At 42.7% G+C, this 72,089-nt stretch overlaps 1 gene segment (V, D, J or C); it reads left to right on the forward strand.

Moving 5' to 3' along the window:
* Positions 1-9,530: 9,530 nt before the first annotated feature.
* On the forward strand, positions 9,531-41,239 carry LOC132819269 (T cell receptor gamma variable 9-like). The segment is given in 3 exon segments: positions 9,531-9,621; positions 18,583-18,927; positions 41,172-41,239. Coding segments are annotated over 3 exon segments (504 nt in total).
* Positions 41,240-72,089: the final 30,850 nt, after the last annotated feature.

A 72,089-nucleotide genomic window follows, 5' to 3' on the forward strand; every position in this document is an offset into this window, starting at 1 on the left:
CCCTGACTCTGCTCACCCAGCCCGATGGCACTGACACACTTGTGAGTCAAATGGATCTAGTATTACTCATTCTCCAGGAAAAAGTTTCACATTTTCCACAAAGTTCTTCTCCCACTGTCACAAAAAAATCCCTTTTTCCCAAACATACCACCAACATTGAACCTGAGCTCAGCCTCCTCCCCACAGTGAATCCATCCCTAAGATCACTTTGCATCACCTCCTCAATCTTTTTGATCACAAGCTGACTGCCAATTCATTCACTGGACACAGTTCTTGCTGGTGGCGATTGTCATGTAAACTCTACTTCCTGTCTACAATGAGCTTGCTTCCTTCACAAGGGACATTACCCAAAACACACAGTAATAAACCCCAGTGTCTCTGGGCTGCATGTTTGTGATGGTCAAAATGTAGCTGTTACTGGAAGGCTCTCTGGAAGGCTAGAAATGCTCAGTGAATCGTGGATACCATTCTGTGATTTTCCTCACATCATGTGTTCAAATCCAGATTACCATAATCAGTCTTTCCAACCGATACCAGCGAACATCGGTGCATGTCACTGCAGCGTTCCTCATGATGCACGGTAACCAAGCAGTGTGACGGTTGGTGATGCATTCCAGGATCGGAAACTGGAGAAGGACTGGGGCATTCACATCTTCAAAACAAAAAAAACAATAAATGAACCAGAGTCTGATTGTTTGGTCTTTTCCACAGGCACAGGGTGGCTGAGGGAAATGGGGTAAACTGGGCAGATTGGAGACAAATGCAAGGGTCACAAGGTGTGCCCCCCCAGCTCCAGGTAGAGGACATGAAGCCAGTGATGCTCCCAGGGTCAGGCCGAGGGAACTACAACTCAGTTAATGAGTCAGGGTGGGTCCCACTGGAAGGTTATGTCCTCTTGTCCAGCAATATTCCATCCTACTTCAGGGAGATGGAGGAGGAGATGCAGCACAGATTTGAAGGAACACCATTCTTGGTGAAGAATGAGACTCCAGCCCAGCAATATCTGGTCCTGGATGGAAGATCAATTTGGTGATGACAACAAGATAAGGAGGAAAGTGAGGTGTCAAGAGGAGAGAGAGAGATAGGTGAAGTGAATGGGTGAAATGTGGCAAATGGAGTATAATATTGTAAAATGCAATATGGCTCTTTTGTGGGAAGTGTAGAAATTTTTGAGTAGTTTGATCAGAAGAATTAGAAAAGGAGTAGGCCATTCAGCCCTGTGAGCCCGTCCCACCATTCAATGGAATCGTAGAGCCACAGTGTCATAGAACACAGAATCAGAGCCTTCGGTCCAAACAGTCCATGACGAACATAATCCTAAACTAAACTATTCACACTTGCTCTGCTCCTGTAAATATACCTCCAAACCTTTCCTATTCATATACTTATCCAAATGCCTTGTAAACACTGTATTTGCATCCACATCCACTACTTCATTGGGTAGTTCATTCCACACTCCAACTACTCTCTGTGTAAAAACATTGCCTCTCTTATCTTATTTAAATCTCCCTCCTCAACTTAAAAATGGGTTCCCTAAGTCTAGAGATCCCTCATCCTCAGGAAAAGACAACTCTCATTAACCCTATAAATATCTCTCCTTATTTTTCACACAACACCAGGTTATAGTCCAATAGGTTTAATTGGAAGCACACTAGCTTTCAGAGCAACGCTCCTTCATCAGGTGATAGAGCCAGGGAGTGTTATGTGATTTTTAACTTTGTACACCCCAGTCCAACATCGGCATCTCCAAATCATCTCTTTATTTTATAACCTGCTATCTGGTGACCTCCCAACCTGTTATGCTCCAGTGAGAAAAGTCCCAGCTTATCCAGACTTTCCATAGGCAACAACATCTTGGCAAATCACTTCAGAACCATCTCCAGTTTAGATTAGATTACTTACAGTGCGGAAACAGGCCCTTCGGCCCAATAAGTCCACACCGACCCACCGAAACTCAACCCACTCAGAACAATTCCCCTACATTTACCCCTTCACCTACGGGCAATATAGCATGGCCAATTCACCTAACCTGCACATTTTTGGATTGTGGGAGGAAACCAGAGCACCCAGAGGAAACCTACGCAGACACGGGGAGAATGTGCAAACTCCACACAGTCAGATGCCTGAGGTGGGAATTGAACTCGGGTCTCTGGCGCTGTGAGGCAGCAGTGCTAACCACCGTGCCACCGTGCCACAATATGCTTCCTATAACTGGGTGACCAGAACTGGACACTGTATTCCAGAAGAGGCCTCACCAATATCCTGTGCAACCTCAAATCATTGTTGTCCCAACTCTTATAATCAAAGGACGAAGCAATGAAGGCAAGCATGAAATGTCTTTTCTTGTTCCCACCCTGTCTACATGTGATGCAAACTTCAAAGAATTCTGTACCAGCATCCCGAGGTCCTTGGCTGAACAAATATTCTTCACATCCACTTTCCAGCTCTTCCCTGGAAACTGATCATGAAGCTATCTATCTCAGTCTTAAACATACACAATATCTACTCTCACAGCTCTCTGGAGCAAGGAGCCCAAAGGCTCACATTCTTGTGAAAGAAGAAATCCATCCTCATCTCAGTCTGAAGCTGGTGCCCCTTAATTCTGAGACTGTGGCCTCTGGTCTGAGACTCTCCCATGAGGGGAAACATCCTGTCAATTTTATTGTGTCAAGCCCCTCAACAATCCTGTATGCTGCAAAGGGATCACCTCTCATTCTTCTAAACTCAAGTGAGTAGAGTCCCAATCTGATCAACCTTTGCTCAAATGACAATCCCTCCATACCAGGGATCATCCTCGTGAACATTCTCTGAACTGTTATCAATGAACTAAATCTTTCTTTAAATAAGGTGAACCAAAACTGCTGACAGTACACCTGATGTGGTTTCACCAGCATCTTGTCCAGTTGCAGTAAGACTTCATAACTGTAACCCCCTTGAAATAAGGGCCAACATTCCATTAGCCTTCCTGATTACCTGTTAACCCTGTGTGCTAGCTTTCTGAGTCTTGTGCACAAGTTTACCAAAGTCCTTTTGTGTTACAGTTTTCTGCAATTTGTCTCCATTTAAATCATATTTTGTTCTTTTGTTCTCCCTTCCAAAATGAATAACTTCATATTTTCACACATTATGCTCCATTTACTGGCTTTTTGTGCATATTCTTAAATTATCAATATTTTTGTAAACTGTTTGTATCTCTCTCGCAAACTGCCTTTTTACTTATTTTCGTGTCATCTGCTAATATTCCTACAGTAGATTCACTTCCTTTCTCACAGTTATTAACATAAATTGTAAACAATTGTGGTCCTAGCACTAATCCCTATGAAACCCCACCAGTCACGATTGACAACCTGAAAATGAACCCCTTATCCCTTTTTGTTGTTTCCTGTTCATGATTCATTTCTCTCACCACAATAACATGCTCCCTCCAATATCGTGGATTCTTATCAAATGAATTAACCTTTTGTGAGGTACCTGACCAAATGCCTCCTGGAAGTCTAAACACAAAACATTTACCAGTTCACCTCTCTTCACTTTGGCTGAGACTTTTTCAAAAAACTCAAATAAATTAGTCAGACATAATTTCCTTTTCATGAAGCCATACTGACTCTACTTGATGAAATTATGATTTTCAAAATGTTCTGGTATTAATTCCTTAGTATGTTGATGTGATTTTTTTCTCCATACAAGGGGAGAGGCTTATCCTGATTGGAGTTTCGAATGAAAAGGAGATTTGAAACATCTCAGTTTCTTTGGGCCTTGACAGGGTGAATATGGAGAGGAGGTTGTTTCCCTTTGTGGGAGTGTCTGGGACCAGAGGACAAAAGCTCATAGGAATGGGTCTGTGATTTAAAATGGAGATGAGGAGGATTTTCATCTCTCAGAGGAAGTGAATCTGAGGAATTCCTTACCACAGAAGACTGTTGAGACTGAGTCCTGAAGTAACTTAGAGTCTGATAGCGACAGATACTTAATCAGGAATGGAATCCAGGGTTATGGGGAAAAGGCAGAAAAGTAGGCATGGGGACGATCAGGGCAGCCATGATCTCACTGAATGGCAGAAACAACTCAATGAGCTGAATGCCCTAACTCTGCTCCTATCTCCTCTGGTCTTAAGGTCTAGTTGCGTCATGTAACAGGCTATTGGATGGTTATTTAAATATAAACCATGTGTAGGGTGAAGGGGAAAAGGCAAACATTGGCAGTAAGTGAAAGTGCTCAGAGATACAATGGACCTCCAGAAGGCTTCTTTCTTCATCAGAATGTTCCTGCGATTTTGAGAGCAGTAAGATTCCACTCTGTGCAGTAAATGTTGCTTCCCTTTTCTGTTTCCTGGCCTCGGTTTGAAGCTCTTGTTCAGAAAAGACAATCTTATCTTAGGCAAATTGTTGAAATCACAGTTCCTGCAGTTATCCTCTCTTCATTCCATAGATGGTGAAATCCCCAGGTTGTTCCACCGTCTTGTCTGTCTGTCCACTAAACAGCTGGAAAATGGTGGGAACAGAGGGGGATGTTGTGCACTCTCAATGAGTGTGAGGGGACAGCTTGAGAATATAGAATTAATGTGAATATCAGCGTGGCTCTATTGGTGACATTCACTCTGAATCACAAAGCTGTAAATTCACCAACTTTGTAAAACAGGAGATTGCCTTTCAAATCCACCCTAACGAGACCCAGTGAACACAGACTAATCTAATCCATTCCAAATCCACACTGTAATGGTGCAGCCTGCCTCTCAATCACATTCTCCCAGTAAATGAATGACAGAAAAGGTTGGGAGGAACCCTCCATTTTCTGGTGTGTATTCCCAGCCGGCAGAGCTCTGTGTCAGTTACGCCAAACAATCTCCATACAGTGATAAATTCTCCTTGTGACATTCCTCTCCAGTTCTCAATGTTCAAACCTATAGAATTCACATAAACTCCACAGCAGCACAAACCATAGCAAGGTATTTTATGTTCAGCTAAACTTCTCTGAAGCAAACACAGCAAATAGAGTTCACTGATCATCTCAACAGCGACAACCCTGTGTACCTACATAATTTAATGTAAGTCCAGTTAATACATCGAAACACAAAGTTTCCCAGCCAACAGCAGATTCTTTCATCACTCGTTTCTCAGGAATTAAGAAAATTGGAATATCAGTAAATAGAAAATTCAGTACGGTTCTCTAGTTTCTGATGGGGGACTGCAGTTTGAACACATTCCTTATTCCATTTCTTGTTTTTCAATGTTTTTCTTTAACTTCTTCTTAACCCTTTGGTGAACAGACATTACTGAGTAAGCTTCCATGAAATCAATCTTATATTTATTGTTTATGAATTGTTGTCAGTGAATTTACCCTGTGAATTATACATCGACAGTTACATTGTCATGACTCCCTGAATGTCAAGCCCACTATTCCAGGAGTTGTTGCAATGGGTAGAAATTTATTTTAATATTTCAAAGGTCCCAATTTGCCTGTTTGTGAATCTCAGGGTAAATGCAAACACAAACCAGGGAACTGAACTGAACAAGATAAACCTAAAACTGATTGCAAACTGTTTTTTTTCACCAATGCAGAGAGAAAACACAGTTTATAACTGGATTTACCATGTCTGAATTTCTCCTCTTCCATATGAAGGCAGTCACACAAGACAGACCAGACATGGCTGTTAAGGGAAAAAAAGGAATGTAAACATCAGGGAAACACAATTCAGTCACATCAATGTGGACCAGGAATTAAATGAGTTGCTTGCCTTCTCATCATTTCAATTCAGATTTGGTAGTTTTGCTGTGAACATGAAGTTACATTCAGAAGGCTTTTGAGAAGAAGCAACAGAAGAGATTAATATGAAAAATTAAAGCCCATGAGATTGGGATGCAATTAAATGGATTGTGAACTGATTGGCAAACAGGTAACAAAGAGTCAGAATAAATGAATAATTTTCTGAGAGGCAGACTGTGATTTGTGGGGTACTAAAGGGATCTAGCTATTCACTATATCGATTTATGATTTAGAAAAATGAACTGAGTTTAATTTCTCCAAGTTTGCAGGTGACAGAAAGCTGAGTGGGAGGGTGAACTGTGAGAAAGTGTAAAGATGCTGCAGTGTGTTTTGGACAGGCTGGCTGTGGGTAAATGCATGACAAATAAAGTATAATGTGAAGAAAGATTATTGAAAGCAAAGAGTAGGAGTAAAAGGGTGTCTCACACGAAGACAGACTGTTCCTTGTGGCATACTGCATGGCTCAGTGCAAGGCCCACAGTGTTCAACAGCTGGAGAAATGGTTTGGATGTGGGGCCCAATTGAAATGGTTCCAAACTTGCTGATGGTAGAAAAAGTAGGTAAGATTGGAAGCTGTGAGGAAGATGCAAGGATGCATCAAGTGGCCAGGCTCAGTGAATGGGAAAGGATAAGGCAGGTGGAAAATAATGTTAATAGATGTGAAGATAGCTACTTTACCAAAGGAAACAGAAAGGCAGAATATTTTAAAATATAATTTGGAGATGCCGGTGTTGGACTGGGGTGTACAAAGTTAAAAATCACACAACACCAGGTTATAGTCCAACAGGTTTAATTGGTGTTTTTGAACTCAGAGTTCGACATGAATGCTCAAAAACTGCATGCCTTCATGTAGAACTCTAAGCTCAAAAACTGCATGAATTTATGTAAAACTCCGTTATGTCACTTTTTAGATTAGAATCAATCTAAACATCATGGCATAGACAGAAAACATAGGGGGCCAACGCCTTCAACATATTGTCTACTATTACCATTGTTAACAGCTAACCCGAGAATGCAACTTTTTTAAGAAAAGGTTTTGTGATTTACACATGAAAGAGGTGCAACTATCAGATTCTAACAGATGAAAGACTTAACAGGCAGTCAATTTTTCAATGTATAATTTCAGTTACATCACACTGTAAATTTTTGCTATAAATTCTGTGTGTTAGGATTGAGCCCTCCACTACCACCTGATGAAGGAGCGATGCTCCGAAAGCTAGTGTGCTTCCAATTAAACCTGTTGGACTATAACCTGGTGTTGTGTGATCTTTAACTTTATTTTAAAATAGTGAGAGTTTGGGAATTGTTCTGGGTTTCCTGGGACCTGGGTTTCTGTGTTTATGACTCATGAATAGTCAGCATGAGGCTGCAGCAGTCACTAAGGAAGGCAAATGTTAGTCTTCACAACAAGGGAGTAGAGTCAGGAGTGAGGATGTCTTGCTGAAGTTGGACAAAGTATTGGGGAGACCACACCTGGATTGTGGACAGTTTGTCCCTGAATGTAAGGAAGCACAGACTTACCATCAAGGGAGTTGTATGGAGGGTCAGCAGAGTAATCCCTGGGATGGTGGGTTTGTTGGATGGGATAAAGTGATATTCAAGATAGGAATTGAAAGATTACTAGAAGCCAATGAATCAGGGTATATGGAGATAATGAAGGAAAGTGACACTGCAGAAAATGAACAAACATAATTGAATTGATGGGCTGAATGGTCTACTCCTGTTTGTATCTTCCTTAGTCTTTGTCTCTTGGACTAAGGGAATGAATGATGGGACATAAGAAGGGGAGTAACCAGGGCAGGTGTGTGGAAGTGTTTAGATTAGGACAAGGACATCTCAGGTGGAGGTGATCCCAGCTGAGGTTGTTCCAGTCAAGTCTGATATAGAGTGAGGTCTGTTGCGATTGATTTTATTTTGTTGTTTTTTATTTAGTATGTTGGTTTTTCACTGAAATTAAAGCCTGGAGTGCTCGTTGCTCCAACATTTCATCCAAAGGGGACCATGTTGGACCTGTACTCATCCCATTACCTCCAAAATTGGACATTCTGAATTGCCCCACAGTTGGAGAAATCAGGCCTGACAGAAAAGTGGCCAAACTAAATTAAAGAGTAGCCAGCAGCTGTCGGCTTCAGAGAAGCCAAGATCAAATCAGTCACAAAGGTTCAAGAGGAGCAAGTTACAACCAGACCAAGAACTGTGTATTTGAGGAGTATCTCTGGTAACTTGACTGCCTGAGTGTGTAGAGAAAGTGAGGACTTCCTGAGTGCTTGCACATTACACCTCCCAGTATAACAATAGGGAAGGGTGTTGACAAATCACATTGGATGACTTAAATCCAGCTTATGATCCCAACTGCCAAAGGCCATAGATATATTTGGAAGATCAGGGCAAGGGGGGACAAAAACACATCTGGACTCCACCACCTCATGAGGACACAGAGAAACCTCAATGAGGACAAGGAGAAACCTCAGTGAGGACTCAGTGATGATTCAATGAACATTCATTGAAGACTCAGTGAAGACTTGCAGGGAAGACTCACAGCAAGAGTCATTGGAGAAGGCGGTGAGGCAATCCAAGAAGACCCAGGAGAAGATTTGCCCTGACCTGTGAGACCAGCTTTGTGGAAGAGAGCCAGTAATACATCAGCAAGAAAGAAGATTCCAATGGCCCAGATCAAACATGTGGATCATTGTGGTGATATCTTTTCTCAGATGGATAGAACTAAATAAATGTTGGGAAATGATCACATGGTATTTTTAATAAGGAGAATTTTGTGAATGAAATTAAGTTGGACCACAAAATGATTTCTGTTGTTATGGACTGAATGAGACCACTCAAAACAGTATTAAACAGGCAGCTCAGACCATAACATTGCAACTTGTTTCAGTAAGTGTGCAGTGAAAATTACCCAGATTAAGTTAACTCGGTTGTGACATAGATTTTAAAACAGACAAAAAAAATTCACAAAGTTACACAATGAAACACAAGGAACAGAATAAAGAACAATACAGAACTCAACCTATCCAACTAGATTAATTAGGCTGTTCGAATATGCAGAACCATCCCAATAAGTAAACCCCATTTAAAAAACAGCATAAACAGAACACATGCTTACAGTTTGAAGATGAAGGACAAAAAGAGAGAGTTTCCACACAGCTCACTGTTGAACTTCCAACCAATTCCAGACTGAATTAAAACTGCCCAGCTAGAGAGCTGACCACTCCCCTTTCATTCTTCAGATCACTTCTAAAACATGACCCCTTTGGCCTGAAATCTCGTCTGTTTATATATAAATAAAAAGTCTCTCAAAATCCTTTTCATCTCAGTACCAAACCAGACTGGCTCGGTTTATAACCCCTTTGAAAAGAATCAAGGACAGAGTCTCCTTGAGCCAAGGATCAGCTTTTATGAAAAAAAGAGACTAGCTGAGTGACACTGTGTCACCCTTTGTCTGCCTCATCAGCAGGAGCATTTGGGTAAAGTGATTTCAAAACAAAAATGGGTCAAACAGTCAAATGTGTGAATTCTCAATGTTTAATTGACAAAATATGAGGAAGTTGCACTGAATAAAGAATGAGCATCACTGCGGAAATAAAACTCACTGTTTCACAAGAAAATCCAGCTAGTCTTACCCTTCCTCATTGGTTTATTGTCACTGCTTCCCCTTTACTGACACTTTAACTTCTTTACCTCCTGAGAAATGACACATTAAAGAAGCTGCAGTTGGCTGGGGCAGTTTGTGTTTCAATGTATTAACTGGACGTACAATGAACTGTGTGGAGAAAAGGGGTTGTCACTCTATTGAAATGATTGTTGGATATCTTTTTGCTGTGACCCTGTCTCTCTGTATTACTTTGGGTAAGTGTTTCCTTTGGAAATGTTTAACTTGTTGTAAAAGATATTTCTGTGCTGCTGCTGCCGAGTTTGTGAGAATTTTGTAGGTTTGAACATTGAGAACTGGAGGGGAGTGTCACTAGGAGAATTTGTCACTGTCGGGAGATCAGGCGAAAGTGAGGACTGCAGGTGCTGGAGATTAGAGTAGAGAGTGGGGTGCTGGAACAGCATAGAGAGTCAGGCAGCATCCGAGGGGCAGGAAAATCAATGTCTCAGGCAAAAGCGCTGAAAACGTCTCTTTTCCTGCTCCTTGGATGCTGCCTGACCTGCTGTGCTTTTCCAGCCCCAAACTCTCGATTGTCTGGAGATTGTTTGGTGCAGCTAACACACAGTTCCACAGGCTGGGAACACAGACCAGAAAATGGAATGTTCCTCTTATCCTTTTCTGTCATTCATTTCCTGTGAGGATGGGATTGAGACACAGGTTGCATATTACGGTGTGTATTTGGGGTGGATTGGATTAGTCTATGTATTCACTGGGTCTTGTTGGGTGAATTTGAAAGACAATCTCCTGTTTCTGCAAACTTGGTTAATTTACAGCTTTGTGATTCAGAGTGAGTTTCATCAATGGACCCATGCTGACACTCACATCCATTCTCTATAATCAATAATATTGAATTTGTTCAACGAAAATATCTCCAGGACTTCACAAACTGTGAACCAGGATCACACTGAATCCTGGATCTGTTCCAAAGCAGAAACATTTCCAAAGATGAATGTGCTGAATGCCAGTTCATGTTTTGTGTGATGGTATTAATTGAAGGAAGGATGTTGATGGTCAGAAGACAGAGAGTATCTCCTGTTCTTTTTCACTTCGTGCTCTGTGAGCTTTAAATCTTGAATTGGATGACTGAGGACTCCACACAAATCTGATGGAAACAAGGACAGAGTGCAATCTTCTCTCTGTTGCTGCTGTGTGTAGCCCCTCCTGCCAGGTGATCTGCTGCCATGGTGCCACATTCATCTCTCTTGTACCAGCCTCACCCACCCACTGTAGTTCATCAGAAACCATTCTGTGACATCCGCCTCATCCACCAGAACGTCAGTTTTGAGAAAATCTCTAGAAATAGCTTGGACAGTCACAGCTTCCTGTCCTATGTGTGAGAGAGAAGCAAACTGAGCCAAGCTATCTCGTCACACTCACTGAGAATGTAGAGTGTCCCTCTGCACTCTCACCATTTCCAAGCTGTTCAAAGGACAGACAATGTGGAACAAACTGGGGATTACACCATCTACAGAGCAAAGAGAGGAAATGACAGCACAAAATGTGGTTTTGACCATATGTCTGAGATTGGGATTGCCTTTTTTAAATGCCAGCTGCAAACTGAGCCCAGGAAAGTGGGCGGCACGGTGGCACAGTGGTTAGCACTGCTGCCTCACAGCGCCTGTAGACCAGGGTTCAATTCCCGACTCAGGCGACTGACTAAGTGGAGTTTGCACGTTCTCCCCGTGTCTGCGTGGGTTTCCTCCGGGTGCTCCGGTTTCCTCCCACAGTCACAAAGATGTGCGGGTCAGGTGAATTGGCCATGCTAAATTGCCCATAGTGTTAGGTAAGGGGTAAATGTAGGGGTATGGGTGGGTTGCGCTTCGGCGGGTCGGTGTGGACTTGTTGGGCCGAAGATTAGTCTAATCTGTAAGTCTAATCTAATGAAACAGAAAAGAGGAAGTAACATTTGCTGCACAGAGTGGAACCTCACTGTTCCCATAGTCACAGGAATGATCTGATGAGAAAGGAAGCCATTGGGCTCAATATCTCAGCACTGGATCTCTCAGTACTTAACTTTAAATGCAGAACATGGGTGAGATAATTAACAAATATTTCATGTCAGTATTTACTGCAAAGAAGAATATAGAAACTAGAGAATTTGGGTAAATAACTGATGATATATTGAATAGTGTTCAAATTACAGAAGAGGAGATGCTGGAAGATTCAAAATTAAGAATCTTGTATAAATCCTTTGAATCAGATCAGCTGAATCCCACACCTCTGTGGGAAGCAAAGGAAGTGACTGCTGGCCTTTTGCTGTGATATTTACATTAACAAGAGCCATAGCTGAGGTGCTGGATGAGTGGAGGTTGGTTAATGTTGCACAACTTTTTTAAGAAAGGTGGTTAGGAAAAGCCAGGGCACCAAAGACAGATGAGCCTTAAGTCAGTGGTGGTTAGGTTGTTGAAAGGGATTCTGAATGACAGGTTACATCATTTGGAATCTAAGGAGATATAGCCCTTTGGATACAAATTTGGCTTAATGGCAGGAATAGAAGGTGGTAGAGGAGATTATTCTTTAGATTGGAGGCCTGTGTCCAGCAGTATGCCACAAGAATCAATTGGGTCCACTGCTTTTTGTTATCTATATGAACGATTTGGATGTGAATAGAGGGAGCATGGTTGGTAAGTTCGCAGATGACACCAAAATTGAAGCTGTGCTGGACTGTAAAGAAGGTAATCTCAAAGTACAACTGGACCTTGATCAAATGGGCCAATGGGCCGAAGAGAGGCAGATGGAGTTTAATTTAGATAAATGTGAGCTCTTGCACTTTGCTAAGGCAAGTCAGGGTAGGACTCGTAAGTTAATAGTTGGGCCTTGGGGAGTGTTGTCAAACAAAGGGACCTTGGGTGAAGGTGCACAGTCTCTTGAAAGTGGAATGGCATGTAGATAGGATAGTGAAGAAGGCAGATGGTACGTTTGTCTTTATTGGTCATTGCATTGAGTATAGGAATTGAGATGTCATGTTGCAGTTACACAGGATACTGGTTTGGCCACTTTCAGAATATTGTTTTTGGTTCTGATCTCCTTGTCAAAGGAAGAATGTTGTGAAACTTTAAAGGGTTCAGAAAAGATTGACAAGGATGTTGCCAGGGTTGGAGGATTTCAGATATTGGAGAGAGTGAATAGGCTGGGGCTATTTTCCCTGGAGTGTTGGAGGCTGAGGGATGTCTTTATAGAATTTTCTGAAATGATTAGGGGAATCAATAGGGTGAATATCCACAGGCATTTTTCCAGGGTAGGGGTGTCCAAAATTGGAGATAATAGGTTTACGGTGAGAGGGGAAAGATTTAAAAGGACATAACCGGCAACTTGCCCACATGGATGATGGTGCGGGTTTGGAATGAGCTGCCAGAAGTGGTGGAGACTCATATATTTAAAAGGCATCTGAATGGGTATATGGATGGGAAGAGTTTAGAGGGATATGGGCCAAATGCTGGCAAATAGACCTAGATTAATTTAAGGTATCTGTTTGGAATGGACGAGTTGGACTAATGGACCTATTCTGAGCGATGTATGACTCAATGACTCCATAACTTAGTGTCAATAACTAGCCTTTTCTTCTTCATCCTGTACATTGTTTCGGTGTAAATAATCATCCAGTGCCTTGTTAAATGCCTCAATTGGACCTGAATGTCTTTTCCCTGTATCTCTCGATTTGCTTTCTGTTTAAAAATCTGTCTTTCTCAACTTCATCATACTGAATGGTGCAGCCTCAGTTCCCCTGTGTGATAGAGTTCCCTTTTCCCTTTCCCTTCTCCTTTCTGCCTTAAGTATACATCCCCTGGTTCTGAGATTCTGTTCTCTGTTCCCAGACTCTTGAACAGTGGAAACATTTTTTTCACATCTACCCTGTCAAATTCTCTTGGAATCTTTTTCTGTTTCAGTACTGATGCCTCACATTTTTTTGATATTCTGGTGAGAACAAGCTCAATCAATATCACCTCTCCTCATAAAACAGTGCCTTGATACCAGCTACCAGCCCAGTGACCCTTCTCTAGACAGCCTCCAATATCAAGACACCTTTTCCTCAGATAAGGAACAAGAACAGTTTCATAGGATTCCAGCTGTGGTCTGACTAGTGGTTTGTACAGTTTGGTAAAATCTTCCTGATTTTACTCTCCATTTCCTTTGAATTGAAGGATAATCCTCATTTGTCTTCCCTGTGACCAACAGAACTGGATGTTAGCTTTTCTCGTGATTTATGGACGAGGACTTCCAAATCCCTCTGTTCTGCAGCTTTCTGTCATCTTTCCTATTTCAATAATATTCAGCTCCCCTGTTCTTCCAGACAAAGTGTATGGACTCACATTTCTTCACATTATATTCCATTTGCCAAGTTTTTGCTTCCTCACTTCCTGTGTCAATATCCCTGTGCAGACTTTTTGTCATTACTTACCTTCCTACTTATTGTTGTGTTATCCACAAACTTGGAGAAAGTACATTCACATTCCTCATCCTCTTTTGCTAAAGGCCAAATACTGCAGATGATGGAAACCTGAAGCAAACACAGAGAATGCTAGAAGAACTCAGCAGGTCTGGCAGTATCTGTAGAGAGAGAAACAGAGTGAATATTTTATGCTTAGTCTAATTTTTCTGAACCTGTTAGCCTGCAATTGGGCTATTATTTCAGTTATCCTGTTCTGAATACTTTATGCATTCAAGTAAAGAGTCATTAACATTATTTCCCCTGGTAACCCTATTCACTGCTGTTTTTCTGTGTTTGTATTCTTTCTGTTGCTTTCCCATTCTAGATATTGTTATCCAAATAGCTGTCCTGTAATGCTGCTGTCTCCTCTTGCTTTATCATCATTTAAACCCTTTCTCCAAAATCTTCCCTCCAATTAATTAGTTTCAAACTCTCTCTAAGCCCTAGTTACTCAATTCATCAGGATATCAGTCCCAGCATAGTTCAAGTGAAGCCAGTCCCAGAAGAACACTTCCCTTTTACTCCAGTACTGATGTCAATGTCACACTAATCCAAACCCTTTCCACTCAGATCAAACCCTGAGCCATGTACTGAAATGCTTGACTGTATTTGCCCAGTGTCAGTTTGCTTGTGGCTCAGGCAGTAATCCAGAGATTCTTACCTTGGAGATTCTGTGTGATAATTTAGCTCTGAACTGTTCAAAGTCTTTCTTTCTTTTGCTCCCAGTGTCATTGGTCACAATGTGGGCAATGATGACGAAATCCTTCTCCTCCCTCTCCAAGTTTTTTCTCCTGCCCTGAGGAGATATCCTTTCTCTTGGCTCTGGGAAGACAGCACATCCTCGGGAATCACACTCATGTCTGTAGGGAGCAGGATCTACTTTCCCTCATTATACTGTCCCCTCCTACAATGACATTGCTATTTCCTCTCCCCATATGAATCACGCCCAGCCCCAAGGTATCATGGTCAGTTTGCTCATTCTCCCTGCAGACTGCACTCTTGCCCACACAGCTTGCAGGAACCTGATAACTGCTAGATAATTGCAGCAGCTCAGGTTTATTGTGGTGTCATGGAACAGTCGAGTTGTACTATGTGTCAATCCGGTTCACCCATCAACCCTAACCCCACTCCCATCATCACTCACCCAGCAGCCCAACACCACCCCCAACATCACTCACCCATCATCCCTACCCCACCCCCATCTTTATTCACCCATCACCCCCACCCCCATCATCACACCCATCATTCCCACCCCCATCATCATTCATCCATAAACCCCACCACCATCATCACACCCACCGTCCCAACCTCCATTATCACCCATCCAGCACCCGCCCTTCGAGATCTGTCTACTGATTGAATGGATCCCTCTTGATCCTCCTGATCTACTAACTCTCTATCATTATTCTTTTGTGATCAATTGGTTGTGGCTCATGGATGCGAACCAGTGCCTCCCATCAACACATCTGCAGGGCCAAAACGGTGGTGTTGTGGCGTTAGGAGGTGTAGATGGAGTAAAGATTGTCTCTGGTGCTTCTGGCTTTGCAAAATACACTTGTTGGACCTTCATTGTTCTAATCACTGCTTTCTGGAACTGACTCTCTCAACCTCTGCATCTCTCAAACTCACTTTACCTCCTCAAGAGTCTCCTTAAAATCTAATTAATGATCATTGATTTTAACGACAGTGTTTGAAGACAGGGGGTGGCACAATGGGTCAGTGATTAGCACTGCTGCCTTATACCGTCAGGGACCCGGGTTCATATCCAGCCTTGGGTGACTGTCTGTGTGGAGTGTGCATGTTCCCCCCATATTTGCATGGATTTCCTCCAGATGCTCCGGTTTTCTCCCACAGTCTAAAGATGTGCAGGCCAGGTGAGTTGGCCATGGCAAATTGCCCATAGTGTTAGGTCATTAGTCAGAGGGAAATGGGTCTCAGTGGGTTTCTCTTCAGAGGGTCAGTGTGGACTCGTTGGGCCGAAGGGCCTATTTCAACACTGTAGAATATCTAAAAAAGGGCAGCATGGTGACTCAGTGGTTAGCACTACAGCCTCACAGCGCCAGGGACTCAGGTTCAATTCCCGCCTCGGGTGACTGTCTGTGTGGAGTTTGCACATTCTTCCCGTGTCTGCATGAGCTTCCTCTGGGTGTTCTGGTTTCCTTCCACAATCCAAAGATGTGCAGGTCGGGTGAATTGGCTATGTTAAACTGCCCACAGTGTTAGGTGCATCAGTAAATGTAGGGTCAGGGAATGGTTCTGGGGTGGGTTAATCTTCAGAGGGTCAGTGTGGACTTGTTGGGCTGAAGGGCCTTTTTCCATACTGTAGGCAATCTAATCTAATCTAACAGCTAAAGAATTGCTGGAACAAAAGCAGGAAATGATGGGGTTCTGATGAAAAGTCACCAGATTTGAAATTTTAACTCTGTTTTCTTTCCACAGATGTTGTCAGACCTGTAGAGTTTCTCCAGCAATTTCTGGTTGTGTTTCAGATCTCCAGTTAACACAGTTATTTACTTTATCAAAGAATCACTGGGGTGGGTTAGAATCCAAACGATGAATTCTTCTCATGGAGATTAGGAGCATGGATGAGGCAATAGATGTTCCCATTGTCCATTCACCTTTCTGTGAAGTGCTGCCCTCCCTTTTGTTTTCTTCCCTCCTGTTTCTGAGCTCCAGATTTCTAAATCTATTTGTGGGAACTGCTGCCTCATCAATTTCCTGTTAGTTTGGGTCTGTCTGCTCCATCACATTTCAGCTCAGCTTCTAGTTTCACAATTTCATCATCCATGACAGGAAACAGTTCCTCTGCTGCCTGTGAATCTGTTCTGTTCTCGCTCTCACTGTTTGAATCCTGAGGCTGTCTTTTACTTGGTCTTATGTTTCTTCACATTCATTGGATGGTTCTGACAGGGCAACAGCGGAGGTAGGGTTTCATTTCCCATTCCACTCAGCCCTGTCCCCACTAGTTCCAGCTATCTGTACAAGGGGTAACGGATGTTTATGTTTCATCTTCTGTATTGGATAAGATTGTCTGATTTATGAGAACTGTTTTTCATTACCAGGTGGACATTCCTGTGAGACAGTTAGAACATGAAAGAGTTAACTCATATCATAACATAAGATCCACCATCAGGATAGAAAGGACAGTTCCTGTGAGGAGCTAACCAGTTCTAAGTTCTCAGTTTAGTGTGATGGTCTTTGTTGAGAAAAAGTAACTTGTCCTTTTAAGTCCAGCCTGAGGTCTCCCAGAGACTCTCACGTCACTCAGATGGAATATAACTCACTTTTCAGTATGATATCATAAACCAACTCTGTTCATCAAGACCAAGCCCCTCTTCTGCCAAAGAGTTCATGTGGTCATTCCCACTTGGTCTCAGTAACTGAGAGGAGTATCAAGAAGAATGATTGGAAACACTGAATCTACACATAATATCCCTGTTTTCACTCTGTCTCTCTTTTGAAATATTGGAATTCCATTTGCTACCCTCTAATCTGTAGAAAATGTTCCAGACAATGTAGAGTCTTGGAAGATGACCATCAATGCATCTATTATTTCGAGGGCCACTTCTTTAAGTGCTCTGAGATGTAGATTATTAAACTCTGGGGATTTATCATCAATTTCATCAATACCATATCTCGACTAATTTTGAGTTCTTTCATTTCCTTGCTCTCACGAAACCCTGTGTTTCCCAAGTTTCTGGAATGCTCTTTGTGTCCACCTTTGTGAACACAGAACCAAAATCCCCTGTTTCTAGCTGTAAGGGACTGACATTTACCTGTACTAAGTTTTTTCTCACAGTCAGAAGTCACATGATACCAGATTATATTCCAACAGGTTTATTGGAGATCACAAGTTGTTGGTCTTCAACTGATGAAGGAGCAGCACTCTGAAAGCTTAAATAAACCAGTTGTGATGTTGTTCACCCCAGTCTAAGACCAGCTCCTTTACAATCTTATACTATTCACCTTCTGACAAATACCTTTATAGTCAGTTTGTATGTTCCCCTCAAGGTTATTTTCATACATCATTTTTTTCCTCCCGAATCAATCATTAATCAATCACTACTCGGTTCTGTTGTCTTTTAGTGGAATTTGTTTGCCTCTTCCTTGGATCTAATACTATCTCTAATTTTCCACGTTAGCCCCCTTATCCATTTTACTTTTGTTTCAGGCAGCAGTAGCTGTGGTAAAGATCCTGTATCCAGGGATTGGAGGGAGAGGTTCTCCATTTCCCCCCAGTCTGACCTCCAGGACCCTTACCTATGGAGAGGCCTCAGTTTGCTGAGGCTGGAGAGACTGTATCTCTGTCGATCTTTGGGGAAATCCAGCTCCTTTAAATGCTGCCTAGCTGCCTTTTCTAATGCAGCAGACCCTTCCCAGTTGCAATCCTTACATCTTATGTGAATTGTCAGGAAGCCTCTCCCACTATGAATAGTCCAGGGTAAAGAATTGAAGTGTGTGGCAAGTTAGCTTGTGTCAGACAGCGGTTCAATAGTGTGAGCTCAACATGTCACTGTTATAGCAACATCTATATTGCTGTTCTCAGCACACAGTGACTGATAGCCAGGATATCAATCAGGATCAAACAATCACAACTCGTTCAGTCTGACAACCTGTTCCCTCTTTTTAATATAGGACTGAGACTACTGAGAGAGTCCCTTTAATTCCATACGGGAGTTTAGAAAAATCAGATTCCTGTTTGTTTATTGATTTTGTTTTTGTTTTGAAGGTGCAAACGCCCCAGACCTTCTCCAGTCTCCGGTCCTGGAACGTGTCACCGAGGGTCACACTGCTCGGTTACTCTGCACCATGAGGAACGCCGCAGTGACAAACACCGATGTTTACTGGTACTGGAAACAGCCAGGAGGAATGACAATGTGGATCTTGAGCCATTACACATCAAATTATATACAATTGCACTCAAGATTCACTGAGCGATCCCAGCCTTCCAGAGACCTCTTCAGTAACAGCTTCATTCTGTCCATCACAAACGTGCAGCCCAGTGACACTGGGGTCTATTACTGCTCAGTCTGGAGATGGATCAATTGGAGAGGAAGCCAGCTCATGGTAGACAGTAAGTAGAGTTTACATGATAATCACCTCCAACAATAACCTCTTGCCCAATGAATGAATTGGAGATCAGTTTGTAATCAAGAAGATTGAGGAGGTGATGGAGAGTGATCTCGGGGACGGATTCACTGTGGGGAGGAAGCTGAGCTCAGATTCAATGTTGGTTGGCAGAGTGAAAAGAGGATTTATTTATGATAATGGGCAGATGATATTATGGGAAACATGGAGCGTTATACTGCAGAGTAAGTGATATTAATTCCATTTGACTCACAAGAGTGTCATTGTTATTGGGCTGGATGAACAAAGTCAGGGAGATTGCTCTATGAGGTGCCACATCTGCAGGGGAATCTCCCAGGGAATAGGAATGAACCATAGAGCACAAAGGGGCACACACATCTCTCTCCATTTCAGAGACAATTGGCTTGATTCAGTTTAAAGGAATACACTCTGCATTGAGCACAATTCAAGGGACGGGGTGATTCACTCTCCATGAGCTCCCACAGCTGACACTGGGACTGAGGCTGAGATGTTGTCATATTTCTACATTATATTCCTGCCATCTGATCCACCTGACTAGGGAAGAGTGATCATAATATTCTGGGAGTTTTGAACATATTTACCTGGAGCTTTGTGTTGAATGTCGCTGAGAGCTTGACTTCAGACCCCATGTTGGCTCAGGTAATTCCTGGGGGTTTCTCTTCTCCTTTCCCCATTGTGGCTGAGGGAGAAGCCAATAGCAGATCAGTATCGACCATGATGCCAGTCTAAAGAATCCCATCTGCATACACATGGCCCATATCCCTCTATTCCCTCCCTGTATAAGTGTCAGTCTAAATGCCTCTAAAACGTTCCTGTTTCTACCATCTCCCCTGGCAGTGCAATACAGGCACTGACCACCATCTGTGTAAAAACCTTTCCTCACACATTATTAATAAATATTCTCCCTCTGCAAAATTTATTCTCCCTCACCTCCTGCCACCAGTATTTGACATTTGCATCCTGGCAAAAATACTCTGACTATCCACCTTATCCATGACTCTCATAATTTTATAAATTTATATCAGATCATCCCCTAGCCTCTGACACTTTTCTGAAAACAATCCACATTTGTCCACCCTGTTCTTGTAGACTAATACACTCCAATCCAGGCAACATCCTGGTAATCCTCTTTTGCACCCTCTCCAAAGCCTCCATATCCTTGCAGCACTGTGCTGACCAGAACAGCACACAATACTCGAAATGTGGCTGAACTAAAATGCAATACAGCTGCAACATGACGTGCCAATTTTTATAATCAACACCCCAACCAAAGAAAACAGGCCGTGTGCCTTCTTTCCCACTTTATTCACTTGTAAGACCACTTTCCAGGAGCTATGGGCTTACATATCTAATCCTTTTGTTTTTCAATTCTCATAAGGTTCCTGCCATTTACTGTCTGCTTTCCTCTGACAAGTGACTTCCCAAAATGCATCACATTTGTCCAAATGAAACTGCTCTGCCATTTCTTGACCCAAATTTCCAACTGAATGAAATCCCACTGTATCTTTTGACAACCTTACTCACTATCCAAAATCCTCCAATTTTTGTGACATTTCAAACTTATTAAAACACAAAATTATAGTAAATCGAGCAGGAGTAGGCCATTTGGCCCTTCGAGCCTGCATGACCATTCAATAGAATCATGGCTGATCATGTAATTTCTGTATCCCATTGCTGCCGTCTCACCACACCGTTTGATCCACAAAGGGTCATGTCCAGCTTCATCTTGAATATATCAAACGAATTTGCCCAACAGCTTCCTGTGGGAGAGAATTCCACAGGTTCACAACTCTGAGTGAAGAAATTCTTCCTCATCTCAGTGTTGAGTGGTTTACTCCTTATTCTTAGATCATGACCCCTAGTTCTGGACTTCCCCAACATTGGGAACATTCTTCCTGTATTTAGCCTGTCCAGTCACATCAGGATTTTTTATGTTTCTGTGAAATCCTCCCTCATTCATTTAAGTTCCAGTGAGTACAAGCCCAGTTGATCCAATCTTTCCTCATATGTCAGCCCTGCCATTCCATGAATCAGTCTGGTGAACCTTGACTGCATTCCTTTTAAAATGTCCTTCCTCAGATGAGGAGAACAAAACTGCACACAATACTCAAGGTGTGGCCTTACCAAGACCCTGTATAACTGCAGCAAGACATCCTTACTCAAATCCTCTCACTCTGAACGTCAGCATGTCATTAGATTTCCTCACTGCCTGCTGCACCTACGTGCCAACCTTCAGCGACTGTTCCACCATGACGCCTATGTTTCATTGCACCTCACCTCTTCCTAAACAGCCACCATTCAGATCATAAAGTGCTATCCTGGTTTTTGTGGCCAAAGTGGATAACCTCACATTTATCCACATTATATTGCATTTGCCAAGTATTTGCCCACTCAGCCAGTCTGTCCAAATCACCCTGCAGCCTCTTTGCATCCTCCTCACAGCACATACTGCCACCCAACTTAGTGTCATCTGCAAATGTGGTGACATGGCATTCACTTAATTCGTTCAAATTGTTGATGTATATTGTGAACAGCTGGGGTCCCAGCACTGCACCCTGTGATACCAAACCCATCACTGCCTGCCAATCTGAAAAAGACCTGTTTATTCCAACTTTCTGCTTCCTGTCTGCCAATCAGTTCTCTATCCATATCAATACATTACCACCGATACCATGAGCTTTGATTTACATTACTAATCTCTTAGAACATAGAACATAGAAAAATACAGCGCAGTACAGGCCCTTCAGCCCTCGATGTTGCACTGATCCAAGCCCACCTAACCTACACTAGCCCACTACCTCCATATGCCTATCCAATGCCTGTTTAAATGCCCATAAAGAGGGAGAGTCCACCACTGTTACTGGCAGAGCATTCCATGAACTCACAACTCGCTGAGTAAAGAATCTACCCCTAACATCAGTTCTACACCTACCACCCCTTAATTTGAAGCTATGCCCCCTCGTAATATCTGATTCCATTCGTGGAAAAAGGTTCTCATGGTCAACCCTATCTAAACCCTACCTAGTCATCTTGTACACCTCTAACAAGTCACCCCTAAACCTTCTTTTCTCCAATGAAAACAGCAAATTGCATTTGCTGTTTTGTGTGGGACTTGTGATTTGTGTGGGACGTGTGATTTGTGTGGGACTTTGTCAAAGTCTTTGGAAAGTCCAAATACACAACATCTACTAATTCACCCTTGTCCACTCTACTGGTCACATCCCCAAAAAATTCCAGAAGATTTGTCAAGTATGATTTCCCTTTAATGAATCCATGCTGACTAGGATCGATTCTGTCAGCACTTTCCAAATGCTCAGTTATTACATATTTAATGTTTGACTCCAGCATTTTCACCACCACTGATGTCAAGCTAACCTGCCTATACTTATAGATTTCTTACTGTATGGAAATAGGCCCTGTGTACCAACAAGGTTATACTTCCCCATTTACTCTCTCTGTTTTTTTTAAAAGAATGGGGTTACATTACCTGCAGTCCAATTTATTGGAACACTTTCAGAATCTACAGAATGTCGGAAAATGATCACCACTGCATCCAATATTTCTAGAGCCACTTCCTTAAGTACTCTAGGATGCAAAGCATCAGTCCTTGGGGACTTATCAGGTTTTAATTCCATCAGTTTCCCCAATACCATTTCCTGAGCAATAAGGATTTCCTGCAATATCTCCTTCATACTTGACCCTCTGTTGCTCAGCATTTTCTGAAGGAAGATCCAAAATATTTGTTCAACTGACGAAAGAAAAAAAAACAAATTAATTGTGGCTGCTGCAAATCAGAATCAAAAACAGAAGTGGCTGGAAAAGCTCTGCAGGTCTGGCAGCATCAGTGCAGAGAAATCAGAGTTGACGTTTTGGGTCCAGTAACACTTCCTTAGAACTGTTATGTGGAAAGGTCACCAGACCTGAAACATTAACTGATTTCTCTGCTCAGATGCTACCAAACCTGCAGAGCTTTTCCAACAACTTGCATTGTTCAAGTGGTCCACCATTTCTTTGTTGTTCAATGTGAACTCACCTGATTCTAATTGTATCTACATTTGTCTTCACCAATCATTTGTTGATTCCATATCACGCAAGGATTTTACCGTCAGTTTTTATGTTTTCCACAAGCATAATTTCATATTCTATTTTTTCTTTCCGAATTAAAGCCTTTGTCCTCCTCTGCTGAATTTTAAATTTCTCCCAGTCGTCAGGTTTGCTGCTTTTTGCTGGTGAAGTTATGCATCTCATCTTTGGCTTTAACACTGTTCCTGATTTCCCTTGGTAGCCATGGTTGAGCCACCTTCACTGTTTTACTGTTATGCCAAACAGGGATATAGAATTGTTGAGGTTCATCCATGTGCTCTTTTAATGTCTGCCATTATCTATCCACCATTAATCCCATAAGTATCCTTGGCCAGATTATCCTATACAATACATGCTTCATACCATCAACGTTAACTTTATTATTTTCAAGACCCTACTTCAGATTTGATTGTGTCACTCTCCATTTTAATGAAGAATGCTACCATATTATGGTTACTCTTCCCATAGGATCTCACACCACAATGTTGCTAATTAATCTTCCCTCATTACACAATGGCCAGTCTAGGGTGGCCTGTTGTCCAGTTGGTTTCTTGACATATTGCCAAGGAAAATATCCCACAAACATTCCATCGGGTGGCAACTTCGAGGGATCTATGTACTTGCACACACAGATCCCTCTGTTCCTCCACACTGCCAAGAATCCTGTCTTTAATCCTATATTCAGCATTCAAGTTTGACCTTCCAAAATGCATCACTTCGAATTTATCCAGGTTGAACTCCATCTGCCAATTCTCAGCCCAACTTTGCATCCTGTCTATGTCACACTGCAGCCTGCAATAGCCCTCAATACTATCAACGACACCTCCAACCTTTGTGTCATCTGCAAATTTACTAACCCACTCCTCAACCTCTTTATCCAAGTCATTTATAAAAACTACAAAGAGCAGAGACCCAAGAACACAGCCCTGCAGGATCCCACTCAACACTGACCTCCAGGCAGAATACTTTCCATCTACAACTACTGCCTTCTGTCAGCCAACCAGTTTGTAATCCAAATAGCCAAATCTCCCTGAATCCCATACCTCCTGGCTTTATGAATGAGCCTACCATGGGGAACCTTATCAAATGCCTTGCTGAAGTCCAAATACACTACATCCACTGCTGGACCTTCATTGACCTGTGTTGTCACCTTCTCAAAGAACTCAATAAGATTTGTGAGACATGACCTGCCCCTCATAAAGCTATGCTGACTGCCTTTAATTACACTATGCTTTGCCAAACAGTCATAAATCCTATCCCTCAGAATTCTTTACAACACTTTGCTGACCACAAACGTAAGACTGACTGGCCTGTAATTGTCAGGGATTTCCCTATTACCCTTCTTGAAAAGGGGAACAATATTTGCCTCCTTCCATTCCTCCGATACAACCCCTGTGGAGAGTAAGGAGGCAAAGATCCTCGCCAGTGGCTTAGCAACTTCCTTTCTCACTTCCCGGAGCAGCCTAGGATAAATCTGGTCTGGCTCTGGGGACTTATCAATCTTAATGTTTGCCAAAATTTCCAGCACATCAACTTCATCAATCTTGATCTGGTCAAGCCTGTAACCCAGCTCCTCAAAGTTTTCATTCACAACAAGGTCCCTTTCCTTCTGAAAACCAAAGCAAAAAACTCATTTATGGCTTCCCCTATCTGCTCAGACTCCATGCACAAGTTCCCTCCACTATCCCTGATTGGCCCTGCCTTCTCCCTGATCATTCTCTTCTTTCTCATGTCTGAGAAAAATGCCTTTGGGTTCTCCCTAATCTTTCCTACCAAACCTTTTTTGTGCCCTCTCCTGGCTCTCCTCAGTGTACTTCTGAGCTCCTTTCTAGCCAGCCTATAATCCTCTAAAGCTGTGCTAGATCCTTGCTTCCTCCACCTTACATAAGCTGCCTTCTTCCTTTTGACAAGAAGCTCCTCTGTTCTCATCATCCAAGATTCCGTAATCTTACCCCTTCTTACCTGTCTCAGAGGAACAAATTCGTGCAGCACTCACAACAACTGCTCCTTAAACAGTCTCTACACATATGCTGTGCCCTTTCTGTGGAACAATTGATCCCAGTCTGTACTTCCCAACTCCTGCCTGATAGCGTCATAATTTCCTTTTCCCCAATTAAATATCTTCCCTCGGTAATTGCTCCTTTCCCTCTCCAAGGCGATGGTAAATGTGAGGCAGTTGTGGTCACTGTCACCAAAGTGTTCTCCCACCATGTGGATAGATGGTGGATAGACTTCAGGCTATCAGGGAATGAGTTACTCGCTGCAGTATCCCTCATCTTGTAGTCACTGTGTTTATGTGGTGTGTCTAATTTAGCTTCTGGTCAATGGTAATCCCAAGGGTTTTGACAGTGGGGGATTCAGTGATGGTAACATCATTGAATGTCAAGGGGTGGTAGTTAGAGTATCTCTTCTTGGTGATTGGCACGTGGTAATTGTAGCAATCCTGAGATTACTACCTTTGCGATCCTACTTTTTAATTTAACTCCAAACTCCCTATCAGATTGTGGGATCTCATCCTGTCCTGTTTTTCACTGAGATCATTGGTACCTATATGCCCTCCAACAGCTGGCTGTTTATCCTCACCCTCTTGAATATTCTGCAGCAGTTCCAAGACATCCTTGACCCTTGGAACAGGGAAGCAACATACCATCTTAGACTCTCATTTACAACTGCAGAAACATGTTTTTAATCCTCTTATAATTGAATCCCCAATCACTACAGCCCTGACACTCTTCTTCCTGCCCTCCTGTGCAGCAGAGCCAACCATTGTGCCATGAACCCAGCTGCTACCACCTTCCCCTGGTGAGCCATCTCCCCCAACAGTATCCAAAATAGTTATACCTGTTATGGAAGGTATTGATGACAGGGCACAACTGTACTGTCATCCAACTCTTCCTCTGTCTAATGGTCACCCAGTCCCTATCTTTCTCAGTAATTTTTATCTGCAGTGTGACCAACTTACTGAACCTGCTATCCACGACTCCCTCAGCATCACAGATGCTTCACAGTGAATCCAGTCGGAACTCCAGAGCTGTCAAGCGGTCAGGCAGGAGCTACAGCTGGACTCATGTCCTGCTCATGAAGGAGTCAGGGACATCAGAACGGTCTCTGAGTTTCTGCACAGGAGGAACATGACACGGGTCTTGGATCTCCTGCTATGTTCCAGTCAACAACAGGAGCACAATGAAGAGAAAATAAAAGAAGAAAAGCTATTCACCAGTCACTCACATACCTGCTGCTTGTGACTTCACGGGTATATGTCCTTCTGCTTCTCCGTTACTCTCTGGTCTTGAGCAGCTGCAGGTGTTTGCTCCTCCTCCAACTGCCTTACCTCACCGCTGCTCGCCCTCCTCACTGAGGCCCCGTATTGATGTAAGCGTACACTTCAACTCCAGCAGCACTACACCCACAAAGCAGCCCTTCTTAAAATATTCACTGTGCTAAAGTTGTCTTCCTTTTATTAACTAGGCAAAAGTGAGGACTGCAGATGCTGGAGATTAGAGTGAAGATTAGCGTGTTGCTGGAAAAGCACAGCACGTCAGGCAGCATCTGAGGAGTCCCTGCCCGAAACATTGATTTTCCTGCTCCTCAGTTGCTGCCTGACTTGCTGTGCTTTAGCAACAGCATACTAATGTTGTCTTCCTTCTATTTACTCCTGGGCAGTGACTACGATGACTCCTCCCAGAATCCTTCTCAGCCACATCCTCTGATCAGACTGAACATATTTTCATAGAACATAGAACAGCACAGAACAGGCCCTTTGGCCCACGATTTCTGCCGAGGTTTAATCCTAATGTAAAATATAATAACTTAACCTACACACCCCTCAACTCACTGCTCTCCATGTGCCTGTCCAGCAGTTTCTTAAATGTCCCTATTGACTCTGCTTCCACCACCACCACTGGAAACACATTCCATGCATTCACTACTCTCTGCGTAAAGAACCTAACACTGACATCTCCTCTGAGCTTTCCCTTAATATCTTATAACTATGACTCCTTCAACCCGTCAATCCTGCCCTGGGGAAGAGTCTCTAGCTATTGACTCCATCTATTTCTCTCATTATTTTGTATGCCACAATTAGGTCTCCTCTCTTCCTCCTTCTCTCCAGAGAGAAAAGTCCGAGCTTTTTCATTCTTTCTTCATAAGGCAAGCCCAGGCAGCATCCTGGTAAACCTTCGTTGCGCCCTCTCCAAAGCCTCTGTATCTTTCCTATAGTAGGGCAACAAGAACTGGACAGAACATTCCAAGTGTGGTCTCACCAGGGACTTGTAGAGCTGGAGCTAAACCTCATGGCTCTCAAACAAGATCCCCCTGTTAATGAAAGCAAAAACACCATATAATTTCTTAATAACCAGATCCACTTGGGTAGCAACTTTGTGGGATCGATGTACCTGCACACCCAGATCCCTCTGTTCCTCCACACTACCTAGATTCCTATCTTTAATCCTATATTCAGCATTCGAGTTTGACCTTCCAAAATGCATCACTTCGCATTTATCCAGGTTGAACTCCATCTGCCATTTCTCAGCCCAGCTCTGCAACCTGTCTATGTCACACTGCAGCCTGCAATAGCCCTCAATACTATTGACGACACCTCCAACCTTTGTGTTATCTGCAAATTTACGAACCCACTCCTCAACCTCCTCATCCAAGTCATTTATAAAAACTACAAAGTGCAGAGGCCCAAGAACACAGCCCTGCAGGATCCCACTCAACACTGATCTTCAGGCAGGATATTTTCCAACCACAACCACTCTCTGCCTTCTGTCAGGCAGCCAATTCTGAATCCAGATAGTCAAATCTCCCTGCAAACTATACTTCCTGACTTTATGAATCAGCCTACTATGGAGAACTTATCAAATGCCTTGCTGAAGTCCATATACACCTCATCCACTTATTGACCTTCGTTGACCTGTCTTGTCACCTCCTCAAAGAACTCAGTATGAGTTGTGAGGCATGACCTGCCCCTCACAAAGCCATGCTGACTGCCAAATAGACATAGATCCTATCCCTCAGAATTTTTTCCAAAACTTTGCTGACCACAGACATAAGACTGACTGGTCTGTTACTGCCAGGGATTTCCCTATTACCCTTCTTGAAAAGTAGAACAACATTTGCCTCCTTTGAGTCCTCCAGTACGACTCCCATGTAGAGTGAGGAGGCAAAGATCTTTGCTGGCAGCTTGGCAATCTCCTTTCTTGCTTCCCAGAGTAGCCTAGGATAAATCTGGTCTGGACCTGGGGGCTTATCAATCTTAATGTTTTCCAAAATTTCCAGCTCATCAACTTCATCAATCTTAATCTGGTGAAGCCTGTATCCCAGTTCCTCAAAGTTCTCATTCACAACAAGGTCCCTTTACTTCATGAAAACCAAAGCAAAAAAAATCATTTAGGGCTTCCCCTATCTGTTCAGACTCTACTCACAAGTTCCCTCGCTATCCCTGATCGGCCCTACCTTCTCCCTGACCATTCTCTTATGCATCTCTTTCATCCAAATTATTTGCATATATGATAAGCAACAGAGGTCCCATCACTGATCCTTGCAGAATACCACTGATCACATACCTCCAGATAGTAAAACACCTTGCCACAGTAACCCCCTGTCTTCTGTGACCAAGCCAATTTTGTATCCAATGTACCAAGTCACCATGGATCCCATGTGAATTAATCTTCTGCACCTGCCTACCATGACAGACCTTGTCAACTGCTTTAGTAATGTTCATGTAGACAACACCAACTGTCTGATCCTCATCAGTCATGTTTGTCACTTCTTCAAAAAACACTATCAAATATGTAGATATCACATCCTCCATACAAAGCCATGCTGACTATCCCTAATAAGTCCATGCTTTTCCAAATAAGGAAAAAAAAACGATCAGATATATTTTCTAATTATTTCCTTACCATTGATGTAAAGCTCACCAGCCTATAATTTCTTAGATTTTCCCTATTATCCTTCTTAAACAAACGAACAATATTGACTATTCTCCAGGCTTCTGGGACTTCACATGTGGCGAACGAGGATATAAAGACCTCTTGCGGGCCCCAGCAATTTCCTCTCTTTCCTCCTATCGTATCCTGGGACACTCCCATCAGGCCCTGGGGTGTTTTCAAATAAAATATTTTTCAAACCACCCATCCAGCACCTCCTCCTTTTTGTCAACATGCCCAAGAATATTAAGGACCTCTCCCTGATTTTATCATCATCATGTCCTTCTCCTTTCTGAATATTGATGCAATTAAGGACCACACCACTTCCCCTGGCTCCATGCATACATTACCTCCTTTGCCCTTGAGTGACCCTTCCCTTTCATTAGCTACCTTCTTGTTTCCAATTAATGGGTAAAATACCTTGGGTTTCTCCTTAATCCAATGTGCCAAGGACATTTCATGGTCACTCCCCTCTGCCACCCCCCCTCTCTTTATTCCACATTTCAGTTCTTTCTTGCTTCCTTTGTATTCCTCAAGGGCGTTATATGATTTCAATTTCCTAAACCCTATAATTTCAATCAATGGACCAGGTTCATTCCCAAGTACAAAATCCAGAACAGCTTCGTTACTTTTTGGACCATCTACATATTGTTTCAAGAAAGCCTCCCTGTTTGCAATGAATAAATTCAGCCCCATCGAAATCTCTGGCACCAAAGGAGTCCACATCAATGCTGTAGACTTTAAAATCACCCACTGAATCAAACCTGCTGTTTTTTTGATTGAGAAATACAGACAGAGTCATACAGCATAGAAAGAGACACTTTGATTCAATGCATCTCTGCTGACCAGATATCCCAATCTAATATAGACCCATTTGTCAACATTTAGCCCATAACCATCTCAATGAATCCCATTCATACACTCATCCAGATTCCTTTTAAATGTTGTAATTGTACCCACCCCTACTATTTCCTCTGACAGCTCATTCCATATGCACACAACTATCCGCTTGGAAAAGTTACCACTCAGGTCCTCATACCCCTGGGGTCCATGCCCCTCATGATTTTATAAACCTCCATACAATCACCCTTCAATCTCCAACTCTCTGAGGAAAAACGTCCCAGCCTATTCAGCATCTCCCTATAGCTCAAACCCTTCAGTCCTGGCAAAGCCTTTGAAATTTTTTCTACAACTTCTCAAGTTAAACAACATCTTTCAGATGGAAAGGCAACTAGAAATTATAGCAATATTCTACAGGTTGCCTCACCAACGTCTTGCAGTGCCATAGCATGACATCCCAACTGCTGTACTCAATGTCATGTCCAACAAAGTCAAGTGTATCAAATACTTGCTTCACCATCCTCTCTACATGTGAATTCACTTTCAAGAAACTATGAAGCTGCATCCCAAGCTCTTTTTAAAATGACAGCACACAGGGTGAAGTAACTCCACAAAGGCCGGTATCCCATGACCCAGATGGCCTTTATTAAATCATGCAGACATTCTTAGACAGAGGTCCAGCTTCCCGCTCTCAGAGTGAGCAGAATCTCTAACATTCCTGTTTATATCTTTCAGCCAGGGCTCTCTGATTGGACCAGGTTAACAGCCCCAACAGGGAATTCATATTCTGAGATGTCCACCTGGCTGAACTTGTTACAATCACCACATCCTTTCGCCTCTATGTCCGGGGATGTAGGCCTGTTCTTTCTCTTTCAACTAATTCAAATCTGTTTTGTCTTTTCCAGGAATCCAGCTGTTCATGTTGCTTGACTAAATGGTTTTTTTCAGAACACTTAATTGAGTCAGGTGGTTCTGCTGTTTTATCTCTCTTAAAGGCACAGTGCACCCACATCTTCATAACACCTCCCCCCCCACCACCCATGTCCCAAAGAAAAACTGAACCATCATAATGAAAAGATGGCTTCACTTTTTTCTCTATTTTTTAAACACATTACCCTAACATGCAGTTAACATTAATTTAAGTTCACCTTATCTTCTTCCCATATACCTATTCATCTAAACTCACTCAGTTAAATCCACAATAGTGCAGCTGCGTCTACATTCTTTCATTGTGATTCATATGATTGTTAAACTACAGGTCTGTAACGTAAGACTTCAACAAAATCAACTCATATTCGTGTCTTTAAATTGTTCCAAGAATGTAAGAGGATTGTGATCTGTGTACACAACCGTCTCTGACACATTGTTCATGACATACACATTAAAATGTTGTAAGGCCAGTACCAAACTCAAAAGATCCCTTTCGTTTGTGGAGTATTCCTTCCGGTGGATGCTGATCTTCTTTGAAAAGTAATAAACTGACATTTCAACCCCATCATCTTCGTGTAGGAATATTTCTCCAACTCCTATGTCACTAGCATCGATGGCAACTTGAAAAGCTTTTGAAAGGTTTGGTGTAGCTAAAACTGGTTTGTTTGTTAATATGGCTTTCAAATGGTCAAATGCCTCCTAGCATTGTTCTGTCCACTGATACTTTGTGTTCTTCTTCAGCCAATTGGTTAACGGTGCCACTACACTGCTGAAGTTTGGAATAAACATCTAATAGAATCTGCTCAATCCTAAGAATCAAAACACCTCTTTCTTCGAGATTAAACATGGAAATTCCTCAATAGCCTTTGTCTTTGCATTCCATGGGGTCAACCTTCCATGACTGATGTTATGACCCAAGAACGTCACCTCTGCTTTTGCAAATTCAGTTTTATTTAGGTTTATCACCAGATTCGCTTCTAATAGTCATTCAAAGAACTCTGCCAACTGTATCATGTTATGTTTCCAGGACTTACTAAAAATCACTACATCGTCCAAATAGACTGCACTGTTTGTTAACTCAATCACAACTCTGTTCAGGAGTCCTTGGAATGTGGCGGGTGCGTTATTCATTCCAAAGGGCATCACTTTTAACTGATATAGCCCATTTGCGATTTCAAACACAGAAATTTATTTCACCGTCTCCCGATAAAGGTACCTGTCATAACCTATGCATTAAGTCCAACTAGTGATATAACTGGCTTGTCTGACTTTCTTGATACAGTCCTCCAATCGAAAAATTGGATACTAGTCCGATTTTGTAATGGTGTTGACCTTCCGCTAATCCATGCAGAATCATTGAGTCCCATCAGGTTTAGGAACTAAGATGATCGGCGAACTCCACTCGCTCTGGCTTGGTTCAATTATGCCCTCGTCGAGTATGACCTCCACCTCCTTCTGCACCTGTCTGGCTTTGAAAGGATTAAGCCGCTGGGAATGTTGTTTTATCGGAGCAGTATTCCTGAAGTTTACTTCATGTACAATAGCATTTGTCCTCCCCATCTGATTCTTACATATGTCCTGATACTGCAGTCACAAATCTTTCAACTGCGTTCTATGCTCCTGAGACAGAGAACTTACTAACCTATCCCATTCCTCAAGGATTTTTTCATTTTTAAATCTATTTTGAGGCGCATCAAAATCAAAATCATCTGGATTTGATTCCTCACTCTGCGGGACAGTAGCTAACACAGGTTTCTCCAGTTATTTCTCTCTCATATAATATGGTTTAAACCTGTTCGCATGACATTCTCAATGCCTTCATTTTCTATCTGACATCTTTAACTAAATAGTTGACCTGACTCAATGTTTTCTCAATTTGACAGGGACCACTAAACCTGGCTTTGAAGGGATCCCCTATCATTGTGACAGTACTAACACACCATCTCCTCGGGAAAACATCCGAGTCTCAGAGCTTTTATCTGCTCCCTGCTTCATTCTATACTTTGCCCTCTTTAGGTGCTGTTTAGCTAACTCACCAACTTCATTAATCTCTCTCTCACCTCTGATAAATAATAAGTGTGAGGTCTCTGAATTTGGTCCTATCAATGTTTCTTTAATTAATTTCGAATGGCCTGTCCCTTCATGACCTAATATTAACTCAAAGGGAGTGAACTGAGTAGATTAATTTGGAGCATCCCTTTACCAAACGATACGAATGGGATACATTTATCCCAATCATTCGAGTAATCCTGATGGTATGCTCTCAACATGGTCTTCAGGATCTGATGCCACCTTTCTAAAGTTCCCTGGGATTCAGGTTGATAGGCACTGGATTTAAAGTGCTGTATATCGAAGCTATCCATAAACTTCTTAAATGGCCAGCAGTAAAATTTGTCCCTTGTTCTGACTGAATCTCTCTGGGTAGACCATACCATATGAAGAAAGCTACGAAGTCTTCTACTACCCTTTTTGCATTGATACTCCGTAATGGAATTGCCTCCGGAAATCTGGTAGACACATCCAATATGGTTTAAAAATGTGTTGCTGGAAAAGCGCAGCAGGTCAGGCAGCATCAAAAGAACAGGAGAATCTACATTTCGGGCATAAGCCCTTCTTCAGCCCTGATTCAAGAAGAGGGGCTTATGCCCAAAATGTCGACTCTCCTGTTCCTTTGATGCTGCCTGACCTGCTGCGCTTTTCCAGCAACATATTGTTGAGCTCTGATCTCCAGCATCTGCAGTCCTCACTTTTTCCACATCCAATATGGTTAACAAGTACTGGTTCCCACTTTTAGTTCTGGGGAGGGGAACTACACAATCAATTTTAACTCGCATGAAAGGTTCTTCAAATGTGAGAATTGGCAACAGAGTTGTGGTTTTATGACCGCCTGTGGCACATCTAACCATTTGGCATCGATTACACGTATGGTAAAAGTTAATCATATCCCTGTGCATTCCACGCCAATAAAAATGTTTTTTTTTACTTTAGTCTGAGTCTTTTGAACCCCAAGATAATCTCCTACACGAGGTTCATGTGCTACCCATAACAACTCCCGTCTGTACGCTACCGGCAACACAATTTTGGTGCATGTTGGCCCATTTCTCCTCTGCATGAACCTGCCACGGTCTCCATTTCTGTTTTAGGATTTTATCTTTCAGACAATAACCCTTCGGAATATTATCTGCCTCTTTTTCAGAGTACGCATCCACATATAGATCTTTTATCATGCCATCTTGCCTTTGCAAGTCTCTTTATCTTTCAGGACTAAACATTTCTGTCTGATGTCACAAAACTAGTCCCTTTTTTTCTAAAAGCTGTGTCTTTTCTCAAGGATATTCTGTCCTTGATTTCTTTCAGATGGACAATAAACTAGGCCGGGCACAATCAGTCTGGTTTATTCACACAGGCCAGGAATAGCGGGTAAGGAGGCTACTACATTAATGGACACAGGATCCTCTCAGTCTGTAATGCAGAAGGATGATGAGATATGCATTCCTGAGGGACTATTGCCTGAAAAAGGTACTGGCAACAGGAATTCAAAGGGAGACAAGAAGTGCTCAATTATGTAAGGTGAGCTTAGAATATCCAGTGAAGAATGGAGAAGTCATGGTAGGAGTACTGGACAAACTCTCAGCTCCAGGAATACAATTTGTCCTTGCATGCTGATTCACCAGTCAGCATGCTGTCTACTGTAGTTGAAAAGCCAGTGGAGACACAGGCAGCTGAAGACATGGAGAATGTTCATCCAGGACTTTTCTCTGATTGTGTGATCACAAGATCACAGAGGCACAAGGTGAAGCAGGGGAGATCAAAAGGCACAGATAAGAAAGCTGACATAGCTTTATCAGAAACTTTCTTCGATCAGATAAGTGAGACAGAGAAGGAGCAATAGGTAAACATGCAAGTATTGTTATCTCGGTAAAACTGATTGAATTACAGCAGAAAGATGAGGAGTTGAAACAGTTATATTAAAAGGCATTTACGCAGATGGAAAGTGAATTCATTCCTGTGTGTTGTTACTTAACAAATGATGCCTTAATGAGGAAATGGAGACTGTCACACATTCAAGCAGGTGAAAAATGGGCAGAGATTCATCAAATTGTTTTGCCAGTAGTGTATAGAAAAGAGGTGCTGCAAGTGGCACATTAGCTAGCACTTGGAGGTCATTTATAGGTGAGGAAAGCACAGGCTAAAATACAAATTCATTTTTACTGACCTGGATGTAGTTGAATTTTGCCAGATGTGTCATACATGTCAGCTAATAGGAACGGCACAGGTAGTAATAAAATTTACACCTTTAATACCCATTCCAGCATTTGATGAACCTTTCACAAGAGTCTTGAGTGATTGCATGGATCTCCTACTTCAACCAAAAAGTGAGAATAAGTATTTATTAACAATAATGGATATGTCGACTGGATTTCCAGAGGCAATCCCAATATGCAGCATCACAACTAAAAGTGTTGGAGAAGAATTACTTAATTTTTTTTACAGGATATGGACTACAAATAGAAATGCAGTCAGATCAAGGTTCAAACTTCACATCCACACTATTTAAGGACGTTCTGGATAACTTGGGAATAAAGCAATTCAAATCTACTGTGTACCATCTGGAATCACAGAGAGCACTAGAAAGATGGCATCAAACACTAAAGACCATGTTGAGGGCTTATGGTCAGGATTATCCATATGATTGCAATAAGGGAATTCCATTTGTACTTTTTGCGATCAGAGATGCACCAAATGAATCGACCAAATTCAGTCCATTTGAATTAATTTTTGGACATGAATTAAGAGGACTGTTGAAATTGATTAAGGAGAAATTAATAAGTCTGAATTCAGAGACCACCCATTTGGACTAGGTGTCAAATTTTAGAGAATGATTAAATAGAGCTGGAGAGTTGGCTGGACAGCATTTAAAAGTATCACAGCATACAATGAAACAAGAAGAGGATAAGAAATTATAAATTCACAATTTTGCAATTGGGGATAAGGTATTGGCGTTACTTCTAATAACAGGTGAGCCTTAAAAAGCAAAGTTTATTGGACTATATCAAATCGGGAGGAAATTGAGTGAGGTGAATGACTTGATAACAACTCCAGTCAGGAAGAAATCTCAGAGTGTGTCACATGAGTATGCTCAAAAGGTATAATGATAGGGAAGGAAAGCAAAAGGAGAAAGTGTTAATGATTACAGCACAGAAGGAAGAAGCAAGTTCAAAGTATTCTGAATTGGACATTCCTCAAATCAAATTGGACAATGAGAAGTTGTCAAAATTGCGATAAAATTATTGAGTTACCTTCTAAAAAGAAATCAAAAAGGCCTCAAACAGTTATTATTATCCAATGGGGAAATATGTAGAAACAAACTGGGAAGTACTAACCTAATTGTGCATGATGTAGAGATAGGAGATGCTGTCCCGATTAAGCAACATCCTTATTGGCATAACCTTCTAAAGTTGGCGCAGGTTCAGAAGGAGATAGAGCGCATGCTCCAAGATGGCAAAATTGAAGTGAGTTACTGTGACTGGAGGACTCCTAAACTCATGGTGCCAAAGCCAGATACTACCAAATGGTTTTGTGTGGACTATCACAAAGTCAACACCGTTACAAAGACTGATGCATTTCCAATTTCATGGTTGGAGGACTGTATCTAAAAAGTGGAACAAGCAACTTACATTTCTCAGTTAGACTTGTTCAGAGGCTACTGGCAAGTACATCCATCAGAGAGAGTAAAGGCAATTTTGATTTTCATAATACCAAATGAACTGTATCAGTTGGCATGAAAAACCCTCCAGGCACATTTCAGAAACTGACTATTAAGGATATTGCTGGTGATTTTTAGACACTCATGGAAAGAACATTTTAGCATTTATCAGATTTGTTCGATTGACTTCGAAAGGCAGGCTTGGTGGTAAATCTAGCGAAAAGTGCATCCGACACTCAAATGAGATACAGAGGCTTTTGGTGGTGGGTGTACCGTGGCCTGAATTTGCATGTGGTTGTGCACGTTTGCATGTTTAAAGTCAGCATAGTGTATATGAGTGTTTAGACTACTAACCAGGTTTTAAAGGGTTAAAAATGAAGCCATCTTGTGGTGTGGATGGTCCTGTTTTTAAGGAGGGAGATGTCACAAAGCTAGTCCCTTTATTTAAAAGCTGTTTCTTTTCTCAAGGATACAATGTCCTTGTTTTTTTTTCAGAGTGATAATAAACTAGGCCAGGCTATGATCAGTCTGGTTTGGTACAGAGATGAAAAGGATTTTGAAAGGCCTTTTGTTTATTTGTGAACAGATGAGACTGCAGGCCAAAGTGGTCATATTTTAGAAGTGACCTGTATAAAGAAAGGGGAGTGGTCATTTTTCTAGCTGAGTGGTTTAATTTAGTCCTGAACTGGTTGCGGGTTCAACAGCAAGCTGTGTGGAAATTCTCTCTCTCTTCTTCTGCCCTTCAATGTCAACTTGTAAGCATGTATTCCATTTATACTGATTTTTAAAGGGAGTTATTGGGACTGTTGTGTATATTTGGAACAGCATACTTAAGTCTAGTTGGATAGGTTGAGTTCTGTAAGGGTTCTTTATTCTGTTCTTTGTGTTTCATTGTGTAATTTTGTGAAGAAATTATTGTGTGTTTTAAAATTTAGTAGTCAACCTCATTAATTTACTCCGGGTAATTTTCACTTACTGAAACAAATTGTGAAGTTATGGTCTGGGCTGCCTGCTTAAGACTGTTTTGAGTGGTCTAGCCTAGTCCGTAACACTGACCGTCTGTCTGTTCAGGTTTTTTCTGCACCATAACGTCAAACAGGGTGTACTCTCAGTGAATATCAACTCTTTCATCTTTCTCTTTACTTTCTATTTCGTGCTGTGACTTATGATAGTGGGATCTGGTTACCACACGGTCTGCAAAAATATCAGGATATTTCTGTTTTAACTCCTCAGTGTCTTGGTCCTCCTTGGTCTTCTCCACAACAACGGGTGTTGCTCCCACCTTGGATCCTGCCAAATCATTCCTAAGAACAAACTGAATTCCTGGAACTGACGCTCTGTCAATCATCACTACTGTAACTTCCCCAGTCTTAAGTTGGCACACCAACCTGATCTTACATAGGGGAATGCTAAATCTCTGTCCATCTATCCTACAAATTTCCATACTCTCAGGTAACAGATCAGGAAGAGTGCATCTTCACTAATGTCTTACTATCAGCGACTAGTTAGATCCTGTATCTCTCAAAATTATACCATTTTGCCCTTCTTCCCTGTTCTTTCTGAGTAAACTTTACCCACAGAGGCAGATTCTTTATAGACATCAGGAACTAACTCCATACCCATCCCCTGCCTAGGCTGTGCACTCTCCTGCAGCTCCTCGGCTCTTCTTGAGGTGTCCCTTACTAATTTCACTAAGGCCACTGGCTTAGCTTCCTTTACCACATCTTTTCCCACATTGCCTTTCTTTAATAACCTGATTCCTGATGAAGGGCTTTTGCCCGAAATGTCGGTTTTCCTGCTCCTCAGATGCTGCCTGAACTGCTGTGCTTTTCCAGCACCACTGTAATCTTGAATCTGGTTTCCAGCATCTGCAGTCCTTGTTTTTACCTTTCTTTAACGACTATCACTGTGACTTTACGTGTACCACTTTACCACAGTGGAAACACCTGAGACCTTTCACCTCTTTTACACCCTCTTGGGCTTCTTTTTTATCCTGTGGCAAATTCTTACCAGTACTCTCTACTCTTAGTTTCGTAATGTAGGATCTCCCCTTCTCCCAACTTCTATTCCTCACAGGATGAAATTCTGGCTGGAAACTTGTCTTATGCACCAACATGTACTCATCTGCTAATTCTGCTACCCTTCTCACTTTCTGAACTTTCTGTTCCTCCATGTGAAATCTTACAATCTCTGGAAGTGAGTTTTTAAACTCCTCCAGCAGAACAATCTCTCTTAGAGCCTCAAAGATCCTATCTATTTTCAAGGCATGCACCCATTGATCAAAATGACCATGTTTAATTCTTTCAAACTCAGCATAAGTCTGACCTGGTTCCTTCTTTATGTTTCCGAACTGCTGTCTATATGCTTCTGGTACCAATTCATATGCAATTAAAATAGCCTATTTCACCTCTTCATAATCTCTTGATCCCTCATCTGATAGCACAGCAAATACTTCACGAGCTCTGCCTACCAGTTTAGTCTGAGCTAACATGACCCAAAAATCCTCGGACCACTCCATCTGCCAAGCCAATGTTTCAAATGAAATAAAGAAAGCTTCAACATCTTTCTCTTCAAAATGTGGCAGTTTTGACATATTTATATGCATAAAACACGACTTTCTATTTTAATCCCCATTCTGTTAACTTGACTTTGCTGATTAAGTCACAACTTCTCAAATTCAAATTCTCTCTCTTTCTCTCTCTCTTTTTTTCACCCTTTCTTCTTTCTCTCTTTGCTCAGCTAAGAACCTTCTCTCTCTCTGTCTCTTTGCTCTCTCTCTCCCTCTCTTCTCTCTTTCTCTCTTCCTCTTTCTTTCCTCTCTTTCTCTTTGTTTATCTTCTAACTCCACTTTCCTCAATTGTAATTCGAGTTTATCTACCTCTACTACACTTGTTTGTTTCTCTGAAACACGTAAGTGTTTGAGTAACTCCCTTACAATTTCAGCTTATCTTTTGTGAAATATATACATATAAATGACGAGGTTGAAAAAGTAGATGGGTAGTTTAGTAAGGTTACAGATGATACAAAGATCTGCAGAGTTATGGATTGTCAAAGGATACAGTGTGTTATCGATCAGTTGAAGAAAAAGTCAGAGAAATGGCAGATGGAGTTTAATCTGTGTAAGTGTGAGGTGCTGCACTTTAGGAGATCAAATGTTCAGAAAAATTATACAGTTAATGGCAAGTCCCTGAATAGCATTGATGTACAGAGGGATCTTGGATTTCAAGTTCACAGCTCCCTGAAAGTGGTCATGCAAACTGAGGGTGGTAAAGAAGGTGCATGTAATGCTTGCCTTTATTGGATCGAGTATTGAGTACAAGAGTCAAGATGTCCTGATGCAGCTTTTTAAGAGTTTGATTTGGCCACACTTCAATTCTGGTTGCCACATTATAGGAAGGATATGGAGGATTTGGAGAGGATGCAGAAGGGTTTTACTGGGTTTGCCCTGCTTGATTTAGTGAGCATAAGCTTGCATTGGCCAGGAGCAGCTGGTAAAGAGGTTACGATTTTAAGAGATACATGACCTTCTCAATCTGTGATGCTGAAAGGTGAGGATATATGTACTTCTGAAGGACTGTTGCCAGAAAAGGTGCGAGCACCAGGAATTCAAGGTGAGAGAAATGTCAATTATGTAAAATGAGCTTAGATTGCCCAGTGAAGTCATGGTCGGAGTACTGGACAAACTCTCAGCTCTCGGAATACAATCTGTCCTTGCTAATGATATAACTAGTTCACAGGTAGAGGTTCTACCTATGGTGATTGGACAGCCGATAGAAACTCAGGCAACTGAATGACTGCAGGACACATCTCCTGGGATTTTTCCTGACTGTGTGGAAATGAGGTCACAAAGTCACCAGAAGAAAAATAGAGAGCAAAGCGTACTAATAAGAAAGTTGAAATAGACTTAGCAGGTACCCTGTCTGTTCAGATGGTTGAGACAAACCAGGAACAGATAGATGACAAAGCAGACATCTTTAGCTCAGATAAATTAACTGAGGTACTGTAGAAAGATGAAGAATTACAGCAATTGCATCAAAAGGCATACACAGAAAAAGAATCTAAATGTATCCCTGCATGTTATTAACTGAAAAAATGTGTTTAACGAGGATATGGAGACAATCATGTGCCCAGGCAGATGAGAAATGGGCAGAGGTTCCTCAAGTTGTTTTGTCAGTGGGTTATCTGACCTGGTCGATAACAAGCAGGACCTCTGACACTCGTATTCTTATCTGTCAGCCAGGATTCCCTGACTGGAACAGGTTAAACAGGAAACTCATGTTGTATGACATCTATCTGGCTGACCACATTACAGTAATTACAAAGAGACAAAGATATATTCCAAGACAGGGTAATGAGTGATTTGGAGGGAAACTTGCAGTGGGTAGTATTTCTATATATCTGCTGCCCTTGTCCTTCTCAATGGCAGTGAAGATGAGTTTTGAACCTGCAGCAGAAAAAAATTGGTGCCTCCAAAATGTTGAGCAGATTCTGCCGAAAGTTGAGAAATATTATTTAATACACTTTTTATTTGATAATTTCTGTTTATTGACAAATTTTATCTGAATCAGTCACAGTTGCATTTCAATTGTTCAGTGTAACAACCTGTTCTCTCTGTTTAACTCAAAACTCTTACCACCCTGTCAGATCCTTTCCATCAGGGAGTACAGAGAATCTGCTCTTGTGGGAATGAACTTACTGTTATATTTTTCTTTTAAGGTATCACTGGTCCAGTCATTCTCCAGTCTCCAAGCCTGGAACATATCACCGAGGGACACACTGCCTGATTACAGTGCATCATGAGGAACGCCTCAGTGACACACACTGATGTTTACTGGAACCGACTGTCCCCAGAGCAAATTATGGAGCGGGTTTTAATAGATCCAGGAATTGGCTCCACACAATGGGGCCCAGGGTTCATTGAACGATTCCAGCCTTCCAGAGACCACTCCAGTAACAGTTTCATTCTGACCATCTCAAATGTGCAACCCAGTGACACTGGGGTCTATTACTGCTCCATCTGGGGAAGGATCTATGGAAGAGGAAGCCAGCTCAATATTACCAGTAAGTAGAGTTTACGTGACAATCTCCTTCAGCAATAACCTCTGACCTAATGAATGAATTGGAGATCAGTTTGTGATCAAGAAGATTGAGGAGGTGATGGAGAGTGATCTTGGGGATGGACTCACTGTGGGGTAGAAGCTGAGCTCAGGTTCAGCAATTTATGTAATTGTTTTGTGAGACGTGGGTGTCACTGGCTGGGCCAGCTTTTATTTCCCATCCTTAATTGCCCTTGAGAAGATGGTGCTGAGCTGCCTTCTTGAACCACTGCAGTAACCCATTGGTTGCCATTCCTGGGTTTCGGTCGCGCTCTTACACAATCTATTAATACCCTGCTAAACAGTTTGTCAAAAGCTGTGATCAAGATTAAAGGTGAATCTTTAATTGAGGGTTGAGGATTCCCCAAGCCCTGACATGGACCAACCTGTCTGGTAAAATGTAACATCTTTATATAATCCTGACAAATAAAACCATTTTAAAATTTTTAGACTGTGTGTTCCTCATTTGTAAATTACCTGCCTTTGGAATTTCATGAGCTGATTTGTAAAATTTCATTCTGGTCATCAGATGGAGTGACCACCTGATGGACCACTGTCCATCCCTCATCGCCTGGGATTTAGGATGGTTTCTATTTACTCATTAATGCTTTGTCTTTCAAACAATAACACTCAAGAGAGTGCTTCTGATTCCATTTATAAGGATAAAAACAGAAAGCACTGGAAAATCTTATCATCTATGGAGAGAAATCAGAATTAATGTTGTGGGTTCAGTGACCATTGTGCAGAAGTAATGGCAATAAGGAAAATGATGATTTTTTTTATACAGAAGATGGGGTGGGGAGGAGGGTGATAGTAAATAATCGATGTAGATAGAGCCCAGTGTGAGAGAAAAATTGTTGGACAGGCAAAGGAGTGGCTAATGGTCAGTCTGGGTGAATGAGCAGCTGCTGATGGGGACAGTTAATGGCTAACAATGAGTAGTGTATGGTAGCTGCCTGTGCAATAACAAGGCCTGGAGTATGGTGAGGGAGAAAGCATGAGGAAAGATGCTCAGTCTCTCAAATTGTTGAACTTGATATTAATTCCAGAAGGCTGCAGATTCACCAAGTGGAAAATGAGGCGTTGTCGTTCCATGTTGCTCTGAGCTTCACGAGAGCACTGCAGCAGGACTGAGACAGAGACGTTGGCCAGGGAACACAATGGTGTGTTGGAGTAGCAAGCAACTGGGAGGTTAGGATTGTTTTTGCAGACAGAATGGAGGTGTTCTGAGAAGTGGTCACGCAGTCTGTGTTTCATTTCCCAATTGAAGAGGAGACTACATTGTGAGCAGTGAATACAGTTTGTCTCATCATAGAATACTCAGAGGCCTGGATAGATTGGACATGGAGTAGATGGTTATCGGAGAGATAGGATCTGAGGCACAGCCTTCCAGGGAAGGGACAATCAATTACAGCTGAGATGAAGAGGAATTTCTTCGGACAAAAGGTTGTAAATCTTTGGAACTCATTGCTGCAGAGTGCTGTGGAGTCCAAGTAATTGAGTATATTTAAGACAGAGATAGATAGATTCTTATGTGCAAATGGATCAAGGGTTACGGAGAGAGAGCAGGAGAATGGGATTGAAACACATCAGCCATAGTTGAATGGCAGAGCAGACCTGATGGGCTGAATGGCCTGATTCTGCTCCTATATCCTATGGCCTTATGGTCTATAATCTCATGGTTATTTTGAATAATTAACTCCACTGGTTCACTCTGACAAACTTAGCATCTGTCCTTTCTCATTAACTCAAAATTGGAGTTCTTCAGAAAGTTCTAATGAGTTTTAATTTATTCACATGTTTTCTCTTAAAGGTTCAAGTGTCCCAGTCATTCACCAGTCTCCGAGGCTAGAACGTGTCACTGAGGGTCACACTGCCCGATTACAGTGCTCCATGAGGAACGTCGCAGTGAAACACATCAATGTTCACTGGGACTGCGAGAAACCACTGGATAATATGAAGTGGGTTTTAACACATGACATGAGGAACATCACACAATGGAGCCCAGGATTTACTGAGCGATTCCAGTCTTCCAGAGACACATCCAATAATAGCTTCATTCTGACCATCACTAACACGCAGCCCAGTGACACTGGGATCTATTACTGTAAAGTGTGGGGAGATATCAGTGGGACAGGAACCCAGCTGACTGTAACAGGTAAGTTGTTTACCTTAGAATAATCTGATACAGTAACCATTTCCACGTAGATTTATTGGAGAGGAGAATTTGTTAAATTCCTCTGGTAAAGAGCAAGCAGAGAGCTCAACATAAACATTGAACAATTCTCAGCTTTTACTCACAGATTGAATAAACTTTTTCTCCTCTTGGACCGGTTCCTCAATCTCAAACTCTTTCTCTTCTCTCTGTCTTTCTTCTTCACCATCTCGTTTGTTCTCAGTATTGCATTTAACGTTCTCTTGTCTCTGTCTGGTTTTGTTTCATTCATAATTGGCATGGGTTCATCACTGGCTGGGCTGGTACTTGTTCATTGTGAATGGCCCTTGAGAAGAAATGTCTTCTCTGCTGCAGGAAGCAGCTGAGGCCAAAACATTGAATGTTTTCAAGGAAGATTTAGATATAGTTCTGAGGACTAAAGTGTTCAAAGGGTAAGGGGAGAATGTGGGAACAAAGGACTGAGTTGGATGGTCAGCCATGATTATGTTGAAATGCAGTGCAGACACAATGGGCTGAATGGCCTCATCCTGGTCCTAGTTTGAATGTTTTGAGAAGGTGATGGTAAGCTGCCTTCCTGAGCTGTTGTGATTCCCTTGGTGTTGTGACATCTGATCCACTGACACTGAAGGAACGATGATGTAGTACGATCTTATGTAAAAGTCGACCCCCTATTTTTCATCCAAAAGTCTGGAATTTTCCATATATCTCTTGTAAAACTCCACCCTAGTTCTTCATAGTTAACAGATCAACATTTATGAGTCAGTGTGCCTGTCCATTACACTCCACTCCAGCTTTCCAGTCTGCTGGCTATGCAATTCCGTTCTGGACTTCCCAGTCCACCAGCTGCCACGCTTCAATCCAGAATTTCTGAATTACTGCAATTCTTGAGTTTCTTTCTTTATTCTTTTAGACTTTAACTTTTCTTCTGCCAACGATATGGTATGAATTTTGACGGACATGAATTTCAGCCCCTCAAATGTAGTATCCCTGTGATAGTCAATCCCATAAATTTAACCATAAAAAGTAGTCAAAAAAATTCAACTGATACTTGAGTATATCTGGTATGTGCTGAAAATGTGTTGCTGGTTAAAGCATAGCAGGTTAGGCAGCATCAAAGGAATAGGAAATTTGACGTTTCGGGCATAAGCCCTATATCTGGTATGTATAGACCTACATGCACATTATGGTACTGGGAACTGGAATATGGTACGACAGTACCATTCTGTATAGCAGGCAGAATGGAGACAGTTATTTTGTAGATAAATATTCAATAATGGCTATAATTCCTTTTTCCTTTTGTTGTATATTATTTTATAAAGCAATCTGGCTCTTGTTTGTCCATTTTTTGACTCATACTAAGCATGAATTTCATCCCCTCAAACGCAATACTCATGGAATAGTCAGCCCCCTAATTTCAACTTTAAAATATTGCATAAAATGTTCCATGTTTACACAAGTTCTATATGGTGTTTCCAAGTCAGGATAGTGAGTGCCCTGGAGGGGAACCTGAAAGTGATGTTATCCCATGTACCCGCTGCCTTTGTCCTTTTAGGCGGGAGAGGTTGTCCGTTCAGAAACTGCTGTTGGAGAAGCTTTGCTGAGTTACTGAATGGCAATAGTACCCACTGTCCATGAGTGTAAAAGGAAGTGAATGTTGAAGGTGTTAGCTGTTGTGCCAATCCGGCGAGCTGCTTTGTCGTGGATGGCATATAGCTTCTTGATTGTTGTTGGAGCTGCACCCATCCAGGCAAGTTGTTCCACAATCCTCCTGACTTCTGCTTTGTTGATAGATGGTAGGCAGGCTGTGGGAGGCAGAGTGTGAGCTACTCACCTTGGCCTGTTCTTGTAGCCACAGTATTTATTACATTGCTCCAGTTAATAGATGAGTCAATGGGGACTCCCAGGATGTAGTTCATCAGGGAATTGTCTTCCATTTTTCTGATGGGATGGGAGCATCGCTGGCAAGGCCAGCATTTGTTCCTCATCCCTTATTGCCCTCAAACTGTGTCACTTGCCTGTTCATTTCGGAGGACAGTAAGAACAAACCACATTGCTGTGGATCTGGAATCACATGTGGGCAGATCAGGAAAGATCGGCAGATTTCCTTCCCTGAAGGATATTAGTAAACCAGATGGGTTTTTACAATAATTGATGGGAACATCAGGAATTAAGGTGATTTGTTTCCAGCTCTCAGTTAGCCTGGAATTGTTGTGTATGTTGTGTTACAACTCGTTTGTGAGTAAATTCAACAAAGAAGCAAACAATTGGTGCCTTATTTGGAGACGCTGTTGCCCATGAGAGGTCTGGGTCGCAAAAAGGGTGACTCCATAATTATCTAACACTGTGTTCACGAAGAGAAGGGTTCAGTGCCAAGGCTGCACACAGGAGCTCAACATTAATCCATCAGTCTGTATTTTTCTTTAATTTGAGAATTTAACAGAATACAAAAGGATTTGTTTAATTGAAATTTGCTGTATTTTAGAGATATTTGCTCCCATGAGCCAGTTCCACATTAAAACTGGATCTGTTTCTCAACATTATTTAAACTAAAGATTAAACAGGGCTCATTAAGATGTGAGTAATTTATCAAGGAAATTTCAAACTCTCAGTTCTCGAGTCTTTGGGCCGTCATTTCCCACAACCCCCTGCCGCTCCTGTTCTGCACAATGACACTCCTATCTCTACCTCTGATGTCCTTGCCCTGAGCTAAACCCTTCCTCACCCACACCCTGGTTACTCCCCTTCTTATGACCCTCATTCATTCCCATAGTCCAAGAGACACAGACAGAGGACATAGAAATAGGAGTAGATCATTCAGCCCATCCAGTCTGCACCGACTCTTCAAATGAGCATCATTCCTGACTGCCAATGTCCTGTTCTCTCCCCACACCCTGCACACTGTTAGGATACAGAATTGGATGGAGCAACAGTGAATCAGAGAGTGTGTGCTCAGGGACCACCGATTGCAGGCTGTTTGAAACTTTCAGCTTTTTTCTTTCAGTTTTCAGTGAGAATGAATCTTTTTGAATGGCTGCTCAATCTGTTCCAATCAGTCAGCCGTGAGCACTGTGAAATTCTCCCCTTGATAGTTTATTCACAAAATGAATCACAGCAGCAAATTGGAAAGCATTCAGTGATTGACATGTTTCAAATCATTCCCCTTCAAATTACAAATAGCAATATCCACACAGGAAGCTTCAGTTTATCCTCTGCAAATTGTCATTTAACCAAGAGGAGATTCCATAAAATATTAGAAATTTTTTTTTTCTTTTCAATATGAACAGATCCATTGGCTGATCCAGTCCTCATTCAGGATCCAGTGGTCAGCAAGGTAGCAGAGGGTGAAACTGCCGAGTTCCAGTGTGCCATGTACAATGCCAGTGTGATTGACACTGATGTCCACTGGCACTACCAGCGACCTGGCAGCAACAGGGAGTGGGTGATAAGCCACTTTGTGAATGGCACCCTCACCAAGACCCATGTTTTCCCTGATCATGTTCAGCTTTCCAGGAACGTCAGCACGAACAGTTACATTCTGAGCCTTGTCAATGTGACTCTTAGTGATACTGCTGTGTATAGTGTGGAGCTACATCTATGGAGCAGGGAACCAGCTCAATGTAACTGGTAAGTCAATGTGAGGGAACACTGGTGTGGCCAGGGAAAGGAGCACCCAGCTGCTGTGCTTCATCAGTGGAAGGGCAGAATGGTCATCAAGGCCAGGTATTCCCAAGGCAGTGTGAGGAGTGTCTTGGAGGGGAACTTGCAAGAGGTGATCTTCCTATGTATCTGCTGCCTTTGTCCTTCTAAATGGAGGAGGTCGTGGGTTTGGAAGGTGTGTCTGAGGATGTTTGTTGAATTTCTGCAGTGTATCTTATAGATAGTGCACAGCAGGGAGTCAGTGGTGGTGGGACTACATGCTTGTGACTGTGGTGGCTAATACTGCCAGTTGCTTTGTCCTGGATGATGTTATGTTTCTTGAGTTTTTTTGGAGCTGCACTCATCCAGGCTTGTGGGGAGTATTCCAACACATTCATGGTTTGTCTCTTGTAGATTGTGGACATGCTTTGGGGAGTCAGGATGGAAGTTACTATCCTGGAGAAATCAAAATTAATGTTATTGACAATCTTAGAAATTACTCAGACTGAAGTGACTATGTGTGTAACATTCTAATATATTACAGAAAGGTCTTCCTATGATATTCCCTGGACTTCAGATCCCATTTTAATCATTGGCACCATTCTGGGCTTCACTGTCTTGATCTGCATTGTCCTGCTCACATTTTTCCTTTGGAAACAAAAGCTGCATTCATCTGTAAAGGACTCCACACAAGGGTAAATCTCATTTCATCTTGGGTTTGATTCTGTCATTGCACTGTTATTGTTTTTGATATTGGAGCGTGATTGGCATTCCCACTGCATCATACAGATCCATTGTAAATGGTGGGTCAGTGACTGTCGAGACCATGCCACACATCCAGAAGTCCATTCAATGCCAGTTTGCTCCATCTCTCCTATCACATGTCCTCCAGTGTTAGGCCACAGATACTTGCTGGTCATAGTCAGAAAGCTTTAAATGGGTCAAGCATTAGACATCACCTGCAAGATTCCCAGTAGGTACTCGATCATTACCTACCGAGCCCAGTGTCAGGGTCTGCCTAGGTGCTTGAAGCTCACTGGCAGCACAGTACCTCCTGCTGGGATGACCAAGTGAGTGCTAGATCACTCAGCCCAACAGCTCATGCTGGCTTTTCACTTCCACATCAGCAAAATGTCCAAATCACATTTTCCTGTCCTGCTCCCCCATCCATTCAATCCCCTTTATCCTCACACACCTCTCCAATTGAATCCTGAATGTTGACATTGATCCTCCACCTGCCATTAATCTGGAGTGACACCTAAAGACTCCCTACCCTTTGGGTGAAGGGATTTCCTGAGCGTCTGGACTTGATCTCTTCTGTTGTATTTTGTACCCATGATCTCTCACTCTTCATCTCCTCAATAGTTAGTTTCCATCTCATTAATTGACCCTATAAAAGATTTTAAATACTTTGATTACGGATATAAAGCCTGGATACTTCCAATGATATAAAGACTTTCTGAAGTATTTCTTTGCAATTCCATTTGCCCTACTGGGCAGCATCCCAGTGAGTTGTTTACCATAAGGAATAAGAACAGGAGTAGGTCATTTAATCCCTAAAGCCTGCTGTGCCATCCAATAGGATAATGGTTGATCCAATATTCCTCTTATGCACTCTCCTGCTTTCCTCTATAACCCTTGAATCCCCAACTGATCAAGATTTCCATCTCAAAAGTTCAAAGACTCTGCCCCCACAGCTGTCTATGGCAAGAAGTTCCAAAGATTCACAACACTCTAAGAGAAGAGATTCCTCCTCATCTCAGTCTTAAATTGCTGTTCCATTATTCTGAGACTATGTCCTCTTGTCCTAGACTTTCCCATGAGGGGAAACATTTTCTCAGCATTAACTCTATGAAGCCCCTTAAGAATCCTTAAAATGCAATCACCTCTCATTCCTCTCATCCCCAGTGAGTAGAGTCCTAACTAGTTCAACCTTTGCTCATAAGACAATTCCTTCACACCAGGGATGAACCTGGTGAACCTTTTCTGAATTGCCTTTATTAAATAATATCTTTTATTAAAAATGACAATCCTGTTGACTGTACTTAAGATGTGGAGGTCACTATCTCAGTCTTCACAGCTTCATAACCTTAAAGAGGAGGGCTCTGTCAGTGTCTGGAGGTGATGGAATGTTCACTTTGAGTAAAGGATATATATGCCCAGAGGATCTTAACTAACATTCAAAAGATAAAGAATATTCTCTTGATGTTGAAATTATAAACGCTGACTTTGTGAAAATTGTTTGAATCTAGCAATGAGTATAAATCCAGTGGGAAGTTAAAGTACTATCCATCTACATGGAGCCCAGTGGAACATTGTATCCAGTTGAGTCTAGCTGCTGTTTATCCATAACCCTCCAGCACAGGCTACAGAGTCCTCTTACTGAGAAAGACACCCAAACTGAATTAAAATGTGGCACCCATATCAGTATCTGCTCTGTCTCCAAATATGGCAGCTATTTACATATTCACCTGTGGAATATAGGCATCAATGGCTGGCCCCAGCGTTTATTCCCGTGGAGAAGGTGGTAGTGAGCTGCCTTCTTGGACCGCTGCAGTCCAGTGCACATGCTGTGTTTGTTGTGTTCCACCTGAAAGATTCACATCTCCGATCATCAGCTCCTAACATGAGCTGCAGGACAGGGTCTTGATTGGGAGCCAGAGACTCGTGATTTCACCTTGTCCCCAGTCCAAGTCTCTTTTGTCCATTTCTCCCTGCTGGAATATTCTTTCTGAACCTCTGGGATAAGAGAGGTAAAAGTCAATTCCATCTATAAACATTTTTCTAAATGATTGATTTATTGATGTTAAAACACAAACAGTTTACACATGAATAGAGTTGAAACTTATGTAAACCAGAAACTAACGTCCGCTATTTTTCTGAAAGCCTGAGGGTTAATCCTTCCTCACTCTCAATTTTCAGCTGGTTCTTCTTCCATTGTAGAGAAGTCGCTGGTAAATGATTGAGTTCATTGTTATTTTTCAATCTGTTCTAATTCCTCTCTTGGGCAGTTGGGACTTGAACCCAAATGACTGTCTCAGAGAGAAAGATACTGCCCCTTAACAGAGAGAGACCCCTTAACAATCAAAGCTGGACTCAAACCAGAAACCTTCTGATCACATCACAAGCCAGAGCAAAGTCACAAATCCACTTGCTGATGACTTGCTCCAGCTCCATTTGAACATTAGTGCAACACATTTCTTGAAGAAATCTCTCCCTTCCACATTCGAAAACAACAACAACTTGGCCAAGTTTCCCAGCATGCCCTCTGTTTTGGTCAAATTCTCTCCTTTGTTGTTCACATGAATTCTGCTCTTTTTAGAAAAAGATCCAAGTTTCTAGATTGTCCTGGTCACAAAAGTCCATGGTGAAAAGTGTAAAATCCATCATCCCGAGACTGTGAAGATGACAGTGTTGTTCTGTGGTAAATGTGCAATAAATCGAATGTGTTGTATTTACTTAGGAGCCCTGTTGAAGACCAGAAAATTGTGCATACAACAGGCAATGGTAAGCAAACTAATTCCAACATTATTGCAACATTGGGCAGGAATTACTCTGTTCCAAATCTCTACTTAACACAGTTAGATTCCTGATGTTATTGATAAGCTCATGGATGAAGCAGCTCATTTGTCTGATTGACACAACTTACCATCATGGTCACTCACCGGGACATATTCACGTGAGGCTGCAGATGTTCTTTAACAATCAAAATTACTCTTATTACACAAAAGAGAGAAAAAAAGACACACCACGTTGTGTGCATATATTTATTACAGTGAGAAGAACCTTGACACACTCATTAAACAATGCTCGCCCACATTCCCATTGCTATCCATGACAGAGGCACAAGTCTGGAGAAAGTATACTTCAATCTGAACTCTGTACTTTCCCAATGTCCTGATTCCTGTTCATTTCTCTGTCTTGAACTGCTATAACAATTCCATGGTTTTTCTCTGAATCCAAACGCATAAATCAATCGATGTTCTAATGTCTCAACATTTTCAATTTGAACAAGCTGAAGGTTTCTGTCCCAAATTCTCCCTGTTTGGAGAAGTTCACAAATGGGAAAAACATTGTTGCTGTGGTGACTGGTTTCTTCTCCATTGAAAACTCGAGCTGGGAGAGAAACTCAAACTTCATTCTGAATTCAACTCTTGGTCGTTTTCAACTTAAACTTTGTGTTTATCGAACTGAACTCAAAACAAAACATTTACACTGTCTGTCATAAACCAAGAAGTATAGCTATTATTTATTTAACATTCCAGAGGTTTTCCCAAGTCCTGGATGGCATTCACATGACTTCTTCAAATGGCTGCATTGAATTACTGTTCCAGAATGACTTTAGAACATAGATCATAGAACATTACAGCACCGTACATGCCCTTCAGCCCTTGATGTTGAACTGACCTGAGGAACCAATTTGATGTCCATTGACCCTACACTATTCCATTTTCATCCATATGTTTATCCAATGACCATTTAAATGCCTCAAAATTGGTGAGTCTATTACTGCGGGTAAAAAATGAGGTCTGCAGATGCTGGAGATCACAGTTGAAAATGTGTTGCTGGTTAAAGCACAGCAGGTCAGGCAGCATCCAAGGAATAGGAAATTCGACGTTTCGGGCATAAGCCCTTCATCAGGAAGGGCTTATGCCCGAAACGTCGAATTTCCTATTCCTTGGATGCTGCCTGACCTGCTGTGCTTTAACCAGCAACACATTTTCAACTGAGTCTATTACTGCCTCTACTACCTTTTGAATAAAGAAACTACCCTGACATCTGTCCTATATCTATCACCCCTCAATTTAAAGCTATGTCCCCTCATGTTAGCCATCACCATCCAAGGAAAAAGGATCTCACTGTCTACCCTATCTAACCTCCTGATTATCTGATACTTCTCAATTAAGTCTTGACCTTATTTCTCATGAAAACACTCCAGCTGTTGCTCATAAATCCTTCGCTCCATACCAGACAACATTCAATAAATCTCTTCTGAACCCTTTCCAAAGCTTGTACCTCCTTCCTATAATGCCATGACCAGAACTGTGTGCAATACTCCAAGTGTGGCCACACCAGAATTTTGTACCGCTGCAGCATGACCTCGTGACTCTGAAACTTAATCCCTCTACCAATAAAAGCTAACAAATTGTATGCCTTCTTAACAACTCTATCAACCTGGGTGACAACTTTCAGGGATCTGTGTACCTGGACACCAAGATCTCTCTGCTCATTTATACAAGAAGAATCTTACCATTAGCCCAGTACTGTTTATTACTATTGTTCCTTCCAAAGTGAATCACCTCACAGTATTTTGCATTAAAGTCCATTTGCCACCTCTCAGGCCAGCTCTGCAGTTTATCTATGTCCCTCTGTGACCTTCAACATCCTTCAGCACAATCCACAATGCTACCAACCTTAGTGTCATCTTCAAATTTACTAACCCACCCTTCTACACACTCATCTAGGCCATTTATAAAAAATGACAAATAGCAGTGACCCCAAAACAAAACCTTGCCACGCACCACTATTAACTGATCTCCAGGATGAACATTTCCCATCATTCACCACCCTCTGTCTTCTTTCAGCTAGTCAATATCTGATCCAAACCATTAAATCACACTTAATCTTATGCCTCCATATTTTCTGCCATAGCCTACCATGGGGAACCTTATCAAACACCTTACTGAAATCCATATACACCACATCAACCACTTTACCCTCATCTACCTGTTTAGTTACCTTCTCAAAGTTCTCAATAAGGGTTGTGAGGCACAACCTACCCTTCACAAAACCATGTGGACTATCCTCAATCAACTTATTCTTCTTCAGGTGATGATAAATCCTATCTCTTATAACCTTTACCAACACTTGACCCACAACAGAAATAATGCTCACTGGTCTGTAATTACCAGGGTTGTCTTTACTCCCCTTTTTGAACAAGGGGACAGCATTTGCTATCCTCCAGGCTTCTTGCACTATTCCTATAGATAATGACCACATAAAGATCAAAGCCAAAGGCTCTGCAATCTCCTCCCTGGCTTCCCAGAGAATCTTAGGATAAATTCCATCCAGCCCAGGAGACTTACCTATTTTCACACTTTCCAGAATTTCTAACACGTCCTTCTTGTGAACTTCAATCCCATGTTGTCTAATAGCCTGTCTCTCAGTATTCTCCTCAACAACATTGTCTTTTTCCACTGTGAATACTGACACAATATATTCATTTAGTGCTTCCCCTATCCCCTCAGGCTCCATGCACAACTTTCCATTAATGTGCTTGATTGGCCCTAAGCTTTCTCTTGTCATTCTTTTGTTCCTAATATACTGACAGAAAGCTTTAGTATTTTGCTTGATCCTACTTGCCAATGACCTCTCAGGTCTCTTCCTGGCATTTCTTAACTCTCTCTTTACGTCTTTCCTGGCTAACTTGTAACTCTCAAGTGACCTAATTGACCCTCCACATGTTATCCTGACATAACCCTCCTTCTTCCTCTTGACAACAGCTTCAACATCTTTAGTAAACCATGGCTCCCTCTTTTGACCACTTCCTCCCTGCCTGACAGGTATATACTTACCAAGGGCACACAGTAGCTGTTCCTTGAATATGCTCCAGATTTCAATTGTGCCCATTCCCCACAGTTACCGTCCCCAATCTCTGCATTCTAAATCTTGCCTAATCGCACCGTAATTTCCTTCCCCTCCCGCGATAACTCTTGCCTTGTGTTGTATACATATCCCGTCCCACCACTAAAGTAAGCATAACTGAATTGTGGTCAGTATCATCAAAGTGTGCATCTACCTCCAAATCTAACACCTGGCTGGGTTCATTACCCAATACCATATCCAATGTGACCTTGCCCATTGTTGGCCTGTCTACATACTCTGTCAAGAAACCCTCGTGCCTGCATTGGACAAAAACTGACCCATCTAAAACACTCGAACTATAGTATATACAGTCAATATTTGGAAAGTTAAAGGCCGCCATAACAACAACGCTGTTACTCTCGCTCCGATCCAAAATTATCTTGCCTATCATTTCCTCAACATCTCTGGAACTATTCAGAGGCCTATAGAAAATTCCCAACAGGGTGACCTTGCCTTTCCTGTTTATAACCTTTCTGACCTTGTAAAAGAATCTCAAGAGTGCGAACCTATATTCATATGTGCCTCTTTTTTAATCATTCCAAATTACAAAATTGATATATTTTACATACTATTTATCACCACAAAAGAGTGGAGATAAGGAGAGATGTTTTCATTGGAGAGAGTTGCTGGGATCTCAAACACACTCCCTGAAAATTTGTTTCAAGCTGATTCCATAACAAATTCGATGAGGAATTTGAACAGGTATTTGAGGACGAGGAATGTCCATTTTGAACAGAGCAGCGAGGAGAGAGGGCTGAGAGAAATGAGGGCTGCTGGGTAAGACATTTTTTTCCCACTTAAAACAGGACTTAGCTGGAGAGTCGGGCCTCCATTTTGAACAGAGCAGTGAGGAGAGAGGGCAAAGAGAAATGAGGGCTGCTGGGATGTTTTTAAGGGGATGAGATCTAAACTCAAGACCCTACACCGTAGGGCCTCCTCTAACCTTACTAAGAGTCTGTAAACTCGGTAAGTTTTCAGGTCTTCCCTTTTTTTTTCTTCTCCTCCTTTGTTTAGTCTTGTGCATTCTTTTAGATTAGCAGGTTATGGCTGCTAGGGCAGTTGCATGTTCCGTCCTGCAGAATGTGGCAGGTGAGAGACATGACACATGTCTCTGCCGACCACATCTGTGGGAAGTGGACCCAACACCAGCTCTTCAAAAACTGAGGTAGGGAACTGAAGCTGGAACTGAATGAACTGCAGATCATCCGGTGGGATAATGGAGAAATTGAGAGGATGTACAGGAAGGTGGTCACTTCTCAGACACAGGATAAGGACGCTGGGTTACAGTCAGGGGGAGGAAAGGGAACGAACGGATGGAGCAGGGATCCCTTGTGGCCATTCCCTCAGCAATATGTGTACCATTTTGGATACTGCTGGTAGTGACAGCCTACCAGGGGAAAGCCATAGCTGTCAGTTCTTTGGCACTGAGGCTCAGAAGGGAAGGGGCAGAATAGAAAAGTGCTAGTGGGAGGGGACTCAAAGTTAGATGAATTAGCAGGAGATTTTGTGGTCAGGAACGGGATTCGGAAAGTATGTTGCCTCCCCAGTGCCAGGATCTGGGATGTAACCAATCAGGTTTACAGGAATCTGAAGGGGATGGGAGAGCAGCCAGAAATCATGGTACATGTTGGCACCAATGATATAGCCAGGAAAAGGAGTGAGGGTCTGAAAAGTGCCTACAGAGAGCTAGGTTGGAAACTGAAGAGCAGGATGAGTAGAGTAGTGTTCTCAGGTTTGCTACTGGTGCCATGAGATAGTGAGATGAGGAATAGTGAGCGAATGCAGCTTAACATGTGGCTGTGAGGCTGGTGCAGGAGGGAGGGCTTCAGATGTCTAGACCATTGGGATGCCTTCTGGGGAAGGTGGGACCTGTAGATGAAGGATGGGTATCACCTGAATTGGAGGGGTACAAATGTCCGGGGTGTGAGATTTGCTCGTGTGGTTTGGGAGAGTGTAAACTAGTTTGGCAAGGGGGTGAAAATCAGAACTACATTTCTGAAAGGAGGGTATTTGCAGATGGGGCAGTGACAGGACATAGTGAATCTGTGACACAGTGGAGCAATTGTTCCACTGAAAGGGCACAACTGGAGACAGTTGTTGTGAGTGATGCACAAATTTGTTCCTCTGAGACAGGAAGAAGGGGTAAGGTTAAGGAACATTGGATGATGAGAACAGAGGAGCTTCTCTCAAAAGGAAGAAGGCAACTTAGATCAGCAGTAGATCTAGCACAGCTTTAGAGGATTACAGGCTTGCTAGAAAGGAGCTCAGAAATGGACTGAGGATAGCCAGGAGGGGACACGAAAAAGGCTTCGCATGAAGAATTAGGGAGAACCCAAAGTCATATTACTCATGCGTGAGGAATAAGACAATGATCAGGGAGAAACTAGGGCCAGTCAGGGATAGCATAGGGAACTTGCGCGTGGAGTCTGAGCAGATAGGGGAAGCCATAAATGAGTTTTTTGCTTTGGTTTTCACTGAGGAAAGGGATATTGTTGTGAATGAGACATTTGAGGAGCAGGGAACCTGACTTGAACAGCTCAAGATTGATGAAGTTGATGTGCTGGAAATTTTGGCAAACATTAAGATTGATAAGTCTCCAGGTCCAGACCAGAATTATCCTAGGTTGCCCCCGGAAGCAGGAAAGGAGGTTGCCATGCCACTGGCGAAGATCTTTCTTCCTCACTCTCCACAGAACAATCCATACCAGAGGATTGGAAGGGTGCGAATGTTGTTCCTCTTTTCAAGAAAGGGAGTAGGGAAATTCTTGGCAATTACAGACCAGTCAGTCTTACGTCAGTGGTCAGCAAGGTTTGGAAATAATTCTGAGGGATTTTATTTATGACTATTTGGAAAAGTATAGCGTGATTAAAGGCAATCAACATGGCTTTGTGAGGGGCAGGTCTTGCCTCACAAATCTTATTGAGTTCTTTGAGGAGGTGGCAAGGCAGGTTGACGAAGGTCGAGCAGTGGATGTGGTGTATATGGGCTTCAGCAAGGTACTTGATAAGGTTCCACCAGTAGGCTCATTCATAAAGTCAAGATGTATTGGATACAGCAAGATTTGACTGTCCTCATTCAGAATCGGATGGCTGACAGAAGGTAGGAAGTGGTTATAGTTGGAAAGTATTCTGCCTGGAGGTCAGTGGTGAGTGGTGTCCTGCAAGGCTCTGTTCTTGGCCTCTGCACTTTGTCATTTTTAGAAATGAATTGGATGAAGAGGTTGAGGGATGAGTTAGTAAATTTGCTAATGGCACAAGTTTGGAGGTGCCGTTGATAATATTGAGGGCTATTGCAGGCTGCAGCATGACATAGACAGTATGCAGAGCTGGACTGAGAAATGGCAGATGGGGTTTAACCTGGATAAATGCGAAGTGATGCATTTTGGAAGGTCGAACCTGAATGCTGACTATAAGATTAAAAATAAGATTCTTGGCAGTATAAAGGAACAGAGAGATCTTGGTGTTAAAGTGCATAGATCCCTAAAAGTTGCCACCCAAGTGCATAGGGTTGTTCCCCTCACCATCTTTCCCAGTTGAAAGAGCTCGATTGTGACTTGGCTCCATTCTGAAGAGGTTTCATTCTGTTTTCTTTCAGATCGAACACGGAGCAGTGAGCGAGCAGCAGTTCCTCCTGTTGTGGTAAGGAAATGGGACACCGCTGTTGGTTTTTGCTGCATTTTGATATCCAGGAGGAACAACAGTATCACCAGAACGATTACAAATCATAACTTATAGCACACAGAAAGTTTCTGTTCCACAACAGGCTTTGACAGAAAATAATCAAAGAGCAATCAATCATTTCTTTCTTTTTAATTTTGGGACAAGTTGCATGGACAGAAATGTCCACAACTTTCCAGTGCGTGTGATGTGCTCTCACATTTTATGGGAATACCATCACAGAGAGAATTTCCTGGAGTCTATATTCCTCCTAATGGATTGTTCAGGTGCAAGGGGACCATCTGAGAGCTGAGATTAAGAAGAGGAATGAGTCAGAACCTTGTGTCTGTAATTCAATCACAGTTCCAACTTCTTTCACCATCCCCAATGTTCTACATTCCCTCAGTATCCAAACTGGTGTCTGTGAGGAGCTGAAACCCACAACAAGCCCTGGGTTAGGAAGATTCAATCCCTGCTCTGCTCCAAATGAGCTGACTGCAGTTGGTCCATTGACCTCAGCACCCAAGATTAAGAAGGGGGGGAAGGGCTAGAGTTCCAGCTTTCCCCTCCCGGATCATGATCCAGACATTCTTGGATAGCAGCCAGGGCTCATTCGGGACTCTTGCTGCTCATTCAGATGGATATCGATTCAAGCCTCAGTGCACAGATTTGAGCACAGATTTTGGGCTGACCCTCCAGGGCAGTACTGAGGGAGTGCTGTTCAGTAAAGGCTGCCCCTCATTTGGGCATGGAGTGAAATCTGGATCCTTTCTGCTGCCTCAAATAGATGTAAAACATTACTTTGGCAGAGAGCAGAGAGGTTGTGCTGAACTGCCTGGGTGATATGTGTCCATTTTCCTGATGAAGGGCTTATGCTCAAAACGTCGAATTCTCTATTCCTGAGATGCTGCCTAACCTGCTGTGCTTTGACCAGCAACACATTTGCAGCTGTGATCTCCAGCATCTGCAGACCTCATTTTTTACTCTGATATGTGTCCATTGCCCAAGATTCACCAAAACAGACCATCTGCTCAGCGCTGCTGCTGGGATCTTGCTGTGTACAAATGAGCACCTCCCGGTGCCTGTGAGGAAATTACTGAGTGATGTTTGTGTTTGATTCCAGCTGGCTGAAGGGGAATGTCATTATACTGAAGTTCACTTTCACAGACAAGGAAGCAGCCAGCTGACAGTGACAGCTGCTGAAAGAAGCTTGGAGTACGCAGTTATAAAATGGGACAGAAACTGAAGTTTAACGGGACCCTTTCACTCTGCAGCAAGGAGCAGTCAAGAGCAGCTCACTCAAACAGAATCATTTCGGCTTCTTCTTCACATTCATCCAGATTCAGGCTTCCTCACCAACAATTGCCTCATGTCCATATGCTCCCAGACCCTGAGATTACTGGGCACTCAAACCCTCCCAGAGCCTGAGATTACTGCACACTCAGACCTTCCCAGACCCTGAGATCACTGGGCACTCAGACCCTCCAGACCCTGAGATTACTGAGCACTCTGATTCTCTCGGACCTTGAGAGTACTGGGCACTCTAATCCTCTCAGACTGTGGTAGAACCTGGAACAGTACAGCACATGAATGGGCCCTTTGGCCCACAATGTTGTGCTGAACATTATGCCAAATTAAACTAATCCCTTCTGCCTGCCCTTGGTCCATATCCCTCCATTCCTTGAATATTCATGTGGCTTGTTTAAAAGTCCCTTTAAGACCCCGATTGTAACTGGCTCCATCGCTAGTCCTGGCAATGGGTTCCAGACTCCTCCCACTCTCTGTGTGAAATGACTGCCCCTCACGTCTCCTGTGAACTTCCCCTCTCTCACCTTAAATGCATACCCCATAGTATTAGACATTTCAACTCTGGGAAAAGGATTCTGACCATCAATCATATCTATGCATCTCACTGTCTTATGGACTTCTTGATAGACTTCTCGTAAGCCTCTGCTGCTCCAGAGAAAACAACCCAAGTTTTTCTAGCCTCTCCTTTTGGCTCATTTCCTCTCATTCACAAAGCCTCCTGATAAACCTCTTCTGTACCCTCGCCAAAGCCTCCACATGCTTCCTGTAATATGGCAATCAGGATTGAATGCAATACTCTAAATGTAGCCTAACCAAAGTCTTATAAAGCTGCAACGTGACAACCTACTCTCGTACCAATTAGGCAGAAGTGGATACTGCAGATGCTGGAGACTAGAGTCAAGATTGGAGTGGTTCTGAAAAAGCCCAGCAGGTCAGGCAGCATCCGAGGAGCAGGAAAATCAATGTTTCGGGCAAAAGCCCTTCATCAGGAAGCATCAATTTTCCTGCTCCTCTGATGCTGCCTGCCCTGCTGTGCTCTCATACTCAATTCCCTGGCCAATAAATGCAAGCATGTTTAAGCCTTCTTGACAACCCTATCTACTTGCGTAACCACTTTCAGGGAGCTCTCTCTACATAATTGTTTTTTTCAAGATCTTGCTATTAACTGTCTACTTTTCCTTAACATTTGACCTCCCAAAGTGCAGCACCTCAAACTTACACAGATTAAACACCACCTGCCATTTCTCCACCCATATCTGCCACTGATCGATATCCCACTGTATATTTTGACAACCTTCTATCCTATCCACAACTCCAGTGATCTTTGTATCACCTGCAAATGTACTAACCCACCCGTCTACATTTTCATCTAAGTCATTGATATTGTAATACAGCAGAGGTTGACCCCCCCCCCCCCCACAAGAACTAAAACTAAAACACCCAAGGAGGAGCACCTTGCCCTAAAAACTGTAAAAGGAGTGTAGAAAGTGATGTAACCTGCCTTTCAGCAACTTCTAATTATTAAATAATTTAAACCCCTGACACTCACTCCACAATTAATAAGTAACAATTTAATTACACAACTACTCTAACAGTCACCAAATTAACTTAACTATTAATAAGCCAAATAAATACCTTCTAACTATTAACTAGTCCCAAATTAAACAAGATTCTTCTGGTATGCTGTGCCAATAAATACAAATCTCACTGATATAACAGAAAAGAGCATTCCTTTTCTCAAAATTATAGCTGATTACATATCTTCTGGAACCTTTTGTGCATTCACAATCAATTTTATGTCAAGAATAGTAACTGGCTGTGAGAATGGTTGTTATTTAGATGGTGTTTTCTCTAAGACATACAGGAAGTTGTGAGAGCCAGCGATTCTCTCTCGACAGCTAAGTGGCATTAGCTCTAGTGGTCTCTGGGATCTTTGTCCAACTACCCCTTCTTTAATACCCATGATGACATATCAATATTTCTTACAGAGTGTTACAATATGGTAAACCCCTCTACTAATTTAAACTAGCAACACAGAAAAAATTCACCCCGTGCTGTAATCTGTTAAAATTTGAGAGGCAAAGTACTTTCCCAAAAGTCACCATTTAAAGTAAATATTAACAATTTTTGAAAAGTCTAACAAAGAATAATTAACTAACAACTGTATATAGCTCTTTTCTCTAAACCTATCTTTTACTTTCCCTTCTACAATACTGATCTAATAAAAACCCCAATTACGATTTACAAAAAAAAATAATGTTTCAAAACCAGTCAGCTTTGCTGAGTGTTCTCTGGAGATTTTCCTCTGTCTTCTTTTCTTAAGGATTTTGCTTCACATGTCATTGATAGATAAAGGTACATTTACAAGAGCACATGTTTCTGTTAGCAGTCACTCTAGTTGTTAGTGCTAGCTGCTCTTTTCCACTTTGGGTAACTGGTCTAAATGTCTGATATTTATACCCCAAAACATTGAATCATTTCATTGATTTAGAGTTGTCAAGATATTATTTTTTTTCAAATTTTATTGGATTTTGGTAACTTGGGGCATAATTTAAACTGATTGGCCAAATTTCAAATTTGGTTTTTTATCCTGGCAACACAGCTCTTAGCTGTTTCAACCAACTGTTACATTGGTTCCTTGTTCTGGACTCTCTATGCTTCTCTAAATCCTTGGTAGCTTTTCAATGCTCTTAAAGGTAAGTACTCTTACACTTTCATAACAATAGGTTTGGTCCTATGTTGCCAAAACCATTAGATTTAAATTTAATAGGTTTTAGCATTAGAATGAAAGTGAGGGCTGCAGATGCTGGAGATCAGAGTCAAAAAGTGTGGCACTGGTAACGCACAGCTGGTCAGGCAGCATCCGTGGAGCAAGACAGTTGATGTTTCAGGCATACCTGATGAAGGGCTTCTGCCTGAAACATCAACTGTCCTGCTCCTTGGATGCTACCTGACCTGCTGTATCACACTTTTTTGATTTGTGACATCTACGTACAGGTATACCATCCTTTATCCAAAACCCTCGGGGCCAGCTGGGTTTCGGATTTCAGAATTGTTTTGAATTTTGGAATAAGTGACAATTTCACGGTGAAATAAAAAATATATATTGAACAGCAGATGAACCTGGATACTTTGAGTGCTGAGGTAAAAACAATGACTGCAGATGATGGAAACCAGATTCTGGATTAGTGGTGCTGGAAAAGCACAGCAGTTCAGGCAGCATCCGAGGAGCAGTAAAATCGACGTTTCGGGCAAAAGCCCTTCATCAGGAATACAGGCTGAGTGCCTGAAGGGTGGAGAGATAAATGAGAGGAGGATGGGGGTGGGGAGAAAGTAGCATAGAGTACAATGGATGAGTGGGGGAGGGGATGAAGGTGATAGGTCAAGGAGGAGAGGGTGGAGTGGATAGGTGGAAAAGAAGATAGGCAGGTAGGACAGGTCATGGGGACAATGCTGAGCTGGAAGTTTGGAACTGGGGTGAGGTGGGGGAAGGGGAAATGAGGAAACTGTTGAAGTCCACATTTGTGTCCTGGGGTTGAAGTTTTCTGAGGTGGAAGATGAGGTGTTCTTCCTCCAGGCTTCGGGTGATGAGGGAGCAGCGTTGAAGGAGGCCCGGACTTCCATGTCCTCGGCAGAGTGGGAGGGGGAGTTGAAATGTTGGGCCACAGAGATGTTCCCTAAAGCACTCTGCTAGGAGGTGTCCAGTCTCTCCGGTGTAGAGACAACCACATCAGGAGCAATGGATACAATGAATGATATTGGTAGATGTGCAGGTAAAACTTTGATGGATGTGAAAGGAACCTTTAGGGATTTGGATGGAGGTGAGGGAGGAGGTGTGGGCGCAGTTTTTGCAATTCCTGCGGTGGCAGGGGAAGGTTCCAGGATGGGAGGGTGGGTTGTAGGGGGGGCGTGGACCTGACCAGGTAGTCACGGAGGGAACGGTCTTTTCGGAAGGCGAGGAAGGAAATATATCCCTGATGATGGAGTATGTTTGGAGATGATGGTGATGTCGGCGGATGATTTGGTTTATGCGAAGGTTGGTAGGGTGGGAGGTGAGCACCATGGGGGTTCTTTCCTTGTTACAGTTGGAGGGGTGGGTTTGTGGTCGGAGGTGCGGGATGTGGACGAGATGTGTTGGAGGGCATCTTTAACCACGTGGGAAGGGAAATTGCGGTCTCTAAAGAAGGAGACCATCTGGTGTGTCCTGAGGTGGAACTGGTCCTCCTGGGAGCAGATACGGCAGAGGCGGAGGAATTGGGAATACGGGATAACATTTTTGCAGGAGGTAGGGTGGGAGGCGGTGTAATCCAGGTAGCTGTGGGAGTTGATAGGTTTGTAAAAAATGTCGGTGTCAAGTTGGTCATCAAAGTTTGGGAGAAGATTTGTAGCTCAGGTGCTCGTTGTTGTGGTTCTGTTTGCCACGCTGGGAATTTGTGTTGCAAACGTCTCGTCCCCTGTCCAGGTGCTATGTGAGGACCAGTAGAGTTCTGTCCTGGTGGCAATTGGAGGGGCAGGGTTCACGGACGAAGGAGCGGGAAGTGGAGGAGATGCAATTTCCCCTCGGACATGGTTGACGATGCTCTCCACCGCACCTACCACCCCACCAACCTCCAGATACATCGTATCATTCTTCGTCCTTTCCACCACCTCCAATCAGACCCCACCACCAAGAATATATTTCCCTCCCCTCCCGTATCAGCATTCCGGAAAGACCACTCCCTCTGCAATTCCCTCACCAGGTCCATACCCCCCACCAACCTAACCTCCACCTAACACTACGGGCAATTTAGCATGGCCAATTCACCTAACCTGCACATTTTTGGACAGTGGGAGGAACCGGAGCATCTAGAGGAAACCCACACAGACACATGGAGAATGTGTAAACTCCACACAGTCAGTCACCTGAGGCAGGAATTGAACCCGCCTCTCCGGTGCTGTAAGGCGGCAGTGCTAACCACTGTGCCACCGTGCCGCCCATCCCTTTCTTATGTCTCAGTTCCATCCAAATAACCTCCCTGGGTGTATTTCCAGGAATATCCTCCCTCAGTGCAGCTGTAATGCTATCCCTTATCAAAAATGCCGCTCCCCCTCCTCTCTTGCCTCCCTTTTTATCCTTCCTGTAGCATTTGTATCCTGGAACATTAAGCTGCCAGTCCTGCCCATCCCTGAGCCATATTTCTGTAATTGCTATGATATCCCAGTCCCATGTTCCTAACCATGCCCTGAGTTTCATCTGCCTTCCCTGTTCGGCCCCTTGCATTGAAATAAATACAGTTTAATTTATTCGTCCTACCTTGTCCCTGCCTGCCCTAACTGTTTGACTCACTTCTGTTCTCAACTGTACCAGTCTCAGATTGATCTCTTTCCTCACTATCTCCCTGGGTCCCAGCCTCCCCACACCCCACCCCACCCCCCCCTTCCTACCCCCACCTTACTAGTTTGAATCCTCTCGAGCAGTTGTACCAAATTTCCCTGTCGGCATATTAGTCCTTTTTCAATTTAGGTGAAATCCGTCCTCTTTATACAGGTTACTTCTACCCCAAAAGAGATTCCAATGATCCAAAAATGTGAATTCTTCTCCCATACACCAGCTCCTCAGCCATGCATTCATCTGCCCTATCCTTCTATCTTGCCCACACTAGCTCGTAGCACTGGGAGCAATCCAGATATTACTACCTTGAGGACCTCCTTTTTAATTTCTGCCTAACTCTCTGTAATCTCCCTTCAGAATCTCAACCTTTTCCCTTCCAATGTGGACAATGACCTCTCGCGGCCCCCCCCCCCCCCCCCCCCGTGAAAACATTCCGCACTCTCTCTGAGACATATTTGATCCTGGCACCAGGGAAACAACACACCATTCTGCTTTTTCTACACTGGCCACAGAAACATCTGTCTGTACCTCAGACTACAGAATCCTATAACACGATCTCTTGGAAGCTGAAGTACCCCTCATTGCATTACAGCCCATCTCAATACCAGAAACTTGGCTGTTTGTGCTAAGTTCCCCTGAGAATCCATTACACCTTACATTTTCCAAAACAGCATACCTGTTTGAAATGGGTATTTCCACAAAAGGCTCCTGCCCTAGGTGCTTACCACTCTTACCCTTCCTGGAGTTAACCCAGCTATGTGACTGTATCTGAGACTCCCCCCCCCCCCTCCCGATAACTGCCATCCATCACATACTGCTGTTGTTGCAAATTCCTCATCACTTCTAACTGTCTCTCCAACCAATCCATTTGATCTGATAAGATTCGCATCCAACAGCGTTTATGGCAGATATAATCCACAGTAACCTTTAAACTCTCTTTAAACTCCCACATCTGACAAGGAGTATATCATTGCAAAGGCCATTTTTGTTCTTTCACAATCTACAGACCCAGAAAATAACACTGTCTTATTCCTCTACAAAACCCTGAACCAGGTTAAATTAATAGTTATGGCTTATATTTTAAGTTTAATCACGTTATGATGGCTTAGTGATTAATTCTGCTGCCTCACAGTGCCATGACCCAAGTTCAATTCAAGCCTCAGACGACTGTGTGGAATTTGCACCTTCTCCCCATGTCTGTGTAGGTTTCTGCCTGGTGTTCCAGTTGCCTTTCACAATCCAAAAGATGTGCAGGTTATGTAAATTGGTCATGCTAAATTGCCCAGAGTGTTCAGGGATGTGTAGGCTAGGTTCATTAATCAGGGGTAAAAAAAAAGTGGGGTAGGGGAATGGATCTGGGTGGGTTACTCTACAGAGGGTCATTGTAGATTTGTTGGTTTGAAAGGCCTGTTTCCACACTGTAAGGATTGTCCAATTGTCCGAAATGAGGAAGCTGGAGAAATCTGCATTCATCCCTTGTGGTTGGAGGGTTCCTAGGCTGAGGGGTGGCCTTATAGACGTTTACAAAATTATGTGGGGCATGGATAGGATAAATAGACAAAACCGTTTTCCTGGGGTCAGGGAGTCCAGAACTAGAGGGCATAGGTTTTGGGTGGGAGGGGAAAGATATAAAAGAGACCTAAGGGGCAACTTTTTCACACAGAAGGTGGTACGTGTATGGAATGAGCTGCCAGAGGAAGTAGTGGAGGCTGGTACAATTGCAACATTTAAGAGGCATTTGGATGGGTATATGAATAGGAAGGGTTTGGAGGGTTAGGGGCCGGGTGCTGGCAGATGGAACTAGATTGGGTTGAGATATCTAGTCAGCATGGACGTGTTGGACCAAAGGGTCTGTTTTCATGCTGTACCACACTATGACTCTATATGTCATAAACTATAGACGGTTCCACGGATCCCTATGGAACACCACTAGACATGAACCTCCAGCATGAAAAAGCAACCTTCCACGATTGTCTTCTGCCTTTGCTGGGCAAATCAATTCTGAACTCATATAGCACCTTCATTGTGGATCCTATGCAACCTAATCTTCTGGATGAGCCGACCATGATGGATCTTATCAAAACCTTAGTAAAATCCATGTCAACAACATCTACTGCTCAATCTTACCGATCACATCATCCTCTCAAAAAGGTCAATCGAGTTGTAAGACATGACCTTCCCTGCACAAAGCCATGCTGATTGTCCCTAATTAGGCCATGCTTTTCCAAATGTACTTAAATCCTATCCTTAAGAATTCTCTCCAACAGTTTCCCACCTACTAATGTGGGACTCACTGGTCTACAGTTTCCTGGATTATCCCTATTTCCCTTGTTGAACAGAGAAACATCATTTTCATATTACTGGGCACTCAGATTCTGTCAGACCCTGAGATTACTGAGCACTCAGACAGTGCAGCAGCTCAGCATGGGGGTGGTAGGTGCAGGAGGCAGTGCAGTCTTTCACTGAGATTATTTGGAGCACACTGCCCTCTACTGCTCTCTCTAGCATTGTGCAGAACAACAGCAGGGACATTATGGGCACAACTTGAATTGAGAGTTCCCTCCAGGTCCCAGCCCATCCTGATTTGGAATCTCAGCCTTTCCTTCCTCAACACTGGCTCTGGTATTGGAATTCCCCAGTTAACAGCCAGCAATGGGCCAATGGACAGCCCCAGACAGAGCTGAGCTTGACCAGGATGAGGCAAGTCATGCCTAAATTTGGAGACATCTGGCACATTGTTGGGAAAAATAATGATTTGATCATTAAAGTTGGAACACCCCAGAATGTTGCCTGGGTCTCTAGTTTAATCGTCTCATAATAATCTCATTCAAACATTGCCTGCCCCTCAGTGTGATTGGCTCCGTTCCTGTTTTCATTGATGTTTTAATCTTGCCTGGCAGTTTCGATTGGTTTTATTTAGCCAATCATTCCCAAATTGTTGCCTTCAGATGGAAGTGGATTGGTGTGCTGTAGATTTACTGCTGCATATTCAAGAGGGCATCTAAATCAATGCCCTCATTTATCCCATCATTGATCATTCCATTCCTTACCCTCCATGTTCCCCCTCCTCTGTTTCCCTTCCTCCTATGTACTGCCTCCCTCCCTTCAAGCTCATCCCTCTCCCACGCTTTCCCAAACTTCCTCTGTCTCTCTGTGTCCCTCACCCTCCCATTATTTCCTGCCCTCTCTGTGGTGGCCATTCCCCCCATCCCCACAATTACCTCAATATTTTCCTCAGAAGCCTGTCTTGCTGGGGCTTTAATGGCTGACCATCCCATTGGTCTAAACGGATGACACTCACAATGTATTCCCCTCACCCTGGTGCCTCCCTCTCCCTTCCCCAACCAGCTCCCTCTTCAACATTGCTTTTCCAGAATTTTCAATAGGCCCAAACCCCCCCCCCCCACCCCCACCACACACACTAAGCCTGCCACCGCAGGAACTGTAAAACCTGTGCCCACACCTCCTCCCTCACCTCTATCCTAGGCCCTAAAGGAGCCTTCCACATCCATCAAAGTTTTACCTGCACATCCTCTAATATCATTTATTGTATCCGTTGCTCCCTATGCCGTCTCCTCTACATTGGGGAGACTGGGCGCCTCCTAGCAGAGCGCTTTAGGGAACATCTCCGAGATACCCGCACCAATCAACCACACAGCCCCGTGGCCCAACATTTCAACTCCCCCTCCTACTCTGCCGAGGACATCGAGGTCCTGGGCCTCCTTCACCACCACTCCCTCACCACCAGACGCCTGGAGGACAAACGCCTATTCTTCCGCCTCGGAACACTTCAACCTCAGGGCATCAAGGTGGACTTCAACAGTTTCCTCATTTCCCCTTTCCCCCACCTCATCCTAGTTTCAAACTTCCAGTTCAGCACTGTCCCCATGACTTGTCCGGACTTGTCCAACCTGCCTAGCTCCTTTTCCACCTATCCACTCCACCCTCTCCTCCCTGACCTATCACCTTCATCTCCTCCCACACTCACCCATTGTACTCTATGCTACTCTCTCCCCACCCCCACCTTCCTCTAGCTAATCTCTCCATGCTTCCAGCTCACTGCCTTTATTCCTGATGAAGGGCTTTTGCCCGAAACATCGATTTTGCTGCTCATTGGATGCTGCCTGAACTGCTGTGCTCTTCCAGCACCACTGATCCAGAATGGGGTAAATACAGTAAAGCATGGCTCAGAGTTCAGTCTAAGTGGAATGGGTTTCAGTTTGCGTAGCACTGGCACCTGTATTGGGGTAAAAGGGAGCTGTTCTTCTGTGGGAGGCTTCACTTGAACACTGCTGGAATCAGTGCCCTGGTGAATTGAATAACTAGGGCTGTAGAGAGGGTTTTCAACTAATTAGAAGGGGGCAGGATTCAGGAGAAAGGGGCTGGGGGCTGACAAAGCAATAGGAGACAGTAACTACATTACCCAGAGTGGGACAGGAGCAGACAGAGGATACTAACACAGTACAACAGCAGTGAACAGGGTCACCAGGGGAAATAACGTTAAAAAGGCAACTAATGACTGTTGATTTTTCTGCACATAGTATTCAGAACAAAATAACTGAAATAAAGACTTGATTTCAGACGAACATAGAATTGTGAAGAAGAGTCAGATCAAACATGTAATATTCACTCTGTTTCTCTCTCTGCAGATACTGCCAGACATCCTGAGTCTCTCCAGCATTCTCTATTTATTTCAGGTTTCCATTATCTGCAGTATTTTGATCATCTCAACTGAGTGACAGCCCTGTTTCTCCACACAGTTTATTATACGTTCAGTTAAAACAACAAAACCCAAACTGCCAACTGCAGCTTCTTTAATGTCTCATTTCTCAGAAGTGCAATAAGTTGAAGTGTCAGTAAAGGGGAAGCAGTGACAATAAACCAACGTCTGCTGTTTTCTGAGGGAGGATATTAATGACTGGATTTTCTAAATGTGGCCCAGTGAGGTTTATTTCAGGAGTGATGGTAATTACTTATTGAGTGCAAGTTCCTCACAATCAGTCACCTAAAGTTTGAAAATTCACACATTTGCTGTAATTTATGTGAATGCTCAAAACACTTACTAAAAAACACATTGGGCCCAAACCCCTCCTCCTGATAACAACTGCCATTTATATAGCAGTGTGTACTCACTAAAATGATGGCAAAACTTTTCAAAAGTGAGGAAATGTACAAATTTTATCACCAATAAAGAAATGCGACCTCAAGACAATAAATCAAAATATTTAATCAAAGAACAAAAATTGTTGGAGAAAGCCAGCAGGTCTGATAGTATCTGTGGGGAGAGAAACAGAGTTAGTGTTTCCAGTCCAGTGTGACTGTTTCAGAAACTTGATCAAATGGTTCGGTCTGAAGCAGAGTCTGAAAGGGGATGGTGGAGAAATGGGATGGGTTAAACTCAAGAATTCCCTAAAATAGACCCAGAGATCACAATGTCATTGGGTTAGGGTTAGGGTTAGGGTTAGGGTCATTGTGGTCTCAACTGGAGATCATCAGGCAGAACACAGGATTAGTTAAATACGGAGCTAGAAATTACTTCTCAGCAACCTGTGGGGTTTGATCCCTGACCTTGAGGTCTGCAGTTAGGGGCACTGCCAGTGTGCCACAGCCCCCTGATCCTGACATTGGTTACACGTCTCAAGGGCAGCAGCTTCTCTCAAACAAATGGCTAGAACCATTTGTCATTCCCGTTGCTGTTCATTCCAAGGCAGTTGTTGATAACACATGAATACACAGTGGGTTAGGGTGATGTGGGAGGGGAAAATTTTGTCACCTCAAATGTGCACAAGCTGCCAGCAGCTCCTGGTCAGACTTTTCAATTAATTAGCTCAAGAACACAGACACACAGTTTAATGGTCAGATAATTAGATTTTTATTCAGAAACTGGTCATATCAGTGAAACCAACTGAAACTGAAACCACAACTGAAAATATCTGATGAACACACTTGGCCAAAAAATAATCAACAAAGATGAGCAAAAAGAAAACACTCAGACCACAGGTAGCAACTGTTATTCCCTGTTGTTCATGATATCATTTTCCAGTCTCTGACTTCAACATTTGAAAGCCATATTAAGTTAAAATGTGGACTGGCTCAAATTAAACGACAACAACTTATATTTTTATAGTGCCTTTAACACTGGAAAACTTTCCAGGGTTTCTCACACAGAGTCACATGGGGAGAAATTAGTCTGGGTGACATTCCACAAGGGCAGCTGAGATTAGAAGGAATTTCATCAGCCAGAGGGCAATGAATCTGTGGAACCTATTATGCAAAAGGCTTTCGAGGCCAAGTCATTGAATGTATATAAGACAGAGATATATAGATTCTGGTCAGTAAGGGAGTCAAAAGTTATTGGGTGTGGCTAGGTGAATGAGGTTGAGAAACAGGTGAGCCATGATGGCAAACGAGGCTCGATGGGCCAAATGGCCTCCTTCTGCTCTTATATCTTATGGTTTTATAGATTAGACTGAGGGACAGTAATTGAATGGGTATAGCCCCACACATTGCAGGTAGAGATGGCAGTGTCACTGGGCTGTACGTTTGTAATGGATAGAATGAAGCTATTCTGGGACGGCTCTGTGGAAAGTTGAAATGAAGCAGGAAAGCTGGAGGAATTTCCTGGTGAATTATTTCTGGAATGAGCTCTCATCTTGTCCTTTCTTTTCCTCAGGAACTGTTGTTACCAATGAATGATCATTTCTTGCAGCTTGATGTTCCTCATGGTGCACAGTCATTCTCACTGTCTGACCCTCTCTGACACGATGAACTGTTGGAAACTGAACTCGCACTGGATTGAACATGGCACCTGGAAACAGAAAATAAAGATCACTTTAAAAGCATTAAGGTCAGGTAGTAATCTGCATCTGACAATACAAATCTGTGTTTTCAATTGCTCAACCCCTCTGTTATTTGAACTTCCTCATTTCTTACCATTTAGTGTGTAGTCCCTAGTCCTGTTACTTTTTCCAAAGTGAATCTCCTCACAGATATCAGGGTTTAATTCTAGCTGCCACTGATCTGGCCATCTGACCAATCCATTTCTATCCTCCTGCAATCTAACACCATCCTCCTCACTTTCAACCACCGGACCAATCTTTCTGTCATCTGCAAACTTATTGACCAAACCCCATTCTTGGAACTGCATTGTTTGTATTCCTATTGATTTCCTGCAGTATATACCTAAACTGTTCCATTGCTAAAATAAACATAAGTGATTTGTGGTCACTATCACCAAAGTGCTAACTGATCTCCAAATCTAACACCCGGCCTGGTTTATTACCCAGTACCAAATCCAATGCAGCCTTGCCTCTTGTTGGTCTACCAACATACTGTGGCAAAAGTGAGGACTGCAGATGCTGGAAATCAGAGTCTAGATTAGAGTGGTGCTGGAAAAGCACAGCAGGTCAGGAAGCATCCGAGCAGCAGGTAAATTGACGTTTTGGGCAAAACTGATTCCTGATGAAGGGCTTTTGCCCAAAACATTGATTTTCCTGCTCCTTGGATGCTGCCTGACCTGTTGTGCTTTTCCAGCACCACTCTAGACTACCAACATTCTGTGTCAAGAAACCCTCCTGCACACATTGGACAAAAACTGATCTATCTAAAAGTACCCGAACTATAGCATTTCCAATCAATGTTTGGAAAGTTAAAGTTCCCCATCACAACTTCCCTGTGACCCTCACTCCTATCTAGAATCATCTTTGTGATATTTTCCTCTACATCTCTGGAACTTTCTGGAGGTCT

Source organism: Hemiscyllium ocellatum, chromosome 10 (genome assembly GCF_020745735.1).
Source record: "Hemiscyllium ocellatum isolate sHemOce1 chromosome 10, sHemOce1.pat.X.cur, whole genome shotgun sequence".
Lineage (NCBI taxonomy): Eukaryota > Metazoa > Chordata > Chondrichthyes > Orectolobiformes > Hemiscylliidae > Hemiscyllium > Hemiscyllium ocellatum.